This window comes from Cenococcum geophilum (genome assembly GCF_001692895.1).
Source record: "Cenococcum geophilum 1.58 unplaced genomic scaffold K441scaffold_11, whole genome shotgun sequence".
In the NCBI taxonomy this organism is placed as follows: domain Eukaryota; kingdom Fungi; phylum Ascomycota; class Dothideomycetes; order Gloniales; family Gloniaceae; genus Cenococcum; species Cenococcum geophilum.
In genome coordinates this window covers 447838-515408 of record NW_027137569.1, presented here as the reverse complement: position 1 = coordinate 515408, position 67571 = coordinate 447838, and the positions used below count along the sequence as shown (strand labels likewise).

General features: G+C 43.8%; 15 protein-coding genes across 15 annotated transcripts; 8 read left to right on the top strand and 7 right to left on the bottom strand.

Moving 5' to 3' along the window:
• Positions 1 to 10000: 10000 nt before the first annotated feature.
• K441DRAFT_25450 (uncharacterized protein) lies at positions 10001 to 10779 on the bottom strand. The gene has a single exon (XM_067640794.1). The coding sequence runs from the start codon at positions 10560 to 10562 to the stop codon at positions 10098 to 10100; it is 465 nt and encodes a 154-aa protein (XP_067506421.1). The 5' UTR covers positions 10563 to 10779; the 3' UTR covers positions 10001 to 10097.
• A 360-nt stretch (positions 10780 to 11139) lies between these two features.
• Positions 11140 to 14562, bottom strand: K441DRAFT_656220 (uncharacterized protein). The gene is made up of 7 exons (XM_067647983.1): positions 14016 to 14562; positions 13687 to 13852; positions 13495 to 13625; positions 13243 to 13446; positions 12829 to 13183; positions 11650 to 12586; positions 11140 to 11591 (listed from the first exon to the last, which is right to left on the bottom strand). The coding sequence occupies exons 1-7, from the start codon at positions 14354 to 14356 to the stop codon at positions 11488 to 11490; spliced, it is 2238 nt and encodes a 745-aa protein (XP_067506420.1). The 5' UTR covers positions 14357 to 14562; the 3' UTR covers positions 11140 to 11487.
• A 104-nt stretch (positions 14563 to 14666) lies between these two features.
• K441DRAFT_656219 (uncharacterized protein) lies at positions 14667 to 15409 on the top strand. The gene is made up of 3 exons (XM_067647982.1): positions 14667 to 14711; positions 14756 to 14883; positions 14944 to 15409. Exons 1-3 carry the CDS (start codon positions 14704 to 14706, stop codon positions 15051 to 15053), a joined length of 246 nt encoding a protein of 81 aa, XP_067506419.1. The 5' UTR covers positions 14667 to 14703; the 3' UTR covers positions 15054 to 15409.
• A 254-nt stretch (positions 15410 to 15663) lies between these two features.
• On the bottom strand, positions 15664 to 19246 carry K441DRAFT_631651 (uncharacterized protein). The gene is made up of 2 exons (XM_067646321.1): positions 18198 to 19246; positions 15664 to 18141 (listed from the first exon to the last, which is right to left on the bottom strand). Exons 1-2 carry the CDS (start codon positions 18822 to 18824, stop codon positions 15883 to 15885), a joined length of 2886 nt encoding a protein of 961 aa, XP_067506418.1. The 5' UTR covers positions 18825 to 19246; the 3' UTR covers positions 15664 to 15882.
• Positions 19247 to 21844: 2598 nt separating this feature from the next.
• K441DRAFT_712240 (uncharacterized protein) lies at positions 21845 to 22810 on the top strand. The gene has a single exon (XM_067653915.1). It carries the CDS (start codon positions 22157 to 22159, stop codon positions 22445 to 22447), a length of 291 nt encoding a protein of 96 aa, XP_067506417.1. The 5' UTR covers positions 21845 to 22156; the 3' UTR covers positions 22448 to 22810.
• A 1691-nt stretch (positions 22811 to 24501) lies between these two features.
• K441DRAFT_656216 (tubulin alpha-2 chain) lies at positions 24502 to 26819 on the top strand. The gene is made up of 8 exons (XM_067647981.1): positions 24502 to 24630; positions 24751 to 24809; positions 24888 to 25038; positions 25098 to 25185; positions 25241 to 25312; positions 25366 to 25869; positions 25974 to 26166; positions 26220 to 26819. Exons 1-8 carry the CDS (start codon positions 24619 to 24621, stop codon positions 26491 to 26493), a joined length of 1353 nt encoding a protein of 450 aa, XP_067506416.1. The 5' UTR covers positions 24502 to 24618; the 3' UTR covers positions 26494 to 26819.
• A 126-nt stretch (positions 26820 to 26945) lies between these two features.
• Positions 26946 to 28527, top strand: K441DRAFT_656215 (uncharacterized protein). The gene is made up of 5 exons (XM_067647980.1): positions 26946 to 27221; positions 27273 to 27418; positions 27472 to 27599; positions 27653 to 28288; positions 28341 to 28527. Exons 1-5 carry the CDS (start codon positions 27015 to 27017, stop codon positions 28484 to 28486), a joined length of 1263 nt encoding a protein of 420 aa, XP_067506415.1. The 5' UTR covers positions 26946 to 27014; the 3' UTR covers positions 28487 to 28527.
• Positions 28528 to 29518: 991 nt separating this feature from the next.
• K441DRAFT_685626 (aspartyl-tRNA synthetase-like protein) lies at positions 29519 to 32608 on the top strand (the record flags this gene model as incomplete). Its single annotated transcript, XM_067651906.1, has 1 exon — positions 29519 to 32608. One exon carries the CDS (start codon positions 29519 to 29521, stop codon positions 32606 to 32608), a length of 3090 nt encoding a protein of 1029 aa, XP_067506414.1.
• Positions 32609 to 34613: 2005 nt separating this feature from the next.
• Positions 34614 to 35925, top strand: K441DRAFT_675428 (uncharacterized protein; the record flags this gene model as incomplete). The annotated part of the gene is made up of 2 exons (XM_067650851.1): positions 34614 to 34779; positions 34937 to 35925. The coding sequence occupies 2 exons, from the start codon at positions 34614 to 34616 to the stop codon at positions 35923 to 35925; spliced, it is 1155 nt and encodes a 384-aa protein (XP_067506413.1).
• A 3008-nt stretch (positions 35926 to 38933) lies between these two features.
• On the top strand, positions 38934 to 39672 carry K441DRAFT_656211 (uncharacterized protein). The gene is made up of 2 exons (XM_067647979.1): positions 38934 to 39370; positions 39435 to 39672. Exons 1-2 carry the CDS (start codon positions 39198 to 39200, stop codon positions 39658 to 39660), a joined length of 399 nt encoding a protein of 132 aa, XP_067506412.1. The 5' UTR covers positions 38934 to 39197; the 3' UTR covers positions 39661 to 39672.
• Positions 39673 to 40120: 448 nt separating this feature from the next.
• K441DRAFT_606460 (uncharacterized protein) lies at positions 40121 to 41304 on the bottom strand (the record flags this gene model as incomplete). The annotated part of the gene is made up of 3 exons (XM_067645405.1): positions 40121 to 40720; positions 40843 to 41081; positions 41173 to 41304. 3 exons carry the CDS (start codon positions 41302 to 41304, stop codon positions 40534 to 40536), a joined length of 558 nt encoding a protein of 185 aa, XP_067506411.1. The 3' UTR covers positions 40121 to 40533.
• Positions 41305 to 43433: 2129 nt separating this feature from the next.
• K441DRAFT_656208 (uncharacterized protein) lies at positions 43434 to 44945 on the bottom strand. The gene is made up of 2 exons (XM_067647978.1): positions 44890 to 44945; positions 43434 to 44840 (listed from the first exon to the last, which is right to left on the bottom strand). The coding sequence occupies exons 1-2, from the start codon at positions 44927 to 44929 to the stop codon at positions 43564 to 43566; spliced, it is 1317 nt and encodes a 438-aa protein (XP_067506410.1). The 5' UTR covers positions 44930 to 44945; the 3' UTR covers positions 43434 to 43563.
• Positions 44946 to 45631: 686 nt separating this feature from the next.
• Positions 45632 to 48250, bottom strand: K441DRAFT_549544 (DRMBL-domain-containing protein; the record flags this gene model as incomplete). The annotated part of the gene is made up of 1 exon (XM_067643009.1): positions 45632 to 48250. The coding sequence occupies one exon, from the start codon at positions 48248 to 48250 to the stop codon at positions 45632 to 45634; it is 2619 nt and encodes an 872-aa protein (XP_067506409.1).
• A 1801-nt stretch (positions 48251 to 50051) lies between these two features.
• On the bottom strand, positions 50052 to 51795 carry K441DRAFT_656204 (Ribulose-phosphate 3-epimerase). The gene is made up of 4 exons (XM_067647977.1): positions 51541 to 51795; positions 51348 to 51485; positions 50898 to 51146; positions 50052 to 50523 (listed from the first exon to the last, which is right to left on the bottom strand). Exons 1-4 carry the CDS (start codon positions 51643 to 51645, stop codon positions 50257 to 50259), a joined length of 759 nt encoding a protein of 252 aa, XP_067506408.1. The 5' UTR covers positions 51646 to 51795; the 3' UTR covers positions 50052 to 50256.
• Positions 51796 to 52578: 783 nt separating this feature from the next.
• On the top strand, positions 52579 to 55683 carry K441DRAFT_606448 (uncharacterized protein). Its single transcript, XM_067645404.1, has one exon. It carries the CDS (start codon positions 52880 to 52882, stop codon positions 55526 to 55528), a length of 2649 nt encoding a protein of 882 aa, XP_067506407.1. The 5' UTR covers positions 52579 to 52879; the 3' UTR covers positions 55529 to 55683.
• Positions 55684 to 67571: the final 11888 nt, after the last annotated feature.

Sequence of the window (67571 nt, the reverse complement as noted above, 5' to 3'; positions counted from 1 at the left end):
TTTAGAAATATAGGTGGGGATTAATAGCGGGTTAGTTAGGGTTGTATTATTACTAGAACTAGCAGATATTTTAGTAGGGACTAGTTTCTAAACACCGGTTTAAGGCGTTATTGGCGTAGAAGTTATGCTATCTAGGGTTGGAAATAGGCCAGCTGTGACCTATATATTTAATAAGGATATAACTAGATTTAAATATTAGTAATATNCTATAAAAGCTNTAATACCTANAATATAAAGTACTTATNTAGAAGTTNGACTTCTAGCTTTAGNATNTATAAGCTAGAGTTTATAGCGTCGCTAGTTATAATAGCCAGCTTTTTCCTATATTAGGTAGGGACTATAGTTATTATAAGGGCGCTTAGTGTTAAAGCCTATAGGCTAAATCTTACTACTAGGTGCGATAGCTATTAATATAAGCTCGTCCTAGTATAGGCTGATTAGTATCTAGTAGGCGGACTTATAAGGCTTCTACCTTATAATAGATTGGAGATAAGACCGGTAATAATATAAGCAGTACTAGTATATATTATTGTGGAGCAAGCCTATAGAGCTACTTTACTTTTAATAAAGTGCGGCAAGATCCTACTAGGGCGTTGGCCGGAGGTGCTTTTAATTTACTATAGCGATGCTTCTCCGCAAGCTCTAGTATTTTAAACTAGCGAGAAGACACTAGGTCAGAATTATTCCTATCACCTATAAATAGTGTTACCCTCTTTTAGCTTACTAATTCTAGTCTTACTCCTCCTACCGTTTTAATTTTCGCTCTATAATAGTGCTAAGCAGCTCCTCTTTATAAATAGCTAAATAGGATACTGCTTAAAGGCGGTAATTATATTAAACGCCAACGCTTCTATATTGCTATATATTTTATACTTAACGTATTCTTTAGCGCGAATATAATTATAAGTGCTAAGTATATTCCCAACTTAGTCCTAGCTTCTTTATAATATTACCGCTTTAAGTTCTAATCTTTTAGGGTTTATCTTATAGGATAATTAGATAGCGGTCTCAGCGTCCTAGACGGTATTTATATAGAGGGAAGAACCCTAATAGTGGGTTAAAATACGGATTCTAGAATAATTAATTAGCGCGATTAGTAAATAGGTAGACTAGTATAGCACTAATAGACTAAGATATATAACTTACTAAACTTAAATATAAGAAAGGATATAATGCGAAGACCGCCGTTAGTAAAACATTTTATAAGTTACTTATAATATAGTAGGAAATATAATAGAGAAAAGAGAAGGTTAAGGGTTAAATATTACAGAAGTAAACGACTAGAAGCTAGAATTGCGACAGTAAGGTAAATTAATTTTATAAATAAGTATAAAAGTAAAAGTAAAAGTGCACTAACCCTAGATATTGGCAATATTGCGAAAACGTATAATTGCCTAAGGGTAGAGGTGTCTTATAACTGGGATTCTAGGAAAATATAATTATTGTATAGAAAATATAGATTAAAAGCTTAGGTAGAGGATTTGGATATTATAGATAATGCATATATTCTATTCCTTAGGTATACGGCGCAATACTTAAATAACTATAATATTACGGAATTTTATAGTTACATAAAGCTATAAGTGTGCCCTAGATCTGGGATTCTAGGGAAGTAAAACCTGTTAGTGCTAGGTGCAGCTAGGATATAAGAAGGTAATAAGTTAAGCTTATAATTATTATAGATATAAAATGCCTTAAGTATGCGACGTAGTATATTAATATTTATAATATTGTAAAATATGTTAATGTAATAGTCTAGTAGTATACCCTAGGTTAAAGATTGGGGGAACTAGAACTTAGGTAGTACTACTAAAAGGTAGAAACTAAAGTTATAAGGAGGCAATATTACAACTATTGCATATATAGTATACCTTAGGTATACAATATAGCACGCTAATATTTATAATATTGTAAATGGTACTAACGCGTAGGTCTAGTATATGCCTTAAAGCTAGGGGTCGCAGGAACTAAAACTCGGGTGGTTCTGCTAAGAGGTAGGAGACAAGGATATAAGGAGGCGATATTGCGACTATTGCATATATAGTATGCCCTGGGTATGCGATATAGCATATTAATATTTGCGATATTACAAACCGAACTAATATATAGGTTTAGTAGTATACACTAGAACTAGAATTGTAAGAAATTAAAATCTAGTGGTGTTAATAGGAGATAAAAGGCAAGAATTTTAAGGTCGGTAATTTACAAAAGTTAAATATCCGTAATATTATAAGAATTACTATAATATAGAGCTGGCAGCATATAATAAATTATAGGCCCCTAAACTTTTTTAAAATAGGCTATTTCTAGTCATTAATATTATAGATATTATATTTTTAGGTATCTTATTATTAGCGGATTATATAATACCTTATAAACTCCACGCGTAAGCAGTTTATAAAAAACCCTCTATATACGTCTACTCTACTTCTTACTAACTATAAAGCTAAAAATAATAATGTTGTATCTACTTAATATATTACTACCCTAGTATAAGAGTAAGTTAAGCGTTAATAAGCCATAAACACTAGCTAAATCTATAATAGTTACCGCATACTTTATAGATAGAAGATGTAGCTAATGCTATATAATCCTATGTTTTACTAACGGCGCAAAACGTTACAAAATAAAATCCAAAGGTAAAGCAACCCCTAAAAAAGGCGTAGATGTAAGGATAGGAACAAACCAGTCCCATTTAACCATTAAACTACCAATAACGGATTTAATAATATACTGGAAATCGTTAACCGTAACTAATAAATATCTTCCGAAGACAAGGGCTTTATATTGCGTAATAATAATATAGCGATTATTACTGCTAAAGGGATATCTACCCCACTGTTAAACGACTAGGCTATATACTGTAAGGTACCTACTATAGAGACCTCTATTAACTAACCAAAACCCCCCCTATAAGAGAGAGGATTGTTATTAACTATAACATCTATTAGGATAGAAGGCTATATAGAGGTTACCGGGAGAGGTACTAGTGAACTAGTGCAATACTATACGACTAAAGATGAGATATAGCTGTATTAGTAATACCCTAATCTACCTAATGACGGCAGAACCAAATTCCACCTATTTTAAAGTAAAGTAGAGTATATACTTACCCTATTCTTTATCTAAGAAAAAGTGTTATAGGGGGCTATTAATCGATTTCTACGAGACCCCTAGCTTGCTCCGCTACTATAAGATTAGATATCTATAAAGAATTTAAACGACTTATTTTAGAGATATAATTAATTAAACTAGGCTATTATGCCCAAAAAATAGGAAGAATGCACGTTGTAAGTTAATAAAGAAAAGGATTTAATTAAATAGACTAAATATTATATCTAATACAGAAGTATTATATAGGTACTACGGTTCTTACTAGGCTACTAGCTATTCGCCCCAAATCTTATATATACCCTAGTCCGACTATTTAACAATAATAATTTACGGATATATACGGAAGTTTATACTAGTAACCGTTAGTGGCATTAGTAGGACTAGCTTCTACTAGGCGCTACTATAGTGCCGCTAGTTATTGCGACTAATAAGACCTTGCTGTCTAAATAAGGTAAAATAACGATATATCTAGTATACGCTTCGGTGTTTAACTTAAATAGCCGAACTCGCTATACATAAAAACGCCTAGGTATAGTATTACTTAGGTTTATTCCTATTATAAAGGGGTAGGTTAAATTAGAAGTATACTATACTGCGATAAAACTTATATTAACCCGTAAGTGCTTTAAGCTACTTACCCATATATTACTAACTAATGGCATCTTAAGCGCTAGAAATAATTTTAAAGACTAGTATTTATATTGCCTATACGGACGAAAAGATAAGAGTATATTACCCTATTATCTTATTAATAATAGCAGACTATAAGGAGCAAGTCGTAATTATAGGTGTAAAGAATCTTTAATAATGTACTATATGCTAGATACCGCCCAACTAGTAAGGAAATCTCTAGGCTAAATAGAAGTTCCGTAATTATATAAGCATAAGATAACAAATAGAGCTCCAATCTAGAAGGAATATTAAATAGTTAGATAATGCTTAGGTTTACCCACAATAAAACTTTACCTAAAAGCATTACTTAGTAAATATCTATATATATATAACTCCTGACATACTACACCAGCTTATAAAAGGGACAGCAACCGACTTAATTAACTAGACTAAGAATCTCTTACTTAAAAATGTAAAACTACGGCGATTAAAAGGGCAACTAAAGTGGTAGGGTTTAACTAAAGACTATGTTAATACTATACTAAACGAACAATTTAGTTAAATACCGGAATTTATTAGTATAAAATGGTTTAAAGAGTTTATATTGGTTAGTTAATAGACGGGCTATCTCTAAAAGGATATAATGCGATAGCTTATAGTGGTACTAGCACCCCTTATACTAAAGGAATATATAGAAGTAATGCTATATGCTTAAGCAGTCTTGGACTTTATAATGCTTATATAATACGCTTTATATAACGATAATACTATTAGGTATATAGAATATACACTTTATATTATGGACTAGACAAAAACCGCCTTCTCTAGATTTCGCCTATTATACCACACAACGTAGGAACGGCACTTTAATATTCCAAAACTTTATGCTTTTACCTACTACCCCTACTACATCCGTAAGATAGGTAGCCTTACCAGTATAGACGTTAAGTATAATAAGGTTATACATAAACTTCTAGTAAAGGCATTCTTTAACTATATAAATAAGCGCTCTAACTACCAGAAGTAATTGCTCTATTATAATACCCAGTACCTCTAAATAATAATAATAGAAGAACTCCGTATGCTTAAAGTGACGAAACCTTTATCGCTAGTAGATATTACTAAGGTAGTTTACGCTATAACCCTAATATAACTAGTGGACCTAACTAATATAGGCTGGTTTATTAACTAGGACGATAGATATATAGCGGAAGAAGCTGGTATCCTAATTAAAATATAGCGCTGGGCATATTAAGTTAAAAACAAAATAGGGCTTTCTAGTTTTATTAAAGCACTAGCTATATTCTTATAAGAGAATTATAATAAGTAGGATAGAACCTCTACTACTAATATTTAAATAGATTGCAGAGAAGAGGATTCTTCTAAAATAGGCTTATACTTTGTATATATCTATAACTTAGTGTAATATTAGAAGCGGGATAGAAAGAACCTAGACTTTATAGCTAAAGAGTTTATCTAATGCGCATATAATTGGTAGAGCTAAGATAAATAGAGACGAGACTATTTATAGGTGCAAGAGTATACGTAAACTGCTACTTCTAGGCAGATATACCCTCTTAGCGGTATACTTCCTAGAAAAGCTTAACTAATTATTATAGTTATAGATAAAGAGAGGTTAAACTTATAGGGCAGGCGGCTTTAATATATAGATGTTTTAGTTAATTTGCTTCGTCTTAAAGATATAGGCCGGGTAAACGATTTTTATGGTATAGTAGAGGTGGAGCTATGGCAGCAATCTCTTATAAAGTGCCAATGAAGTATTAGTAGACGTTATATTTATAACCTTTTATTGGTGCTCTATAGCGCGTATATAGTGCCATTAAAGCTTAGGTTAGAGCCCTAGAGCTTTATTATTAATCCTTGGGTTAATTTTAATTAGTTTAATATATTATATAATAAGGATTTTCTTTTAAAAGGTAAATAAGCTGCTAGTAAATATGTAAAGAGTTAGAGCCGTAAAAGAAACGCATAATTATAAATATAGATTTTAATAATAGCAAGATATATAATATCTGCGATAAATGCAATAATGGTAATAATGTCTATTTTATAGCTATAAGCTGGCATATTACTGCAATATGTGTAATATTGCGCTCTTTTAGCCAGGCTATTTGAGTATTGTACTTTTAGCTAGCGTAGTGCTGGCGCATTACTCTGGGCTTTAGCGAATATGGTGGAAAGCTAGCCCCGGGCCCCAAAAACGCTTTTAGCGAAACTAAATTTCCTACGCCACTTCCCGTTTTCCTGACGTACGTTTAATTCACCTACTAAGATAGGTTATTTTTTATTACTAAAATTTCCCCAGCTCTGTTAAAGTCAACAAGCCTATAACACTACTGTAACTACCTTTATAAGGTCCGTAGCGCTCTATAGATCCCTCTAGTATAAGAGATTTAAATAGTTATAGGTAAATAGTCGGAAAACAAAAGTTCTAAATACAAGTGTTGGTGGTTTACGCTACCTCCTATTTATTTTACTACCTAGGAGGACGCGTCGGCGTGTACTATAAGGCTTAATATAACTCACTGGGTTATAACGGACCACCTAGTTATAATGGAAATCTGACCGCCTTTCTAATTAGGAAAAGCGGTTTCCTATCTTAGTATTCTGCTAGAAAATATCAGTAGCCTCATAAACTTTACACTTTATCTATCTTTATTATTAACCTTATTAACTATACCTCGTTAGCCTTAATCTCCTAATATAGAAGATAAAATATAGCTAGCTACTAAGGCCTGGAATTTAGGCTACTATAAAAGCAAGGAAGCCTATGTAGTTGCGTACGAAGTTAATTAAAATACTTTTCGCCGTCGCCTTAATGGAAAGCAAACGTCTTATAAAGTCGCCCATACCAACCAATATTGTATAACTCCTGCTAGTGAGGATGTAATAGTTTGACACTGTATATATCTTACTAAAGCCGGGTTTCTATATTAATATTGCGTTATTTAAGCCTTTTCTAACCTTATACCGCAGCGCGAATATACTAACCTTCTACGCTACCTTTTAATCGATCCTCTAGGCGAAAATTAGGTATATAAGTTTCTAAAATGGTAGGAAGAACTATATACTTGCTATATACGCTCGCTTAATATAAAACGAACTCTTGCTGCTAATAATCTTAGTTATATATAGCAGTTCTTTAATAACTATACTAACGCTAAGACTAAGTATAATATCGCCGATTTAGATATTTGGAATATAGATAGGACTGGCTATGCTATAGGCTTTGCTTATAGTACTAAAGTAGTTATACTGCGAGGCAATATTACTAATTTTAAGACGGTTAACGGCTCTAGAGAGTAGGTGTCGCAGATTAACTTAATTGGTATGCATAGCTAAATTATACCACCGTTCTTTATTTTTAAGGGATGCTAGTATATAGAAAGCCTATAGAAGGAAGCTGTAGAAGCTGTAGGCGACTGTGTAATTAGAATAAGCGAAAATAGCTAGTTAAATTAGTAACTTAGTATAGCCTAGCTGCGATATTTTAAGCAATATACTTAGCGACTAAAGGTATAGCAGGCGAGTTAAAATAATAAGGAAGACTCTTAATACTATAGCTATCGACTTCTTATTATAGACGGCTATAGTAGCCACATTAATCTTAAGTTTATTAAGTTCTGCTAGTTGTATAAGATTATTCTAATTTGCCTACTACTATACTCTACCTACCTCCTCTAGCCTCTTAATTTGGTTATATTTTTAGTCCTTAAGCGTCTATATTTAGTAAAAGTTAATAAATATATATTAAATGGAATTACTAGTATTAATAAGGAGTACTTCCTAAAGATTATTGGTGAGATTCGGCCTTAAGTCTATACTACTAAGTTAATTAACAGCGCTTTTAAAGCCGCAGGTCTCTTACCTCTTAACCCTAAATAAGCGCTAAGGCGCTGTATTAAGCAGCCTTTATCTAAACAACTATCTACACTACCTTAAGATATACTAGTAACGCTTTTATCCTCCCCTTTATATCCTTATACGCCCTAAACTTATACTAATTAAGCTTAATATGTCTATATAATTCTTTACCCTAAAACTATACCTAAGGCGGCTAAGGTCGTTGTTAGGAAGTTAATAAGGCGGCTATAATTGTTAGAGGAGGGTATAGAGTTAATGGAGGTTAAAGCTACTAACCTTTATAACTATACTATAGAGAGGAATAAGAGGAAGTAAAGGAAGCGTGCTATACTCTCTTGCGAATTAGTGCTCACTACTAAGGCAATAAGGGCAGTTATTACTGCTAAAAGGGCTACTAAGGAGCTTAAAAAATATGCTAAGATTACGCGAGAGCAAGCTAAAAGAGGCCGCTAAGCTACTGCTGTAATTACTAAAAAGTAAGTTAAAGTTAGGAAGAAGGCTTACATTACTACTATAAAGCTTAAGAAGGTTGCTAATTAATACCAGAGGGAGGCTAGTAAGGTGGGAAAGGCAGTAAAGAAGGCACAGAAGGCCTCTTAGACTGCAGCTAGTATATACAGAAGGAAGCTCACCAAGGACGCTCTATAAGCAGTAACTTAGGCAGCTAAAGATATAGTATCTACGCAAGCTACTACTAGACAGCTTCAAGAATAAGCTAAGGTGTTACTTAATACTGCCTCTACTACTTTAGCATACTATAAGGAACTCATTACGATCTTAAAGAGGATTAAGGAGGCAGCTACTTAACCAGATAAGCTGCCCGATGAGGAGGAGGAGGAGGAGGAGGATAAGGATGATGAGGAAGATAGCGCCTCGAGCAACAAAGAGGCCTTAGAGGACTTTAACCCACCAACTCGCGGTTATATAAGCCTTCTAAGCAATACACCGTAAAAAGTCGATATAGACTTTCTCCTATATATATTTGAGGCTTCATTTGAGTTCAATAATGAAATAATACTTTGCGATGGTTTTTACTAGCGATTTGCCTGCAAATTGGCATTTGGCAGTATTTTGGTGTTCCAAGGGCGGTCAGATTTCCGTCATAACTAGGTGGTCCGTCATAACCCAGTGAGTTACGTTAGCCAGGGCGAGGCCACTTACGTGGATTGATTTTGGATTACGAAACCAATTCCTACGGGTTTTAAGCTGCACGATTAAAGGTCTCTATCAATGTTATGTATCTCTCCACGACCATTTTCTAACACACTCGTTTTATAGCTCTTAATAGAATGCAGACTTTACGTCATTTAGTACATATAGAACCACGGCGTCTGGGATGGAGACAAAATCGATATCACTGCAAGAAAACAACTAAAGCAGACTCGCCTTAAAAGGGTTATAGGGGTAAACAATAATCATGATTAAAGTTGGAATCCAGAGTTTCTAGGAGAATTAAATAGATAAGTCATGACCTAGTGACATAAAGTTGAAACACGTTAAAAGGCAAAGGAAAATTGCTGGGTCTAGATAACCCGTCGGATCACTCCGGCCGGAGTCCCCGCTAATCCCGAAATCCACCCTCAACTGGCCCAAGCTTTAGGGCTGCGATGATCAGTTAATCACCTTCTGCAACGGGAAAGAAATCTCCACAAACGGTCCAAGCTAATCAAACGGTAAACACTTGCTCCGAAAGTTGAATGGAAGGGCATCGCTCATTGTGTGGTGGGTATATCGTCTCGCTGAGATCCAGGGAATAAGTCTTTCTGCTAGGGATGTGTGGCACATATCCCACGTCTTTCCATTCTTCCAACAGTTACAACCAAGTATCTCCCTCCTCTTAAAACGCCTAAGATCATAATCAACCCATTGCTCGCGTGAGCAGTATAGACCGGTCGAGGGAAACAAGAAATTGCCCGCAAGGCTGACCATCCATCTCCATCTCTTCAAAACCATCCTCTACGACTCCACCACTACTGGCATCCTCGCCCTCGCCTTTGCTGGATCCTTGACCTTCTTCGGCGTCGTCGTCGTGCCATGGCTTTTCGCCGCGTAGCGCGGCACATACGACATCCTCCTCATCTCGAATTGGGGTGAGGCCAGCGCGCTGCGGGGTGCAGGATCGTCGTCCGTGTCCGGGTTGCTGCTAGAGACGCACAACCAGGGCCGTGAGCGGGATTTTGGTCGTTGCGGTACCGTCGAGTTGCGAGAGGAGCGAGACCACAGGTCTGTGAAGGAGGAGATGGAGCCCTGGACGGAGCTGATGCGTTGGTGGTGGGCTGTGGGTCGCATTGTAAAATGATTGATATAGATATACGGCCGTGTGCTGAGGGAACTGTCAGTGCCATCAGTCAGTCTCCAGCTACCATTGGCAGGGTTGGGATCGCCTCTTACTGTGATGTTTCTGGTAGAGCGAGAGTGAGCTGTAAATGTCAACAACAGCTGTCAGTCTGTCGCGAGGTATGTCGGTCTGTTCGATAGCCTTGTCCTCATATCAACAGCCACCAAGCGCCTAAACCAGCCCTGATTAAATCGCTCGCCCGCGTCAGCAATTCTTCCAAATCTCCACCCCACTGCGCCGAGCAGCTGCCCAATTGCACAGTGAAAAAGCCTCCGCACATGTGCTCTGCCGCGAGCTCGGTGGCGCAGCCTGCTGAGCACGATAGCGCGAATGCGGAATAGTTAGCGGACGCCACAAAACACGTCAGGCTTGCCAGGAACCATTTATGGGGCCAATTATGGGTCGGATACAAGCGAGATGCAAGCCATCTCCACCAGCTGGAGCGGATTGCGCCTGGGTTGAATGCCAGCAAGGCCTGGACCGGGCGAGGAACAGGAACTGGTGTGCGAGGAACTTTCCGGCGCTTGTTGAGGAAACTGGGATGGCTTAGATGACTGGAAGATTGCGCTTGAATAGAATGGATAGAGAAATATACTGAAGAGAAAAGCGACATCCAGCGCCTGATTGAAAACTGTATAAATGAAACATCTGATAAAACATCTGATAAAACATCTGATAAAATTGTTCAAGCCAGAGAATGAGACATTCTCGGATCATGTTGACGAAGGCCTCGATGGCTATCGGCGGACTCGCCGAAGCTGACTTACGTCAAGTCCAGGAAAAGACGTCAAGATATTGGCCCAGCAGACCCTCGATAAGCATTTACGTATCCGATCAAGTCGGAGCAAGACATCAGACCAGAAGTGTGCAAAGCTGACGCCTTATTGGTGGTAAACAATTCGATTCAGGGGCATCGGGTGACTAGCTATAGCTGGTCTTCAGCCACAATCAACTTAGGGGCTTCTGGCTGGCTGTTCGCTGCCAGTGCGTACGTATGAAGGCCTCCGATATAAACGGCTGCTGAATTGCAACATATTGGATTGAAAAGTCAAGAATCGAAAAGCGAGTATCTATTACATAACAAGCCTCCTGTAGGCTTACCATGAGATGCAAAAAGGGTCCATGGGCCGTTCTGCCATCAGCGACATACTGAAGTAGACAAAGAGACACTTTCTAATATTCAGAAAAATCGGATTGTATCAAGTTCAATTTTGACTCTCATCATGATGTTCATTCTCCGCAGCCCCTGGCCTAGCGTACGCTCCAGCTACCAGCATACCAGAAAGAGCCTACCCAGGGCTAAACTATGTACTACCGGCATAGCACTCCGCAAAACCCCAATTAACTCTACTAATGCACTTTCTTCTATAGATCATACTAAACCGGCACAGGGCACAGTTTAGACACCACAGAAAAAAAATCAAACCCTGATAATGTATCTTACATAGAAAGTGCTAATATGGGTATAAGATCAATGCATCCTTTCCACCGCCAACTGCAGCCTAAGCCGCCAGAGAGAGTACATGCCAAGAACCCTGTCAACTCTTGACATCTTCGTGTGCCCCATTCGTCGCTTCCTGCTGCAGGACCTCCGGCCGCCACTTCGTAAGGATCTTTGCCGACCCCGTCTTTGCGCCGTCGTCTACGTCATTCCTTTATTAGTAAAGCACAAAATAGGAAGTAGTATCACGCCAACTTACAATTTCTCCAGAGGTCTTCCAACGCATCCAGACAGATATCTCTGACCGGCGGCCGGAACAGCACGAGGTAGTGGATCACCGCAATCGCCAAGCCGACCCTCTCCGGATCCCGCGCCATCTTCTTCACTCTATCTAAGACATCCCGATCCACATCGGGAATCTCGGACAGGAACCGGATCATCACTTTATCCTTCCCGTCCATATACGGCAGAATAGCGTCCAGTAACTTCAAGATCCACTTGCGGTAGTGCAGCGTCGGGACCGGGATATCGCCGCTGTCACCGTTGGCGCCTTCTGCGGCCGCCCGCGCCGCCTCGAGCCGGATGCGGTCGTTGTACCACTCTTCGGACAGCCAGCTCGAGGCGACGTCGATGCGCCGTTTCCAGTCGGACATGATGTAGTTAAATAACGCTTCCCGAATAGTATTGCTAATCGAGAAATTTCCTTTCCGTGAAACGTCCTTGTATTCTGATTTTACCGTATCGTTCTGTGCTTCAAGCCCCGTCGAAGCACGAGTTGCTAGTCGCGATATAACCGTCACCCATGCATCGCGGTCGTAATTACTTGCCGCGAGGCGGTTAAAGCCAGGTTTTGGGACTTTGGAGCGAGAAGTAGTATCGTCCAGAGCAGACATAATGCCGAAGACTCGCCTCACTGTACCGCCACCATAGTCTTCAATCTGCTCTTCGGTTAACGGTGGTGCTTGAGGCAGTTTGAATGGCGCGAGAGGTGCATCCGGAACACGTTCGGGAAGGAGGCCTTCGGGCGGAGCGTTGTCGAGCTTGTTGACAATCTGCTCGGCGTCTTCTGTTGGTTGGTAGTCGGGTTCGTATTCGTCTTCTTCATCCAAGGGTGCTTTGCCTGTTGTTGCGTCTGCAGCATCGGCAGCAGACCGGGGCTGGGATTTGCTCAGTGAGAGATAACGAGCTCGGACAGCCTATGAATGAGATGTTAGCAAGGGCTCATTTGGGATATATCAATGCAGAATATGAGCTACTGGTGACTTTGCGATGGCGTTGCTCTGGTGCCGTATATAAAACATATATTCACAGCAATGTATAGTGGCACGTGATGTCGTATAAGGGCAATGAAGTATCGCACCACACGAACACGAAGGCAGCGCAGCGGCTCATATTGCACAGTGATGTGTCCTCTGCACCTAAAGGGTTCTTCACGTACATTGATGGCATTGTCCATCTGGCCTTTATCGATCCTCATCAACATGGGCACGAGGATCTTTACAACCAGCTCGCTGGGTATGGCTTGTACATCGAAGTTCTTAGCCCCCTCATCTCGAGTTAAAGTAAAAAGCTGGGCAGAGCTAGTTGGGCCAGGGGGTAATGGAGGTATAGAAGACGGTGGATCGCTTAAGGCTTCTGCTCCAAGACGTTGCCTCTTCGCTGGATCTAAACCATCAGTAGGTTCTGAAGGAGCTGGTCTCTTGCGGTTAGACTCGTCAAAAGCGTCTTGGCGCATGCGATTCATGCGCTCAAGATACTGGTGTATTCGGGGGTTTAGAGGATTTTCGGGGCTCCTAGTTATGATAAGACTATATGCACCAAGGTAGCAGAGGGGAAGAGATATATAGCTTACTTTTTGATGATGTTTAGGAGTAGCGCTCGTGTAGTACGCTCCATTGACTTGACCATGACCTTAACCTTAGGTGTCATGGGCGAATTCGCAAGCTTTAGCGGGTTGAAGTTCAGAACTGTGGATATGATTTTGTTTGAAATAGAAGGCCTCGAACGTATAAGCGTACCCAAACTATTCAGGGTTGCCGTAACAAGCAAAGCATCACTATATCCCGTCAGATATGTCCCTCCGTGGTAATCTAAACTGCCTGACCTCGTATCATCCTGTAGTATACTGAGCAAGCGATCCAGGAGACCGGAGGCCTCTGCCTCAAGATTTTGGGGTGGTATTAGGGGATGGTCGCGGGGGACCAGGGCTAGAGAAATCTCGTTTTGTTCAGGACGCTATTGCACGGTTAGATTCCTCTGTTCTACGGTGATAACGTGATTGAGAACGGTATCGCACCCTTGGGTCTGCAATCAAGCCAGGGGTTTCGACTTGGACTACGCGCTGGACGAACTTGATGCAGCATATCCGCACCCCTGGGCTTGCCGAGTCCATCCTCCGAAGTATATTCGATTTGATTGCTGCCATGACTTGCCAGTTTTGGACATCGTTGGGGCTGCTGAGTCTGAAGGCACAATACACGCATGAGATACCATTACTCCAAAGTTGTTGTTTGTCCGCCTCAAAAGAGCCCACATATTATAAGGACATGAGCCAACCAACGTCTCACGCAGCACGATCGTCCCGTGCTTCTATATGGCATTGGGAAGGGGGAGAGCGCGACTTACATATGCCTGAAAACCAATGGATATATACTGGCTGCAGCCTGGACTACACTCTTGACCACCCCGGTATCATCCACTGTTTCCAAATTCTCCCTCAACGTCTCCAGCACCTGAAGGCTGAGCCGCTGTTTATCCTCCGATCCAAGTGTAGGTGACGCGAATGTCTCAGCAAGGAAGTCCGCACCCCATCGTCGAAGTTCGAGGGTAGCATTGGCGCCAGCGCCAATGATAGGCAAGACGCCAGGGACAATCTGGTTGTAGTACGCAGCATCGCTGAGCGCGAGAGCACGCGCCGATTCGAGCTGCGACAGCGTTTCGCTCGCGATAGAGGGCGCTGAGTTCATGATGGCAATCGCGGGGATGAAGATGGCAGATGCAGTTGTGCTTTGTGCTTGGGAGCAAGAAGTGCCTTGTCACGCGCGACGTCAGGTTCAAACTACCTCAATGACGGCACGACAAACGCTTCGATTGTATTTGAATGTCCCGTCATTCCTATCCCAGTACAAGAGGTAGTGATGAAAAACAGAAGATAAGGGCGCGTTGGTGGTGAAGACAATGAATCTACGTAGGCATAAATGGCATGCTTCTTGCTGGCTCCGCGTTGATGACGGCCCGAGAGTGTGGTCCGTGCGCTGCAAAGAGTCAATCCACTTAACGTCGTGCAGCGCGAGGAACGCCTAGTTCATTAACAATGCCTCTGTAAGTCTCCTGCTCTTAATTTGGACGTCCTCTAATTCTCCTAGCCTTCCTCGTTCTACCTACTACGACAAGAATTACCGGCAATCGCCGGCCCTCATCCGTGCGCGACAGCCCTACCTCATAAAGAACGCTCTCACGGGTGCCGCTATCTTTGCCTTCACAATTGGCGTCTGTATGTTTTGCCATGAGCCACACAGTCCAGCTTGATCGGCGGGAAACTAATTCTAGGTAGACGCATTCACCATCAGAGCTGTATCACAGGATGAATTCGAGGATGTAATAGTTCCAGACAAGCCTATTCAACCTCCACATGCCCCGAATGCTGCTAGCAATCAACCATGAAAAATTGCACATGTGTAAATATTCAGGAAATAGTGTGAGAAAGGGGGTTATAAGGTCCTGATGGAAGGGAAGAGGGTTGCCGGGCAGAATGGCTACAGCATGTCAGTATCTGAGGAATGGCTGTATAAATATTTGCATGATAAAGGCGTTGGTACAGTTGGAGATTTCTCTTGGAGATAAATATTTTTGACAGGAATATGCTGTTAAACCTGTTCCGATCCTTATCGGACAGACCCGGGCTGTACATCACTCTACCTATACTAAAAATCCTCATGCGATGAATCGAGGCGCGAATTTATTCAAAGCTTGCAGCCACTTCCAAGTCATGCCTTCCTGAATGGTTTCAAGTACTTCAGAATATGTCAAAGACGGTTGTAATAGATGTTTATGAGAACCTTCATTCACTTAAGAACATTATAAGCTTAGGTATCCTGACATGAAGTAGACAATAACGAAATAGGTTGCACCTTGCATAGAGCAAAACTCTTATATACCTCACTTCTTGACAACGCATGGGGCCCTGGACAGTCACGTCATATAACCCCTTTCTGAACGGAGCAGGCCGTTGAAGGTAGTACCAAAAGGCTCGCATTATGGCTTCACTCAAATTCGTAATTGTTTCGATATCATTCCATCTAATATTGGTGTCGTGTTACAGAAGTAGGTGTACTATATACAATTTCCGGTCACCATGACCATCGTAGCCCTGAAAAGTCTGTCGAGGGCTTAACGCCAAATATATACAGTTCTAGAATCCCTCAGTTAAACTATAAATGCCACGAACGCCTAATAATTTTAAAAAGGAAAGAGAAAGCTCTAAAGGATAGACTTAATGGAACCGTCTCATCTCAAAATTCTCCGTCTGGCTTCGCGCTGGTAACCTGAGCTCAGCACCGGACGTTTGGGGATGAGAATTTTCATTTATGTTCGAGTGAACTGCTGTTGGGCTTACGAGGCCACTCCGTGGATCTAGATGATCACCTGACGAAGAGGTGTATCCACCCTCAGGAATATCAGCCATACCAGACTCCATTAGGCCTGGTTGGTTTTCGTTTGGATGGTTTCGCCCAAAGAACCGATTGCGGTGGCTGCCGCGTTGGCGGGCCTCCGTACTGTCTGTATTCATACGATGAAGCCGACCAGAGCTAGCATAGTCCGCCACTGAGGTAGAGCGGGCTATGTCGTGAGATGGTCGGGACCGATCTTGCGACTGCCGAGATGGAGATGTAATTGTAATGGGCACACGGGGCCGAGAATCGCGATCTTCGTACACGTCGCCAGTCATGTCGCCAGAGGAGATGTCTTTCATGCCCAAAGAGAAGTCCACGCGGCGACCCATTGCTGCAAGAGACTCACCACGTGGTCGAGTCGAGCCATTGCGGAGTATAGATCCGTATCGGGCAGGCTGTTGACCAACACCTGGCTCGTTCTCGGGTGTGACAAATGGGGGATCTTGCGATTCGCTGTGACGGAAACCACTGGGATTATCAGGATTGCCATTGTGTCCAACACCAGGTGTAGCAGTATGTGGCACATTCTGGAGATATACTGGGAATGATTCCTTTTGTCCAGGGTACCGCATCCGTGGTCCTTCAATCCCAAGCTCCTGCATTGTAACCATCAAAGCGCAGATGAACTTGTTGCGGCGTTGAAGACGAAGTAATTCGTTTTGCCAGTTCGACTTGTAAAAGAATACAACATTCATCGTAATTGCATGAGCCTCGTTGACTTCACGTAACTCAGTTAGAATGTTGGATTGGTACTCCCGCTTTTCGATCTTGACAAACTCGAGGAGTCGGTTGCGAAGTTGCTCAATCTGGTTGAGAGTTGTGCCAAATTTGACAATGACTGGGACAGCTTCTGCAAGACCTCCGGAGCGTCTTTGGTTTAGGATAAAAAGAGTGTTGAGATAGCTGTTGGGCGCTTGAACAACATGGCCTTCCATCTTCTTGAATTCCGTGTAGAGAAGAGCGATTTCTTTAACAAAATAATCATCGCCGCGACCAAGAGCGCCCGTGTTGCCATAAATGCCGACACGGTCGCCGACATCGAACGGATGCTTGACGAAAACAAAGATACATGACTGGAGAAATTCCTGAGCGGTTGCCGAGAAAAGCCAGGACAATGCAAGAACAGTAGAACCAGCAGAGGTGAGAACGCCTGCGGCTGAAGTCGAAATCAGAGAGACGAACACCAAAATCGTGATGATAGCGACGATAAACAGGAACACATTGTCAAGCTTGCTAACCACAGAGTCCAAATCCTTTAGTGAGGCAGTGATTGACTTGCGCTCGCGGCCAATTTCTACGCACACTGCTTCTAGTTCCTCGATAGAAATATCACCGTTCATGTCTTTGTCAAACATCGAGAAGGCAGCATCCGCTTCATCATCGTTGTCAAAGGCATTTTTCAAATCCTCAGAATGGACGGTTTCAGTATCTTCCCGAGCAAACGTCCGGTACATACGGCGAGCCAGAACCTGACTTCCGCTCGTAGTGCCCAATAAGGTCAGAACAACTTGATGAGGGTGAGTACTCTTTACGACCTGATGCCCAGTGAAGTCACCAGCAATCTTTCCGGCAACATCACCAAACTTGCTCAATGCCTCTCGAGTGCTTTTCTGAGCCTCCTTAACCAATTGGCCAGGCGTACGAGCTCCTGAGGCGGGACCCGAGCGTGCTTCAAATTCAGAGTCTTCCATTGCAATCTTTTCTTTTGAAAATTTGTACAGTTTTGCCAGACTCCCAATTTGGAACTTGTTCAATTCGATGCGGTCCTGGTAAGTACGGAGGTGGAAGCTGATGGCAATAAGCTGAATGATTATTTTCTCCACAAAATTTAGAATCATGCCGACAAAGAAAGATACGAGCACTTTGTTCATGGTTCTCTCCCAATCCTTGGTAGATTTGTTGCCGTCCTGGTGGTGATTCTTCATTGTAGGAAGAAATGAGATTTCTATAGCCAACCACCAAAAGAATAGTGTAGCTGGAACTTCAAGTTGCTTTCCCATATCTCTCCATTTCTTGCTGTTGTTGGTGAAGAGGCTGGATATGATCCCAATTGGCCAGGGCAGACATTTCGCAAGAAGCTATGGGGTTGCAATGTCAGCGAAGTTCTGGACCAAAAAGAGATAGGAAAGCTCACTCTTCCTGCCCACAGCGTGAGCCATACAATCTCCAGCCAGATACAAAACCACATAAGTTGGACGCCACCAACGGAAGCTTTTTTGAAAATCAAAGCTCCCAGAAGAATCGGAATGAGAATTATGAGGACCAATGGAGTGATGTATGTGAAATATCGAAGTAAGAAACTGGAATTGTGGACCCTCTTAACAAACTTGGAAAGTTTGGTAGAGGGATGCTCCGGTGGTTTATAAACAGCGGCTTTCTCGAGCAGGGGATTGGTGGCAGTATCGAATTCGTCGACGGGATCCTTTCGACGCGAACGTGACCTATGCGTGGAACGTGACTGTGACTGTTCACGATTGAGCTCCTGTTGGCTCGAAACCTGTCTTTCTACTTGGAGCATAGCCAAATCATCGTCCAATCGATGAGCCTGTTCACGAGTCTGTGACGGTGATTGCATTGACCTCATCGGTCCCAGATTCTCAGTGTCGACAGTGAGATGGCTATCGCTCCTCTCCCTTCCCGTAGAGATGTGTGGTAGATGAATCGAGTCATCCCCAACAACTGTGCCATCATCGTCTGAAGATCGTTGGTGGCCAATGGGAGTGTAGGTGGATTCTGTTCGTTCGCCCGCAGGGGTGGTCATGATGCGTAGAGGTGGTCGAGATATTCGCCGCGTAGGAAAGAGATGAGTATGAAGGTCGTATGTATGTGCAGCGAGAGCCAGCCAAGCGCACAATAACGTCGAGTTTTTTCGTCGTGGATATGTTTATTCTAGCGAGGGTACGTGGTAAAGCGTGAAGCGAGCGACTCAATCAAGGGTAGAAAAAGGCAATAAGAGAAACGGTTAGAAGAGCATGTGTGTATGAGAAAGAATTGAGTGGGTACTGGCAGAGGATGGAAGGAAACAGAGGAAGACACAAGGGTCAGGGAGATAGTGATTGTCGCTCTCCATGATCGGAGATTCACTGTTGAGGACTAGCCATTCGTGAATGGCCAGATAAGAGGTATAGACACGAAGGCAGCCGAGGGGAATGGTTGCACGACGTAGATGGCGTTTTGCCTTCCCTCTGGCGGGCAATTTGTTGGGCTAAAAATTCTACAGTGGCTTGTCCTAGCGTTCGGCTGGTGCACAATGCGACCATCAAATGCAGGTCCAACGTTTGCTCACCTCGCTCGCAGCTTCAGTTCTTCGCTGCTACCGCAATTGGCTGCGACATTTCATTATTTTTGTTGCAGATTTCGAGACGCTGTGTCTCCTCCAGGGGTGTCGGTAACGCGAGCTGTACCCCTTTACATGCCAGGTCTTATCTGGACGAGGAATTGCATGTTTCAAGTCACGTAGGGCAAGCGCCGTGGCTTTCGGCAGAGGCGTCCGCTTGTCTTGGCGTTCGCTGACGCCGCCGCATGGGCTGCCGCGACTCAAGCTCTCTATTAGACCGTCCAACGTTGTGGGGTGTCAACCCGCTGCGATCGCTCACCATACGTCTCCATATTTTCTTCCCCACGATCGATCGAGTCTGGCATTGAAAATAGATTTCTCTGAAGAGCTGTATCCTTTTGATAAGTCCACCTACTTGACAGCTGCTGTGTAATTGGCAAATTTCTGTGGTCTTGTGGAATCTAGACGATTCCTTTGGGGAACTGGAAGACTCTTCCTAGGCATATGCCATCAGTATTCCTTTCGTGTTCCGGCAACTTGGCACGGAGACTCTGTGCCGTAGAACATACAGCTCCATCGAGGACACGCAAGTCGGTGTGGGGAAAACTGAGCGAGTCTTTGAATGAGATCACCATCCAGTGCGGTTGCTATCTCTTCCGACGGCTCGTGGTACCTATTGGCCTTTCCATCCCATTTTGAAAGTGCGGCCGGTTGACTCGCCCTGGATGAGGCATTTCGAAGATCTCGCGTGTGCTCTGCAGATTGTCTCCTTTAACTCAGGGTTCTCTTGACCATCTATACGCTAAATAGACTATGCTCATCTCGTAATCTCCCACATGCACCTATAAGAGGCAAGATGTTTAAACTTAGAAGATAAGTACAAGTGAGTTTCGCTATCGTTAACTGATCATCTTCTTAAAGTGCTCAGGCATATGCGACGAAGCAATGACAACAGCTAGACACCTTATCAAAGGCATCGCAACCTTGATATTCGCCAGTATGCGCAAGAAAAGGTATCCTTTGTTGTCCCTCCCACCTCTGGGCCTTCCATTCATATCCTCCTAAGGGCTCCGAGATGCAGCCAATTCAGAAGTACCCAGGAGACAGGTTTCCACAACTCCCAGAGTTTCTCACGCACAGCTTTGACGTTGGGTTTGTTGGAGTTTACTCGCAAGGGAGAAGCATCTTGCTGCAACCATGAATCAAGAAAGTAGGGGAAGTATCGGAAATGCTGCGAATTCAGATAGACAATGCCGACTCTAGGCATTGCGATAATGGATGAGTGAGTAATCCCACCCATGATAGTTTGCTTCTACTTGCAGAAGATTCTGAGATTTCTTTTTGATACTTCAGCTGTGGGCGAATCTGCTTTAAGATTTGGTCAACCGATTAGGTACCTTCACCTTCTAATTCCCTTCGTCAAGCCCCTCAAACCTTCATGTCTCTTTTGAACTCGAAGATATCTGCAGCCTCTCGCTCCCTCCAAAATGAGCACACAATCTATTTCGAACGAAGCCATCTCTGAGAAGGCCAAGGAGGAAGCCGGGCTCCGCAAAGATTCCGAAGCCTCATAGCTTCAATCTCAAGCCGCCAGGGGGCCCAATTCTCAGAAAGCTAAGCAGGAAATTGTTGCTAAGATGGAGGATCCTGAACCAGTCACCGCTGAGGATTGCTTCTTATGTCCAAAGTCGGGAATAGAAAGTGATGGGAGGTCAACGACCCCCAGCAAGCGGTGCCTTAGCTCAAGTTCAACCACTATCTACGAAGGATATGGTAAGATCCTCCTGTTTATTGAGTTAGTCTGTGAGCATTTTTCAAGCATAGAGGATGGCTCTAGAAACACAACAGCTGACTCTGTTTTTGTCAGCCGGAACCTGAGGCTATATATTGTCCTAATCGGCGCTGCCAATAGGATCGGTTCTTTTGGTGCCCAGTTAGCGGTCGACAGTTTTAGTACTTCCAAAAGGTTCTTCAAGAAGTCATCTCAAAACTCTTGGACGATGCGAATTCTATCACAATGGAGGACGCCAAAGCCCTCCGCAGCCACGCCGACAGAGCCTCCGCTGACTGTGCTAAGAATATCACTGCCGCTGTTGAAATCTTTGCTTCTGCAAACGAGAAGGCTCAAGCTGGCAACATACCCGAATCTCTTCACGTGGCATTGTCATCAACAACCGCTCAAATTACCCAGTCTCGCAAGGCCTCTGCTGCGCACGCTGCCCCACAGGCCCACATTGGTCTGAAGACGCTTCGTGAGATTGTGTTGAACGGACGATCAGGAATGAGAACTCTGTTTTATTGCAAGAGGCTCTAGAGCCTCACTATATACACCAGATAGGTGGCAAATAGGATGACGACGACGTCGTCACTCAGTCGGTAATAGTTAATGGAAACAGGTAATGAGATATTCGATGAGACATACCAAATCAAGAAAGACGGTAATTAGTCATAAGTTAAGAGACAACTGAGACATTGTACGTAAACACGATCTGAGTCGACAGATTGCTACTAAAGTTCATGCTGAGATCGATGCAAATCCGAAGAGAGTTACAAACGAGGACCTGAAGCTTTATCAGAGTGTGGTGAGCAAGCTGCAGAAGACTGTTGGCGCTAATACAGCTGGTGCTTCTCATCCTGAGCTTGAAGAAGAACTCCAACAGGAGATTGCAAATATTGAGCCCAAGGTCGAGAGTGGTACTGTTACGAAGGAGGAAGCCAATCATCTCCGCAGTCTGGAGGCTCGTGCCTGCGGACATACTGAGAAAGGCGGCGTCACTGCTTATGCCTAAAGCGTTGCAGCAAAGAAAGCTAGAAGCATGTCTATCAGCACTGCCAACAACACTCCGACCAGCGCTTCAAACATTCAAGGTCACGCAGGCCGTTTCGACCCGGCTGAACAATCCCACGAGGCTAAGGAAGTGAACTTCGAAAACGTGGTTGCAGAAATCAAACCCAAGCTCGAGAAATCCCCCGACATGATAGCAAGGGAGGATGCCAACCTCATTCATAGCCGTGAGGTACGCGCTCACAGAGCGACGGAAATGGGAGGGGTTGCTGCCCAGGCTATGAGCTTAGAGGCCAAGAATGAGACTGGTGCTTCTGCCTGAATGGATGAAGGTAGGTATATATATGATTGCTGTGCGACAGGAGCAAGATCACGGAAGGCAAGAGGAAGGCTAGTTAAAGTTTCTTTATTTGATCATAATTAAAGGCACGTGAACTCATGGCCTAGGCGCTTAACTTTTCAGAGGAAATGAATATCTGTCGACCTGAGTCGGGTGTCATGCCGCCGACTCAGTTACCTACTCCTTGACTCGGTCACCGACTCAGTCACCGACTCCCTATTACGTACCCCCCCCCCTGTACCTGCATCTACCTTATGTATATATAGCCTCTTTTTCTTCATAGATCAATCGACACACGAGTTCTTCTTTTCTTATAATCGGTGCACGGACTTCCGATTGACAATATCTAAGAAAACTTTGCCGACCGCTTGGCTTCTTAGAGTCCCTCGTCAAAAGTGTCCGTGTAGAGGCTACACTAAAAATGACACTCCCTGCTAAAATGCTATACAAAAGTCACTATTGATTCTAGAGCTTCAAAAAACATCTAAGGCTACTTATAAATACATAATCTAGTGTGCCACCCCTTGGCCTTAATTACAGCATCGCATCTCTCTTCTATACTATCAATTAAAGACTTAAAAAAGGCAGGAGCTATCTCGTTCCAGTAAATTACTAGGGCCTTAGATAGCTTCTTAATTACCTCCTCTTTAGAGCCGCGCATATATGCGATCTCTAGAAATTGTTTGTAGAGCGTCTCTTTAAGTTATACCCAGGCGTACTTAATAGGATTTAAGTCGGGCGAGTAGAGTGGTCAATTAATTACGTCTATAACGTTCTCTTTAAACTACTTAGCTATAAGCTTCGATTTATATATTAAAGCGTTGTCCTATATAAATTAGAAATCGGGCTCGTAGATTCGAGGTAGCTAGTTATCTAAAACTTAAGCGTAAGATCGAGTAGAGTACCCACTAAATCGGACCTCCCAAGAGCTCCAGGAAAGCTTACCTATACTATAACCGTATACCCCTTATCCTTTTTATAAGCATCGATCTTATCTTTATCCTATTTCTATAGTAGTATATAAAAGACGTAGGATCGTTGTCTATTAGAACTTCTCTTAACCGAACACTCGTCACTCTATATAACTTTAGCCCACTTTAATCGCTCCCACTTCTTATATTTAATCGCCTACCTTAATCGAGCCTTTGCTGAGCCCTTTATAAGCAAAGGCCGCTTCTTAGCTAGTTATTTTCTTACATAGTATTTACGTAATATTTAATACAACGTGCTCTAGCTTACGGGAAGGCTGTCAGGGTCATTTTGACCCTTACTCGGGCTTACAGCCCTCCTGTCCTCGTCTCCGTACGAGGCTATTGCTATACTCTTTACCATATCGTCCTCTTCCATCGACTCTCCTGTGACTCATGCTCGGCTTGCCTGCTCCCTACCGTACACCTGGGCAATATGCCTTACAAAGGCCCAGCTTAAAGCCGAGCTCCCTATATATAATCTTAGGCTTTATACGAATTATCCTTAAAATCTTACGTTCGTCTTAAACTGTATATTTCGAGAGGCGGATATACCTTATGGGCGTTAAGGTGCTTCAGACAAGGTTTCTAGTACGGTCGATTTTAGCAGGCTTAATTCGGTCACAATTTGGGGGGCTGTAACTCCTGCTCCAGCAAATCCTATAACTGCTCCTCTTTTATAACGAGTCAACTCCTTCCTACGAGGAATATTCCCGCTAATTGGAGCTAACGCATGACGTGGCATGGTTAAAAAGTAGGGTTAAAAAAGTAGATGGGGGGACGGTAAATAATTTTGGTGTGGGCTGCACGGACACTTTTGACAGGTAGTGCGATCGATATTGACAGTGTGAACGGTCAAGCTTAAAGAGCATCTTAATGACAATAAAGGCGTAAGCCCTTGATGAGTTCCCTCAATTCCTGTGCGTTTGCTACGCAGGAGCTTCAGTCCTGGACGAAATTTCCGGGACGTGCCAGTCCCTTTGGACCCCTGAAAATGCGTTGGCCCAAGCATGGTGCGGTATCTTAGCGAGGTTTTTGGCGTTCACCAAGCCGTAAACAGATTCCCGCTTCCCNCCCCGCCATTCTCCCAGACCGCCAGATTGTTGGAAGACACGCACCTCTCAACAACTTCGCATTCGACAACTTCCTTGTTCAATCCGCAAAATAACTTGCTAAAAGTCCATAATGAGAGGAGAGGTATGTTTAGGACCGCGTTTTCACACGCGTTTGCAGTCTTCCTCTTCACAGAACTAGCATTCCACCAACCCCCTACTTGCATTGGAAAAGCGGAAGCTAATCAATATTGACTCTGCATAGATCTGCCACCTCCATATTGGCCAGGCCGGTACCCAACTCGGTAACAGTGCCTGGGAACTGTAAGGAAACCAATTTCTCCTTCGAATAGCACGTCTCTTTAGAAGAGGCAACATTTTAGGTTCTGACTTGTTATGCAGGTACCTTCTCGAGCATGGCCTGAAGGCTGATGGTCGCCCTGATCCTGAGGCCAAGGATGCTGCCGAAGGCGGCTCTTTCGAGACCTTCTTCACAGAGACTGGTAGCGGAAAATATGTTCCTCGATCCATCTTCGTTGATCTGGATCCATCAGTGCGTATCTTCGTATTAGGAGATTCTCTCAAAGGAGACACTCTAATCATACTCTGCAGCCAATTGACGAGATCCGGACGGGAACATATCGCCAGCTCTTCCATCCCGAGCTCCTCATCAGTGGCAAGGAAGATGCTGCTAACAACTGTGGGTATTGAAGAGGAATGGCCAAACACAAAATAAGCTGATGGGTTGACTTCAGATGCTCGCGGCCACTATACCATTGGAAAGGAGATGGTTGATAGCGTCATTGACCGCATCCGCCGTGTCGCTGGTGGGGACCTCTCTCTAACGTCTATCTAGCTTCAATATATTGACAAATCATAGACAACTGCTCCTCCCTCCAAGGCTTCCTAATTTTCCACTCCTTTGGTGGCGGCACCGGCTCAGGCTTCGGCGCTCTTCTTCTCGAGCGCCTTTCAACCGACTATGGCAAGAAATGCAAACTCGAATTTGCTGTCTACCCGGCACCACGTGTCTCGACGTCGGTAGTCGAGCCTTATAATGCGGTGCTGTCTACCCATAGCACCATCGAAAACTCAGACTGTACATTCTTGGTGGACAACGAGGCTGTCTATGACATCTGCCGCCGCAGCTTGGACATTCCTCGCCCGAACTACGAACATCTAAATCGCTTGATTGCTCAAGTTGTCAGCTCGATCACTTCTAGTCTCCGTTTCGACGGTGCGCTTAATGTGGATTTGAATGAGTTCCAGACCAACTTGGTTCCCTACCCACGCATTCACTACCCACTCATCAGCTACGCTCCAGTCATCTCAAGCAAGAAGAGCTCCCATGAGAGCTTCAAGGTCTCCGACTTGACCTTCCAATGTGAGTAACTCTCAAAAGGCCTGATATTTAGTCGAAATCCTGTCCCTTGCACGCTACCGCTCTAAAAACACTATACTCCAAGGAACAAGAAATAATCCTTGCAGGCTTTGAGCCCAATAACCAGATGGTTGTCTGCGATCCCCGCAACGGAAAGTACATGGCTGTCGCTCTTTTGTACCGCGGAGATATCGTTCCTCGTGACTGCACGGCCGCCGCCGCCGCCCTGAAAGCTAAGGCTTCATTTAACCTCGTAGAGTGGTGTCCTACTGGCTTCAAGTTGGGCATAAACTACACAAAGTCAGTTTTGATATTCTCTTATTATCTGTGAATCTATCTAATTCCGTTTGCAGGCCCATCAGCGTTCCCGGCAGCGAACTCGCGGCTGTGGATCGAAGTGTTTCCATGCTTAGCAACACCACCGCAATTGCCGAAGCGTGGTCCCGTCTTGACCACAAGTTCGACCTCATGTATTCCAAGCGTGCCTTTGTTCACTGGTACGTTGGTGAAGGCATGGAGGAAGGTGAGTTCTCCGAGGCACGTGAGGATCTGGCAGCTTTGGAGAAGGACTACGAGGAAGTTGCTAGTGACACTCTCGAGGAGGGTGCCGAGGAGGGTGAGTATTAAAGGAGATTACGTTCAAGGTCCCACTTGGTTTGGGACATGTGGCAATTCTAGGATCTATGTTGGCTTTCGTTTGTCTATGCGACGGCGCAATGAGGCAGAAAATGTGGTTGCATAGGCCCAATATATCCTTCTGCTTCTGTCATTCAGACAATTTTGTGGTTTGAGAGTTGGGAGCGTGGAAATTCTGTGCTTGGTGTATGTAGCACTTCGGAACACCAAACCAGCTTCAATAAACTGTCCACACTGGATGGGGGTGGATGTCAAGCTGCAAACCTAGCTCCAGCAGTACAACGCTGTTTATATAATTCCCCGATGCTGAGGTACTCAATTCAAACATTCAATGGATCATATGATAGCTTGGATAATTAGAGCTCCCAAAATGAGCACTACTTCCCAGAAGCTGTCGCTGACCGCCTTCAGATTAGGTAAAGCTCGATACTTCTGCTGGGTCATAAGACCGTTGTCCCCGTAGTCTCCGGCGAAGCTTTCCATGAAACTTACCTTCATATACTTGTTTCAAAATGTTCCCTTCATTTTCCTTTAAGATCCCTGGATTTGGCTCACGGCCTAGCAATCTCCCTACCATTGAGCTACCGTCCGTTGAAATACACGATGTCGAGACTGCCGCAGAGAAGAGACCGCGAACACTGAAGCATCTAATCAAGGCCAACCATGTCAATTATTCGATAATATACCACAATCTTCGGTTTCATAACCATTCAGTTCACGTATGTCACCTTCCATGCGTTTCTCTAGAGCCTGCTAAGCAAAATGCCTAGATTCTAGGCTCGGCATACATATTTGGAAGCTCACCGGAGCACCTAAATGACATCTACGACAAAGAGTCAGAACAGCTTGAGCCATGGCGTGATTCTCCGGGAGAGGTGTCCAAAGACGACTGGAGGGACTTCCTAGGAAAGAGAGAGTGCGTATCCTTAACCTCCGCCTACGTTTGATCCATAAGTAACGCGAATAAAGGTACCAGCGTGCATTCGTCGACTTCTTCGAAGACCAGCTTGTCTCGAAAAGATACAACTGGAAACAGCTTCTGAACGATTACCTCTTCGAAGGAAAGGAGCCTCTAATCAATAGTCTTATTTCAGGACGTAAGCCGTGTAGTTATTCTTACAGACAGATTGGAATATTGATAAGAATACAGTTGGCCATCCGCTCATACATCTTGGATACGCCTATGAGCTGGATTCTCGAACCGTCGCCATTGAGGCGCTAGCGTTGTCCACATGCTTCTACAACTTCCTTCACAAATATCTAGACGACCCTTCTTACACCAAGCCGTCGACCTTTAGCTCATCCTCGCCTCTCGATATATTGCACAAAGTGGGACAGGACAAGCGACTTGATGGGCTATTTGACCACCAAGGATTGGATAACCTCGACAAGCTTTTCGCCGAGCATGAAGACATAGTGATGGAATACTGGAATGCTTGGGGTCTACCGAATCCAAAAGAGCAGTTTGAGGAATCACAGAAAACGGCGGTGGCACTGCTGGTCGCAACACATCATCCTGGGAACGAGAACTTCGACTTCTTCCTTGTTCACCTGTTAACAAGCTCACATGCCGTCCGGATATTACTACCCATCATTCCTACCCAATTTCATGTGGCTCTGGTTCGACAGTGGTGGCTCTTTACGGTGGCCGTTTACATTGCGCAATTACGCCCAGAAATCAAGATGGAGAAGATCAATGAATATGATCTGAAAGGGCGGGACTGGAAATTCGTGGTAGACAAAGCACTGAATTCGAAGCATTCGATGGACGCGCACTACGTGAAAGGTATTTCTTGTATATCCGTTAATAGTTCAATGCTTGACTGACCGTCTGACAGCGTGTCGAGCTATGAAAGAAGCAGCACAAACTTGGGGCGATGGATCGAACTACTATCTCAAAGCAGCAGTCAAGTTTGCGGATGAATTTCAGAATTGGGGAGGATTTGGGTCGCTTAGCTTAGATAATGTCAAGTACTATTATTGAGAATGGCATTCTTGAAATTCTCGTGAAGATGATTAGATACGACACTGAGGTCTCATGAGGGATCTGCGGGGCTAGATGATCGCGATGTGTCCATACGTGAAGAATTGACAGGAGCACCTGTTTCGCATTGAATGGCATCGACTGTTCTGTTGGGCCTGATGAATAAGGCTGGGGCCCGATGATTAAGGCTGGGAATATAACAAGAACGTGGCGGGAATCTTTGTAATGGGTGCATGAAAAACCTGCCATGTGTTCATGACCAGGTTTGGTGCTTGGAAACGTGAAGGATTAGATAGGCGGAGAGCGGCATAGGTATCAGTCATCGGCGCTACAAGCTTAATCGGCGCTATGCTACTCCAAAAGTCGTGCTGTCTCGCGCTGTCTCGCTCGTTCGGCGCTCAGGGATTCGCGGGTGACTGCAGCCAAGCAAAAGCTTTACTGATTACACTTTGCCAAGGTAAGCCGGGAAGAAAGCAGATCCGCATAGCAGAGGTGCAGCGGAAAGGCGCGGATGCATAAGCAGAGCAGATGGATCAGTTGGTGATAGCGTTATGCAGCCGGTGGGCCATTGTCACAAGATGGGGCCGGTAGTGGACAGCCACTTGGGCGTCTTTGGGGGCCCAGGTCAAGGCCATTGGGTTCTGGAAGATATTTGAAGAGGGGTGGAGGCCGCTCAACGCGCTGGAGGGAGCGCTTGCAACGAGCTACAACAAACCTACCCCGCTACCTTCAGGCCCTCTTGCGGCGACGTCAAGGCCAGAAACAAAGCGGAAGCTTAGTCCCAAGCTTCGCCAAGTTGGAGACAAGACTTGCCTAGCGCCACTCCTCCACGACGGATCACCCCCTTGCTGTGCAGTGGCTGTTTTTGATCGAGCGCCGATGAATTATTACATCACTTGTTGAAGCCGCTGAGCGCGACCAAAAGTCACTCTCGCTGTCACAAGCTTTCTGATTACCGACCTGCTCCTTTATTATCTCCAGACCGCACTATTTACATTCTTCAGTCCCCCCTCTTAGCGGGACTCTTTCACCATGTCCTCGCTAAAGAAAGCCCTCAACAAGCTCAGGACTGGTACCGACAGCAACCCCACCAGCGATGACGAGAATATCACAAGCCCCAAGCTGAAAAGCCCCAAGCTAAACGGCAACTCTCCACAGGCCTCGCCTCGCAATTCAGGCACTTTCTCGCGCAACAGCGGCACCTTCGTGCGCCACAGTGCCACCTCTCCGGCACCGGAGAGCCCTCGTAGCAGCGGCATTTTCGGTCGCAGGACAGACAGCCCAGCGCGCAACAGTGGCACATTCGGTCATCGCTCCAACCGCAGTGCCACCCACAGTCCCATCCGACTCGTGAAGGAGAAGTTCCACTTTGGCGATGACGACTCATCGTCAAGCGAGGCGGTTCCGCTCAATCGGGATGGCGAGCCCATGTCCCGCAACCAATTGAAGAAGCATGAGAAGCAGGTTGCAGAAGAGGCGCGGAGGAAGGAGATCCGTGAGCGCGAGGAGGCATCGCAGAAGAAGCGGAAAGAAATGGAAGAGCGCGCAGAGCAGGAGCTGTCTCCCGAGGCAAAGGCACGATATGGTGTCTTCCCCGTCAACAAATATGCTGGCGAGTGGAAGCCAGAGCAGCGGGCTCACTTAATGGACTTGGGTGTCGCAGATGTTGGGAAGGAGGTCCTCTTTAGGGCGCGCATACATCACCTACGCAAGATGAGCTCCAAGTTCGTCTTCTTCATCTTCCGTCAGCAGACTACCACAATCCAAGGTGTTCTTGTGGAACATGGTGACATCTCGCTCCACATGCTCTACTGGGCGGAACATCTCGACCCCGAAACTATGGTTCTGGTGAAGGGCATAGTGCAAGAGCCGAAGGCGAAGCAGGGCTCTGTCCTCGGGGCTTCGATACACGATGTGGAAATATCGGTACATGAGCTGCACGTCGAGGCAAAACTCACTGAGAATTTGCCGTTCAACGTTTACGAAGCGGAAGTTTCGCAAAAGGATATCGACGAGGAACAGCATGAAGAAGGACACAAAGAGGGTCATACCCGCGTCAAGATTTCGGATAGGACTCGTCTGACAAACCGCGTTCTGGACCTGCGCACGACGGCTTCTCAAAGCATCTTCCGGATCCAGTCTGGTATCTGCAACCTCTTCCGTGGATATCTTGACACTCAAGGCTTCATTGAAATACACACCCCCAAATTACAAGGCGGTGCCACCGAGTCAGGTGCCAGCGTATTCAAGCTGGATTATTTTGGGCGAGGTGCATTCCTAGCCCAGAGTCCTCAATTAGCCAAGCAAATGTGTATTTCAGCAGACTTTGGTAGAGTGTACGAGATCGGCGCTGTCTTCCGAGCAGAGAATAGCAACACTTACCGGCATTTGACGGAGTATACCGGTCTGGATATTGAAATGGCCATTGACGAGCATTACCACGAAATTCTTCGCGTCTTAGATAGGACGTTCAAGGCCATTTTCCAAGGCATCTACGACAAGTATCGGCACGAGATAGAAGCTGTGAAACGTCAATTTCCTCATGAAGACCTAGTTTGGCTAGACCAGACGCCCATTATACCATTTGCGGAAGCAGTTCGTCTATTGAATGAATCCGGCTGGAGGGATGAGCATGGTAATCCACTTCCAGAAAACGAGGATCTCGGGACGACGGACGAGGTACAGCTCGGCAGAGTAATTAAGGAGAAGTACGGGACCGACTACTACGTCCTCGACAAATTCCCAGTTTCCGCTAGACCATTCTATGCTATGCCCGATCCGGAGAACCCGGAAGTTACTAACTCGTTCGATATATTCCTGCGAGGCCAGGAAATTCTCAGTGGTGGGCAGCGTATCCACGATGCCGACATGCTGCTGGAGAAGATGGAGAGGCTGAAGATAGATCCGATGTCGATGGAAGAGTACATTCAGGGCTTCCAATGGGGTGCCCCTCCACACGGCGGCGGTGGTATTGGACTTGAACGTATTCTCATGCTTCTTCTCAACCTTGGAAACATTCGGCACGCTTCTATGTTCCCACGAGATCCCAAGAGCTTGCCGGCGAGGGAGCCAGTTAAGCAGCTCAGACATCCAGAAGCAAGCACGATGCATCCACCTTGGGAAGGCCAAGATCGTGCAGCGGCGAAGATAGACTTCCAACCGATCGAAAAACTTATTGCAAACTACGGAGACGCTTCCAATACTTCCTGGCTCGAAGAACGCACGGAGGTATGGCGAGACGAGTTCACTGGCGCTGCAGTCGGTTTTGTCCCTCAAGACGGCTTCGCCATCACAGTTGGAGACCCCCTCTGCCACCAAACTCAATATCTCAAGACCATCACCAGCTACCTCAAACACGTCAAGAAAGAGCGCGGCCTCAAGCCACTCTGGCTCCTCGTCGGCGGCCCTGTCGAAGAAGTCCTCGCCACAAAATTCAACTGGCGAACCTTCTCCGTCGTAGCTGAGCAGCGTGTCGACCCCGTCGCCAACCACGCCCTGCACGACAGCGAAGTGCAGCGCAAAGTGCGGCACGCTGAGCGCGAAGGCGTCAAAGTGCACGACATCGCGCTCGGCACGCCGGTCCCGGACGACATCAAAGAGAAGATCGACGCGCGCGTGAAGGACTGGCTGGCGAACCGCAAAGGGCGGCAAGTGCACCTGACGGACATCCACCCGTGGCAGGACATGNAGCACCGGCAGTACCACTACGCGATGGCGCAGGACGGCACCATCTGCGCGTTCGTCTCCATGGCGCAGCTGAGCCCGGACCACGGCTGGCAGGTCAAGTACTCGCTGGACTTCCCGGGGGCGCCCTCAGGCTCCATCGAGCTGATCGTCACGCACGCGCTCAAAGTCATCGCGGCCGGCGGCGCGACCACCGTCACGTTCGGCGGCGGCGCCAGCGCAAGGTTCACCCCCGGCCACAACCTCAAGGGCACGCGCGTCAAGGTGCTGAGTCGCGCGTACCAGGCCATCGCGTCGGAGCTGAAGCTCACGAACAAGACCGAGTTTAGAGAGAAGTTGGGCGCGCGAGAGGATCCGGTCTACGTCTGCTACCCGCCGCATGGGCTGGGCCCGATGGGCGTCAAGGCCATTTTGAATTTCTTCGAGGACGAGCAGTAGAGCTGCGGCCGCAAAGGAAAAAATTGGCAAACTTGAGGCCTAGGGCTGGAAGGGTGGGAAGGGGGGCCAGCGGTGTTTGGAGTCTGCGGGGAGCGGTGGGGTGGTTTTCCTTTTCTGTAATCCTGGGAACGTGTGGGCCGTTGGATTGATATAGGAGGGTGCCCCCTAGCTTAGCTATGTTACACTTTTTTGCCTTTGCTTCTGAACTGTTTCCGGATCCTCTGTGCATATATGGGAGAGCGGTGGGTTTACTGTTTGTGGCTTTGTGGGATTGAATGAATACCCGGTTGCCCCCTTTTTATACGCCTTCACTGTCGTTGCTGTTGTGCTATGATGCTCCCTTCCCCTAGCCACTGCATACATATTTTGTTATCCGCATTGATGACTTTTGGTCAAATTTATGAAAAATTTAGGAATTGAGGCTGTGTTACGGACAACTGTTCTCTCGGTTTGTTCTCTACCAGCCTACATATTACATCTCCAGGTCCGAATAGAGTACATCATTAAGCCTCGACACTCGCGGCATTACTGTCACATTAGAGCTATCCATCTAATAACTCTCCGTATCAATCTTCCTTTACTCCGGATTACAGCGGCAGCAGCTAGTGGTTAGTCTACAGGGAAGCTTTTTGTGTAAAAAGCGCACCCTTTACTCCAATTAGCTACAGCATTGGGACACTTTTTTCAACCCTTATCTAGCCACATATTGGCTAGCGCTAAACACAGCAGCGGGAAAAAGCTACCTGTAGGTGGTGAAGTACATCATAGATAAGGTACCAATAAACTTACAATAACCGCCTCGACAATTTCTCAAAAAAGACGCGCGCATAACTTTTGGTGACTGTACTCTACTCCTGAACAAAGAGCATGTAAAGTAGCCTCCCGCGTCAGTAAACACCAAGCAGGGGAACTGCTGACGTCACCACTACACTCTCTATCCTGAAACATCCCCGTTTCATGAGTCGCTCAGCTGCAATGCTGCTTACACCTGCATACCTTCCAGACCAGGGGGTCGCCGGCTGCTCTAAAAAATAAGAAAGAAAACTCTCCTGAGACGCTCAACGCAGTGTGAATAACTTAGGTACTTGTGACGGTTTGTACCTTATGCCTTTTATCTGAGGTAGATGAAGGCGCGATCAGGCCTTGGTTGCTAGGTAAACACGACAGCCGTGTCTTGCAGGGCTGCCGCCACGCGATGCCCTGGTACTCGCCAGCGGCAGCCACCAGACGTATCTGACGCTCCTCTGAGACTGGCGGTTTTTTTTGGAGGCCCCTGCATGATGCGGTACTGTTTTTTTACGGTGTGTAAACTTATGGTTGGTTTTTGGTGGCCATCTGGGCGCTTGAATGCCCAGATGATTTATCAGAATTCTTGCTTGAATGCCGATCAGAAATCTGCAAGTATAAATAAGAGATAACTATCACTATCTGTCGGGTAATTGGATTTTTTTTCTTCGATTTTAACGCAAGACTGATTTCGCGTGTCATTCAAATTTTTTTATAGCCTTGATGATCAGGACAAGTCTTCCAATGGCGTAAAATTGCTCTAATGGATCCAGCATTGAAGCTACCCTGATAGCCGTCTCAAGGGCCTCGAATGTGATCAGACGAAAGTGTTCTCAGGGCACCGTTGAGGTCTGATTTACCCTGTGTTGAATGAAGTTTATCAAGGCGACCAAGCGGGGACCTTCGGGAATTCACAAAGTCAACAATAACAATCATCCTAGAGCGGACAACAGAGAAATCAATTTCCCCCGAAAGCGAATTAACTCGTCCTGAAGCACTTGCTTTAGACTCTTTCAATTTTCGCACTCTTCGGGAAATGTTGGCTATTGTGCAACACTTGGAACCATAACACCGTCACAAGCTGGAGGAGATATTCAGCTTCGCAGCAGGTCGCATAGGAACTTCCGCAGAATCTTTCTGGAGTCCTTCAATTAAGTTTCACAGATTCGCAGCGGCTTCAGAAGTGAACTCGAAAGTCATTATTATTACATAAGCAAAAATGTTGAAAAAAACGGTATCAAGAATGAACCCCAGCAACCGATATGGTTATGTTCACCCGGTAACGCCAAACAAGCCTATACCCGAAGAATCAAAACCATACACGCACAACCAATCAGACATGTTTCGGAGTTCAAAGTGGAAAGGGATGGACACGGAGTCTCACGGTAAGATTTCCTATTTTAGCGTCGGTTTCCCGTGAGCCAGCAAAACAATGTCATCCTTCTCTTTTGCTCCATCACTCCGCCAAACTACTGTTGCCCCCGGATTCTGTTGCGCAATTTAATCGTCGCTGCTTCCCATGCTAACTCCTGGTTGGAGCAGCTCCACCGCAACTCACCCTCCCCGACTACGGAAGATATGATATGAATGGACTATGGTCCCAGGAAGCCGTTCTCAACGTCTCATTCTCCACCACTCCTCCGCCTGGCGGCTTCTCAACTATGCACACCTCTCCACGTAACGTCTTGGGCCCATTGCCCGTCGATAGCGCTTCCGGGTCGCCTGCCGAAAGTCCCCAGAGCCCATCGCCGTGGCGCACGCCGATTCCGCACTCGCAAAACACCAAGACGTCCCAGTTCATCGACAAAGTCACCGCCGAGAATGACCGCCTGCGCCGAGAGATCACGGCCGAGAAGCTGGCGCGCGAAGAGGCGTCGAAGCGCCTCGATACTGCAAAGGCGATGGCCGAAGAGGCCCGGACCGAAAACCAGCATCTGCAGATGCTCACCGATACCAACGCCCGTGCTATTGAGCGCAAAGACAGAAAAGTAGAGGAGCTGAAGGCCTCACTGGAGGCGGAACAACGGCGGCGGATCGCCGCGGAGCAGAGGGAGGCGGAGATGAGCAGGATTTTGGGAGAGACGCGATCGGAGGCCCAAAGAGAGGTCGCCAGAGCCGTTGCCCTCCAACAGCAGGCCGAAACACACGCCGAGGCAGCCCGTGATGGATTTAAAAGAATCGAGGAAAGCTACCAGTGGAAGGTGCGGGAGATGAGCAGACAGCTGGAGGAATTAAAGAATCAGCACGCGGAAGCTGCTAAGAAGATTCGACAGCAGGCTATTGTGGGCGAGCAGCTTGCCCAGGAGTGCGCAAGAGCGTTCAAAGCCGAGGACTCTATGAAGGATCTTCTGGTCTCATACAAAAAGGAGCATGACAAAGGCTTGGAAGGGTTAATAGAAGAGGCTGCGCGGATGCGGGTTGCTATACCTACGAAAGAAGCGGCAGCAGATGAGCTTTGTGAAGCTATAAAACAAACGTCAGACAAGATGAAGTGGGTTCTTAGCGTAAAATCATCTAGAACCGGTCCTTGAACTGGCGTATGAGCGATGAATTTAACGATTTGGGATAGATGGGACTTGTATTATAGGAAAAGAGTGAATAGGCACTGCCGGGGAATCTCATTGTGCGTTCAGACTAGCGCATTATACGGAATGGATATGCTGGCTTCTTGTGGTTTGCTTTAGGTATGGTGCAGGCAGATAGACTAACCTGCTAATAACTCTCTTGATGCATCTTTTCGCCTTGCTTGCTTTGTTATCGTGTGTTGAAGGCTTCCAATTCTTCACCAGTCTGCCCGCCAAACATACCAGTGCATCAAGGAAAATGCAGCCGTGTTCCTTTGCCCGTAGACGTAAAAGTTGGTTTTCATTGCTGCGCGATGGCCATTCCACCTTACCAAAACCTCCTTCCTTTCCGACAATCTCCAACATCGCCATATTACAGCCAGCACTTCACTAGAATCCGCAAAGACCAACTCTCTGCCTTACGTCACCTTTGCTTCAGGAACACTTTAGAATACAACTCTGCATGATCAAGAGAAAATTCGGCTCACCCGAGATCAGGAATTGCTTTTGCCTATATGGGAAGTCGCTCAACAAATTGGAATTACAATTCAAGATGCTTATCTTGCGTCAATGATGCAGTGAGCCGGAAACTTTAGGGTCCTCTTCGACCGTTTCAAGCTCACCTAGCTAATCAGCCCGATTCTCATCGTTACTTTTCAGGACGATGCTAAGCACCGGCTGCACACATACCAAGATGGAGATGTCGAACTGGATTGTTTTGGAATCGAGTGCGGACCTCCGCCAAAATTTACAATCCAGTGCGTCCGACAATAAACTAGGTGTTATTCAACATCTCTTAGTGTGGCTCAGAGAGCGCTAGCACGCAGTAGATATGTCGGCATCTCGCCATTGTTGACATTGACCGAAGTCTGCAGGCATCAAGCAAGTCAAAGAATCCACTGTATGCGCAGCAAACCCCCAACTATTGCCTATCCACCGTTCTTTTGACCGGATTGGTGTTATGATGATCGACTCTACGTGCTTTGCTCACCGGCGTGTACCGCACCCACGCATGATACTTTTATACCGAGACGAGACCGTTGAGAGCGAGATACTCCAACGGTAAAGAGGAAGAGGAAAGACAATGTCAATCGTGATACTAGCCATTTGACAGGTTTTTCTACCCCATAAGAGAATATGGTATGCTTTCAAGGTTCAGTTCTTCCCAGCCGGACCTGTTCTCGGCGATTCGGCCTCCCCTACCAAGGTGTATCGCCTAAGCCTTGATGGCGTGAGAACGTGGTAAGATTTACTGAACCTCTAGCAAATAATGACTTTTGGATCCTTGGGACCAGTAATACACATCATGGATGTAGTAAATACATGCTGGACTGATAGATGACCCTGGAAACTTTTCTAGAGTGAGCGTCCGGTGTGCTTGTGTGGATGACTTTTCCAGGAATGACAGTGTTAGAAAAAAGCTGGAAAAATTCGGAAAAATTCCGGAACTCAAACAAAAGGAAGATTTGAGTGTGGACCGAATATCAAAGCTAGCTTGGAGGCGGTTCTATTAAACGTGAGTACGAAAGATTGGTAGACTGGCCGAGATCCAAAAAGAGAAAGAATTAGGAGTGTTAGGATAATCCGCGAGGTTAAGTCCTCAAGACATTCTTGAAATGCCCGAAATTAGAAAGCATAGGCCTTCCTAATCTCCATCACAGAATCTACAGTATCATAAGCTGGCTTGAAAATATAGCTTTTTGGCTTGGAATTCAGGCGCTCATTGGTTGGTCGAAGGTGGCAGCGAGTTGTGCCTTCAACGGAAGAATTTGTGAGTTGTGCTGGGAAGACGACTACGGCAATGCTGCAATGAGCAAGGCGATGGGAATGAGAGAGGAGAAGTCGAAGTTATTTGTCCTTATTGTGTTGGAGAAGTGGTGAGGAGTAGCGTGAGGAGGAAGAGGCTCTCGCTTACTCGTGACTCCTGAGGGCTGTTGCCATGACCGCCATTGATGAGAAAGGTGAAAAAGAGAGCGAAGCAACTGTTTGACGTGGTATAATGGTAGTTGAAAGGTGGTGGTGGGTGTGGTTTGGTTTAGTCAAAAAAGAAAGAGAAGGGGCATGAAACCCAGTAAGACGGCGAAGCGATAGATGACGCCAAAAAGAACAGGAGATTGATTACACGATGGAACAGATGCAGGTTCCTGCATCCACTTCTTTGCCAGGCAACTCTTCTTACGAATACAAGTACGATAGAATCAATTTACGGCTTCGCCGACGGCACAGTATAGCAGATTCTCGTTCTCAGCATTTGAAATTTAGCCTAGCCTTCTTACAGGGTCATTCCGCATGACATACCGGAATAGTGTGTACACCGAACCTTTACAGTAGTTATAGGAGATTTCGTACAGTCTTTGAGTCACTAGGCCATTGAATATCTCCAATGCGATGGCTTGGATATCATGCTGAGGCGCTATTGCCTAGCGCAGCCCTATGATGACTCCATTGCTGTCAGGCATGGCCTGCATATGCATCCAAGAGCAAGGCCGGCTTGCTCGCGTATTACACCCTCAGCACCGCCGCGTCAACACTGCTTTCTCGAGGATATCGATACGTCGAGTCATCTAACGCCTCGCAGGATTCATTTTCGACAATCAATCAGATATTATCGCCTATTCGTATTCCCGGGAGGGATTCCGGCATGGAGAATGTTCCCCACTGCCCTTTGCAAATAAGCATGGGACAAATGGCGGCACCAACTTAGCAAGCATCACTGCCGGGCCTTCAAGGCTGAAGCCAGCACGCGTACAGCCATGAACAAACTCTCACAGACGCATCCGAGATGGAGTTGTCCGAAAAGGAATTTTTACCCCGACAGGCATAAACTTCCTTTGGCAAATTACCGATGGCTAATGCAAGTATGAGCAACAGCACAGCCTACCTGACCGGTCAGTCCTCGGAGTATTGTATGCCTCATGATTAAAATCGTTGTAATGGTGTTGCAAGTCTCCTTACACGGACATAAAGGTGCCCAAGGACAGGCAACAATGCCGCATTGCTAGCACGAAGATCTCTATCTATCATACGTTAAGCTCCCTATCTAATTAAGATAACTGGTTCGTATATCTCGCACCCATCCCGCCCAAGATCCCATTGCGATAGACAAGGTCACAAGGACACTGCAGACACGACAATAAACCCTACGTATACCCGAGCACTTTAGTTGTGTCCAAGCATTCAGACCCCTGACCATTTCCCAAGTAACTACATCATTCACCACACCAGTAAAGATATAAACCATGCCGGGCGGCTTCGCAGGATTCCCACGGGACATAACAACCGGTCAGCCCATCAGCACAGTCTCATCCTTTATTTCAAAACCCAAAGACTCAAAATCTAAAAACTCGAAACACGTCGCATCATCCTCTCGCACATCTTTCGAATCCGTATCAATAGAACAGCAGAAATCAAAGTAGGCCCACTACACTCTTCAGTCTCCAGTCCCTTCCGCCAATGCTGAAATTCAACCTCCTCAGAGCGGCTATGTCTTCGTCAAAGTCGCCCATCATGAGCGCCATCGACAGAGTGAAGGACAAACTCTCAAGGAGCAAGGACAAAGACGCTCTACCCTCCTCCGAGGCTGAATTCGATCGTTTGCGGGAGAAGGAGAGGGAGAAGGAGCGCAGGAAGCAGGAATATGAACGCTTAGGATTGGCAGACAAGACTAAGTTCGGGCAAGGGGGGATGCAGATAGGCGGTTAGGCTATTAGCGGGTAGGGATGTTTGGCTCTTTACTGGGTGGGTTCAACTGTTGATTCTTCTTTCTTCGGGTATTTTGGCGAGGCTTTTGTTTTTGAGATTTATTGCGTTGAGATGGTTATCTCCGCACTAGATTCGGTTTATGCTTCATTGGCTATCATTCCAAGCCATAACAGAACACACATTCGTCTAAGCTCTTTACCATACCCTTACTTTTGGCGCTTTTGTGATCCCTTGCGTTTACCGTTGGGCCGTCCACCCGCTCCTGCTGATGTTTAACGAGTCCGCATCGCGTGACAGAGCTTTGATAACGTCACACCCAAATTAGCAGGGTCCAGTCCGTGGCAACGTCCTCCTAAAAAAAGGGGGTATAGTTGTTCGTGATGTATACTGCTGGGCCCAACGGAAGTGTCAGTACTAGACCACCAGTTTTAGTAGGGAGCGTCATGAACATGAGGGGTGGCTAGGGTTCTTAAGCGGCGTATGATGAGCGAGCCAAGAGTTTGCTTGATAATTTAAGGAGAGAAACTATCCGTATGCAGTTGTCAATGCGCGAGCGGTTTGAGGTACATACGGGTCGGATACCTAGATAGAGGAGACAACCAATCTGCTGCGAGAATAAAAAATTTTCTAAATAGGGAAGACAGGGTGTTAAACACACAACACTGCAGATTTAAGGAAATGTACTTCTTGCTAGTGTTGGATAATCTGCTGGACCACTGGTTCTACCTTCGATATCATACCACAACGAACAGGGGGGCGTATTCAGGTTCAAACCTGGACCGTAGAAATAATTCCAGCACTGACAGTGGATATCATTTAACAAGATATGTACAGACCACCAAAAGCTCTTCTATAGCACACGTTCTTTGAACCTCACGGATTCGGTGGGTTCTTTGCTGGCTTCTCAAACGGCTGCTCTGCTGGTAGTGTCCCATCCCTTAGCTGTTTCAACTTCTTCGCCTGATCCTCGTAATGTTCCTTTTCATATTTTGCGATCACCTTGTCTAGGTTCACACTACTGCCGGCTGGGACGTTGTATGGTGATCCGACATTCATCATCCTGTAAGTACCAATACGTCAGCATTCCATTGCCATTGAATTAACTATATCTGACCGGAACTTCCAGCTCCCACACAGCCATTCCATCAATATTCACGCCATAAATACAGTGCATATACATACTCTGGGAACCGCAACTCGGCATGATAGTTCGGCTTCGAATTCTGAAATAGATTCCTATCAAAAGCCGCCTGCTCAATCGCCCTCGTATGTAAATCGTTCCTGTCGGCCCACGTAGCCTTTAAGTCGGAGTATGAGTCAATGAGGCGCGTGAACCATGGCTTCTCGTCCGTGTTCATGCGAGAGAATTTGTACAGCGCGTACGCGGCGGGGATCGTAGCAACTGATATGAAGAATCCTTTCTGCAATCCTCAGAAAGTCAGTTACCCGCTTCAATTGGTAGCTTTCTAGGATTGGAGCGGTGATGGGGGGGTTGGAGGGGGGATGACATACCCCGAACGACTCGTTCACGGGCTCGTGGTGCCCGTGGTCATGGGCATCGTGAGCGTAGCGCCGCAGCTGCCGGGGCAGTGAGGGGCGGGCTTTCCGTGCAGAGGCTACTGCGCTTCTCCGTAGCGGTTGCATGGCGATTGGCATGGTGTTGAGTTTCCCAATGGCTGGTGATGATACAGCTCCGGAGGTCCACGTCTCGCTTAAGTGCCTAGGGTTGGCGTAGCGGAATATTGTGAAGTACCCGATCTCAACACCACGCTCGCTGGCTTTCTGAACATACCTTCCAGCCTCCTCCCAAGAAGATTTTATAGTTTAACACTTCAAAGCCGGGCTGATACCGAAGAAGACACCCGCAAATAGTCGATTACATTTACACAATAACTCTAATGTCCAGGAACTTGCGCCTCCATTATTAAAATAAAATTCTGCGGCAGCCTTTAGAATTCTTTGCACCTATGAATTAACACCTAGGTGAGCCTTAACTATGTGTTCTATCGAAGAGCACACCTGAAGTTTCTAATTTTAAGAATAACGGCGGCTTTCCCGGCTACATAGAATTAGCGTCACCTTGTGTTTGTATTTTTACACCTTAGACACTCCGTTCGTTATAATCATGTGTTGTACAGATAGGAGACCAAATATCGGCCTTGCTTATCTATTTCGTGTTGTCATATGCTAGTAAATGTCAATCCGTTTCGCGTCGTCCTGATTAAGATCCTACAGTGCCTCCCACTCATAATTCCATGTACTTAAGTCTTTCCAATAAACTCGTAGCCATTATTCTGCAGAACATCATAGCAGAATATCGCCTCATAAAAGGCCACGGGTGGGTATCAGCGTGACATAAAACTATGCATTTGAGGAAGCAACGTGCAGAGTAAAGATTCGTCATCCAGTAGATGATCGGGGATCGCTTCACCATTGTGGGCCTGCAATTATTGCACACAGGTGAGTACCTTTCAGTGGCCCCAGAGGGTCCTTTCACTGGAAATGGTGAGTCAGAACTCTATAGCTCATCTCGAAGCGAATCACTACTTGTAGAAGATGAATTTAGGAGTTGAGGGTAAACCTTGTATTATCATCCCAACAAATTAAGAAGTTCTCTTCGTTATCCCAGCGAGGCTCCTGCAAAGAAACCACAAGACTGTAAAAAGTTTTAGGTAATATGCTAGATCATATATACAGAGATAGAGGCTGGTAAATGGCTCTGCACGAGAGCCCGAAAGGAGCCCACACGGAGAGAGGTGGACGAAGAGGAATCCTAGAAGGAATGGAGCTAAACCTATTGGATCCAAAAATAACTGAGGCTCCTACTGTAGGGCTGATGGCAAGCTATGAGCATTGTTGCGAGCCGCAGAACGGTAGATCTTAAAAGCTACGGCTGGCTGAGTTAAGTGACGCCCGAAAGCAGATGTTTAGTACCCGCCAAACCTAAAAAGGAATTGAAGTATGACAGATTACAATTACAGATTCATTCTCTATTCTCTAAGACCCTTAAGGACTTTCTGAATATATCGTGATGTTTAGGCCGCCTGTACTGCTCAATTTTGCTCGTCTCCTGCTTGATGGTTCTCCCATGCTTAATTTCATCCGCTCCCTATATGCTAGTGCTTCCTCGTTTTTGCTCGTACACTCATAAACTCATACTAAATTTGCTGAGCTGTTTTCGGCCTGGTTTCATTCTACATATCGGTCCGGAATTCCTCAATGAGTACTTCTATGCCCTTAACGCTAAGGATTAGCTGTCGGTGAGTAATTGGAGTCATGCTGGGGAAATTCCGCTATATGTAGAAGTCAGTTAGTTGAGCTAACAAGTGAAGAGTGAATATCCTCTATGAAAATAAAACTCAGAAAATCATGGGTGGATATGAATAGGATAGAAGGGTTGAGACTTGACATTGAAGTGATAGGTTTCGGTCAAAAGCTCTCTAGTTGGCCATTCAAAAGGTGGAGGACCAAGTACACGACCTTTACCTCATCGCTCCTATTTACCTGAGATGGCAATGGTCCTACATACAACAGCTGCGATCAATTTGGGGGATTACTAATTCAGTGCTGGCACACTCTATGGCACATAATACTCTGTCATAAATTTCCCTTACCCCTAGATTAGGGGTAACTGATGATGCTTCTTGGGTAGCTAGAGGTGATAGTAGATAAAATACTACTCCTAGGGTGTTCAATCTGCTCTACGGGAACTGAGGCTCGTGAGATGTACTTTTACAACTTTTCACTCCAGGAAGCTAGAAGATTTCGTCAGCCATGCGTACTGTACGGTCACAAACTGCGATTATCTCATCTGTGATTCGAGGCTTTAATAGTACATCGGCCAAAATAGGGATAAACCTGCTGTTGACGTAGCTCCATCTATCCACACTATCTGTAGCAAGCTTATTTGATATTCCCCGAATCAATCTCCGTCTTCCTTTTCTTTGCATTTCCTGCCTCCCCTTTCAGCACCTCTATGAATAGCTGCTCCAGCCTTGCTATGGCCTCGTCGGATATCTGATAATGCACAACCAATCGCTCTCCCATGATCCTCAAGCCATACTTCTCAGCCAGCATGATGAAATCGTTCGTCTGCACACCATGCGGCGAAAGATTCAGCCACACCATATTCGTATCAACCGGATACGTCATCTTCCCTCCTAAATCCTGCCAGATCTTAGCTATCCTCTTCGCACTGAGATGGCTCTGCTTCAGCTTTCCGCCTAGATACGTCTCTTCCACTGCCACCCTCGCCGGTGCAGCAACAACTCCCGCTTGTCTCAGTCCCCCTCCAATGCTCTTCCGGATCCATCTCGCTCTCTTAATAAACTTCTCACTGCCAACAATAATACTCCCAATTGGCGCCCCAAGCCCCTTGCTAAAGCACAAACTCAAACTATCCACCTCCCGGCAATACTCCTCCAGTGACCCCGCCCCCGCAGCCACAGCCTCCCACAACCTCGCACCATCCATATGCACAATAATCCCATGCTCACGCGCCCACGCCGCAATCTCTCTCACCTCGGCTAGCGGCATAATCGTCCCGTTCAGTGTGTTCTCCAGCGCAATCACCCGCGTCGGACACGCATGCACGTCCTCCGACACCACCGCATGCCGCTGCACATCCTCCGCCGTGATATACTTCCCATTCGCAGGGACGACCGCCTGCACCAGCGCCCCGCACAGGCTCGCCACGCCGCCCGCCTCGTACTGCATGACGTGCGAGCGCGCATCGCACAGCACGGCGTGCGGCGGCGCGCTGAGATGCGTGCGCAGCGCGACTTGGTTGCCCATGGTGCCGGAGAGCACGAGCAGGGCTGCGGGGTGTCCGGTTAGCGAGCTGATAAGGCTCTCGAGAGAGGCGGTGGTCGGGTCTTCGAGGAAGACGTCGTCGAGGAGCGTGGTTTGCGATATTGCGGTTAGCATGGCGGCGGTGGGCGTGGTTACGACGTCGCTGCGGAGGTCGAAGGCTGCAGGGCCGGGAGATTCCCACGTGTTGCGAGAGGTAGATGCCGCTGGGTGGGCGCCGTTGGTGAAGTTTGCGTTGGCGTACATATTGAGAGTGGGGGAGGGGGTGTGGATGTGCTTTAATTGCTGGGCTGTGGCGGGTTTGTGGATTGCTTTAAGGCTCGAAGACTGGTTGTTACAGTGGTTGGTTGAGGTGAGGTGTGGAGAGATTGCTGGACGGTGGTGAGACTAATCGAACAGCAAGTGGATTTTCCCACGTACTGGTAAGTCTGAGTAGAGAGATACGAGGTCTCAAAAGCATTGCGGCAGACAAAGAGGGTATATAAGTGATTGTCGTCTAGTGTGTCAAGTCAAACGGTGGGGAAGTGGGATAGCCGATTAGACACTGGCCTAACCTGAAAAGGCAGCCCGAGAGTTTCGCTGATGAAGTAGGATATGAGCACTTGATTATATACCTGTGAATTCCTTCTGTCTCAACTATTAGGTATTTTAAAAAGATGGTTTTAGCTGAGCTGGGGGAAAATTCTAAAAAATGTTACGCAAAAGTAAATACTACGCCCTTCCCAGGTGCTAGCTTGAATTGACAATAGACTGCCTTGCTCTAATCACACGTCTTTCCCCCAGTACGTAGACATCCCGTAATGACGGCGGCAGACTCTTCTCTAAACCCTGAAAAATGGATTATACAGAAGCAGTTTAACTCTCGGCGTCTAGACGGTGGGTGTATGTGCAGTACGCTTTCATCCGATCCATCAGCAGTACGATAACCAAATTCAGTATCCCTTCCCACGCTGGTTTGCGTTCACGCATATCGATAAGGGTTTGACCAATCGTAGGCCTAAGAGCTTCATATGCTTGGCGCCAAGCTGTGGACGCCAGCGTGGGAAGGGATATCAGGGATAGTGAAGGGTTTCACATCCATCTTCCCTGGCCTAGAAACCAGTAATAGTGTTCAATAAGCAAGTACCCCTAACGGCACGAGGAAGCCACCTGGCGTCTCTTATTACCAACTGGTCCCACCGTCTTCCAGTCTAAAGAGACCATTTTTCTTCTTTTCCGCTGTCCATTTCTCGCACCAAGCCTTCATCTTCTCCCTGCTCTTCGCACTGCCTACATTAACTGTCGGGATGATCTTATCAATTCTCAGCGCACAGCAAAACATAGTCAGCTCTCGAAAACTACTGTGCTCGCTATATGGTACGCCAAAGCAGCTGCAGCGGCTTGTGCTGCCCCGCTGGGGCACTAGTTCTCGCATTGTGTAGGTGCTCTTCCAATTCTGAGAGTGCAAGACCGTTTGCACGGACGGGTTCTCAACGAAGCGACTGTTGGGCGGGCGGTAATTCCATCCAGAGGGACGAAAACCCACAGCGCGGGAGAAGCGGTCGCGATAGCCGTTAAGGTAATCGTCCAATGTCTCGGCACGTATCTCGAAGAGCGGCGTCATGTGGACTTGGGCTTCGCGGGGATCATTTGTCAAGAGGGCGTCGAGTTCGGGGTCCTCGAGGCACGCGCAAATGCGCTGTTTGCCTGCGGGAGCATATATTTTGCTCTTGAGGGCGCGTGCAATGCCTAAGCACATGCGTTCCTTACCGATGCTATAGGTGCCTACGACGACTAGGAGACGACCACGGGCTTTCGTGGTGTTCGATTCAGTCTTGACTTTCATAGAGTTGACATCTTCGTGCCCGTCTTCTTGCTCAACTCCGGATTCTCTTCGTACGAATTTGACCATGCCTTCTCCAGCTCGCTCGCGTTTCATCTGTGCCCATCCATCGTTATCGTCCGCTTGTGGTTTATCGAGACCCACACACATGTCTACACAAGCTTGAATGACCTCTTCTTGTGCTGGGAAGGCATATCTCGGATTTAAGTAAGTAGTATCCAGATAGCAGACGTCAAGTTTTTGTTGTCCAATCTTCGCACCCACCGCATCTAAAATATCTGGTCGAAGTAAAGGATGTTCTACATGTGCTCGACAGGCTCTGAAGTCACCGCAATGTAAGATACGCTGCGACTTGAGATTTTGGCCTTTCCTAATGGCCTTCTCGAATAGGAAAAGCGAGCTACCTGGACAATGATTTGCCGGTATCATCGTGACACATACACCTTCTGTCCCCGGGACTTCAGTGTTTTTCTCAAACTCAAGATCTATGACCCATTTAGGATCAACTCGTAGCTGTTGCCGAACAAGATTTGCTGTCACTCGACTGCAATAAATGGGGCCATGGCACCATGATGCTGTGAGACCAATGTAATGATCGCTATGAAAATGGCTGAGGAAGTACGCCTGGCAGCCTTTCACAGCACCGTAACGGAATGCATCGACACATATAAAGAAGTCGGGTAGGATCTTGTAAAAGGGGCAGGTCCGTTGATATGAAGGTTTCCCTCTCCCAGCTGATTCTGCAGCTGCAGCTGTTGCCCAAGCTGCATCCTCGGCATGACTAGCCATTAGCTTGGAGAAAGCTGACTTGGGCTCTGTGTTTGCATTGCCGAGCATGAATGGGTTCTGTTGGCCAGGCTTGGGTGGACGTATTGGCCGTTGAAATCGTTTGCTGTTTTCAACTTTTACAGAAACTTCTCTATCGGAAGCTGTGCGCTCAGGCAAGGGCACTGGGTTGCCATCCAGACATGCATTGACATGGACTGAGGCATCCTGGTCCGAGGCACTAGCTAGACTGGCGCTGCATATCGGACATGAAGGCGCTTCGGATTCTTTAAAGGAGACTGCGTCTTCAATTCGGTCCTCCAACTTAGAGACGGACACATCATTGAAGTCATCTGTGTCACCTTCAAATCCACCTTCGGCCGTTTCAAGTATCCTTTGCTCTTCCATCCATCGCCTCTCATCGCACTCTTCACCCTCAGGTAAATCCTCGTCTTCTAAGTCTTGGAAACCATCAAAATCGTTCGAGATAGAGGCGTTTGTCGACTCGATTTTTACCGGTGATGGCTTAAGATCGCTCTGCGGGTTTTCTGAATTAGTTATCTCGTCTCGAGGTGCCATGGGATCTTCGTCGTTACCGGATGTAGGCCCGTCTTCAGGTGGCTTCTCCGGCTTGAAATGTGACTTTTGATTTTCAGTAGGTGTAGGCTCCTCGTCCTCAGTATCCGAGTCATCTACGAATGGCCCGACCCTCCTTGGAACCTTGATGGCTTTCCCAGCTGTGGATTCCATTTTCAGGGCACCATCCTCACTAATATCCGTCGGAGGCGGCGTACAAGCCCTCCCAGCAGCATCCTTACTAATCTTCCGCCTCTTCACACTTCCTCCACTCTCATTGAGCCGCTCTTGTTCACTGCTCTCCTCCTCTGCCATATCCCCACCCTGAAAATCATCCTCCCACCCTACTAGCTCAACAGTGGTCTCAGCATCCCTCGTGCTGCGTCGTGACCCTCTCTCTTCCAAGAATAAACCCCCGCTATCGCTCTCCTCCGACTTCTTGAAGAAGCTCAGAATGCTCCCATTCGGCTTCGGCTTCGGTTTGCTATGACTTGCAAAACCGTTAGCTGAAGATTTCCTCGCTCCGCTACGAGGAACAAGAGTGGTCTGGCGCGGTTTAGAGGGCGTAGCCGCAGGCCTGGCAGCAGGGGCCTTGACCGAGGACGCTTTTATGGCCATTGGAGCTACTGAGGGTGGGTTGAGGATAGGAAGAGAGGGTGGTGGCGAGGGCGGACGACCCACTGATGGGTCAGTTTGGAGTTGGGAGGAAGTGTGGAGTTTTAGCGGGGGTTGCGGAACATCAGAATATATTTACATAGCTGGGAAGCCTTGGTAGTAGGCGTATCTAGCGAGAGATTCGTTTGTGGGGGGAAGTGGAGAAGGCCTGCTAAGAAGTTGACTTATCACGAAGGCACATGAGAGCGCATTGGTCGCTTAGTTTACCGTAGCTAGCGCGAAGGTGAGAGAAACCAATCACTGGCAAGCACTAGGTATTCATATTATGTCAGTCCCATTTATTATGTTCTGTTCACGAAATGCCCCGAGGCTGGATTTAGGGTTATTTTGAAAATTTTGTCCTCTTGGGTGCTCTCGAGTGTGCTGGCTCATATACACTTCATCGCTGTGCTTCAATTATGTCAGTATCCATCGAATGTTGGTCTTGGATTATATGGAAAATGATCTAGATGGTCCCTGGGTTTGAGAGTGGGAATAAGTACTGTCTGATATGTGCAAGCACTGTACAAGTTAGTGGTTCACCCCGCACATTTTCAGAGTTGGATAGCCAACACTCAACAGAGACGAGGCAACTCCTCGATAGTTTAAAAAGAGAGCATAGCCCCAAATTCAAATTAGATCCGTACATATAGAGTCCGTATTATTGGTTCGGCATTGAATATGTCGTAGTTCGCTCTCAGCCATCCATTGAGAGCTTACTTCACTAAGTTTAGAGACCTGCAATAACTATACACAATGACATCAATTGTCCATTTCCCCCACTTTGAACGTGTTGGCTTGTTTCCCGGTAATCTCTATATACTATGGTATCAGGCATATATTTTGTATGTGGGTCTTCAGCTGCAGGGAGCCCCTGTAACGCACAGACAATACAATACACCAATCAATATGCTAGTTCGTATAGAAATCTATGTACCTTCTTTACTTCGAGTTGGTTAACTTGGGCACTTAACAGTTGAGGACGACGGCCAGTGTGTTTCTTTGGCGTGACGCGTTCTGCAGCGGCTGTATACTGAACTTGTCTCTCTGTAAAACCAAGAAGGTTGGCAATATCCTTAATTAGCTAGCTAGACGTAGAGTTTGAATTTGGATGCGTTAATCGCGTGAAAGATAAGATGGGTGAGGTGTAGAAGGCTCCATAGTTAAAATAAGTAAATATTAACAAGATGGTAGACAGGAGAACAAAGAAGAAAGAAGTACATAGATTTCTATACAAACTAGCATATTGATTGGTGTATTGTATTGTCTGTGCGTTACAGGGGCTCCCTGCAGCTGAAGACCCACATACAAAATATATGCCTGATACCATAGTAGAGTGCTACTTCCGACAATGAGGGTCCGGATAATTTGGGCACGGGTACCTTGGTGCTGACATGCAGCAAATGCAACAAGGATCGGAAACCGAAAGGGGGTCGATCTAAGCTAAGGGGCCTTGCTCTCACCAAAGGCATATATACGGCTGTTTAAGGTTATTACTGTGCAACTGAGGCAACCTGCTGTCATGAATTGGGATAGCAGGTGAGAACTCTGTTCCCAAAGGGGCTTAAAGGATCTCAAAAGGGTAATGATGGCTTTTGCGAGGGTCTGCCTTGTGTAAGACACTGGCTATCATGCAAGGATAATTGAGGAAGAGATGAAGAGTCGACAAGGACGACGAAGGAAGTAGTCGACTTGTGCCCAGGGGGCCTTGCTGCGTAGAATCGCGAAATGCACCTGCTAGGCTCCAGTACTGTGCAGAAATTGACCCAAAGATAGGATAAGAATCGCCAAAGTATTCTGCAAGTCGCTTATTAAAGAGTATGAGTTGGAAACTGAGGCAACTGGTTCTATATTTTGACATCTGGCCTTTTCATGCTATGTCTATACAAGATTTCATCTCTCATCTCGCGTCAAATCTACCGTCATACCATCATATGAACCTTGGTTGGAGTAATTGTCTTCTTACCTCTTTATAGCTTTCCTCTCCTTTTCTCAACGGCCTCCCTTAGCTTCGCAATAACCTCGGCTGGATCTTTCGCTCCAAAAACAGCACTGCCAGCTACGATGACGTTGGCACCAGCATCGGCGGCTTGGTCGATCGTCTTGCCTGACAGTCCGCCGTCGACCTCGATGTGGAGTTCAGGGTATTTAGCGCGTAGAGCGGAGACTTTAGGGAGTTCGGAGGCCATGAAGGATTGTCCGCCAAAGCCTGGCTCGACAGTCATTATAAGGACCATCTAGAAAATAATTAGCTATTAAACGGTAATATTTTCATGACGTGAGGTAGGAAAAGAATGATAGCACAAAGCTTTGGAGTGTCGCATGAAACCTGAAGCAGAGGCAGGGAAATTTGGTAAATGATGGATAGCGCGGTGGGGAGCACGCGACAGTGGCCGAACTATGTGAACAGTCACGTTCGACGTTGTGTTGTCTAGAATCCCAAAGCCATAAGCGCCGCCACCTCGACGCGCCCACGCCGTGCCCATCGTGAGAGCCTCCCGCCGCTTATCCCCAGAAGGCATGCCCGGAGTCAATCCGATACGGGGATGTTTCCCCTATTCTCCACACATTGCACCCAGTCACACGTTTAACGTGGGGCTGTTAGACTCACATCAGGTCTTTCTGCCTCCACTGGGCCTTCGAGTATATCCCATAGCACATCAACCGACGTTTTCGGTTTTATTGCGATGCCTGCTTGCATGCCAAGCTCATGTATAAACTTTATAAGTTCTTTCGGGGAGGTCTGGGACGATGAGGCGCCCGAAGGTGTGTCAGCAGCTGTGGAGGAGATTGCAGCTTCGTAATGGAAGCAGTACAGGTCGCAGCCAGCTTTTTGGAAGTCGCGGACCCATCTTTTTGGCTATGACACGACACAAAACATGAGTATTAGCCGGGCAGATCCCTTGGATATATTGAAGGCGGTAGGTTAGCGAGCGAGAAAGTGGATAGTAAGATGAGTGTTGTGATGAATGGGCGGTAATGCAGGTGATAATATCGATAACGCGCGCTCGGGTGGTGGAACCTTTTTGAATCACCATTGTGCCTGAAAATGGTTATTTACCTCTGCTATCATCATGTGGCAGTCAAATGTACCCCTTCCGTAGGCGCCAGCTGGGCGCTCCACGTGTGGGCGAATCTTAGTAACTACGGGCGCTCCGAAAGTCATGTTGGGCACGAAATGGCCATCCATAATATCGATCTTCCCGGTAATGTCAATTGTGACTGTCATGCGCATGCACGCAAGGGTATCATACATGAAGCCAGTCGGCCCCTTGGCCCATTGCGTCCGAACATTCTTTCCCCAGGACAGCGAAGTCGGCGGATAGGATTGAGGGCGCAATGATGGCTGGAGGGGACATTGTGATCACGCGGCGGGGTTAATAGATGAGAAGGAGGTCGCTTGGGTCACAATTGGCGCAGAGCGAATCTTAGAAGTGAAGTCAATAGGCTGAAGAGAAATTTCGTCAACGGGCAGTTACGATAATAATCTGGTGTTGTGATGTCGGTGGTTGGCGGCTCTGGTGGGGCTTTCAGATGCACAGCATCCTCACATGGACTTGGCAGGGCAGCTTCGAGGCTTCTGTCACATTATTGACCTCTCTTCAGTCGGTCTCTATACTATTCTGCTTCCCATTCTCCAACCCTGCGGTTCCATTTCTATCATGAGACCTAGTTCGCTGCGCCTTTCTGCTACGTATCTCCAGCAACCGTATTCCATTCGTAGCACCGCCTCTGTTGTCTCAGAAGCGTGTCGTTTTTGCATTGCATTTAGAATGCCGAAACAGCTCACGGTGCGGTTCTCTCGAGACCATATAGCGATTGCAAAGTCTCGCCGTGCGGGCTGAGGCAGAGCAGTGCAAATCGAAACGACCACGCGCGGACGGTTCTCCTTACGGGCCTCAATATTTAATGCCGGGCAGGTCGTTTTGGTGAGTGTGATGCAAACAGAGGTTGGCGCCCTGTGATTGGCGGGAGTGGCTTTTTCGAGGCGCTGAAAATAGCGCACCTCAGCGCTTCCACCAACCCCTCCCTTCCCCCTCGGGCGGCACCACTCCACCGGATGCGCCAGTTCTACCAAAACAGACAGCGCGTCGCCGAAGCCTGTGGGCCAGTGTCGGCTTCGATATTTGTTCCGTCCAACCAAGTGCGCAGAAAGCAGGCCGACATGTCGTGGCCCACCCGAAGCCCCCATCATCTCCCTAGAGCCTCTAGTCCAACCGCCTTTGCTGCAGTGTTTCCACTATGTAGAACCGCTCGCGTCGAGCCATCGGGACGCCACAGAACTCCCTCTGTCCATTCTTCACGAATTTAAACCCTCGGCCACCCGTGCCTCACTCGCTTTTGCCTTTGGTCTTGAGCTGTTCTTTTCGTTTTACCGTGCGTGCGTTTCCTCCACCCTCCGAAAGTCTTCGTTGATCGAAGCATTCCCTATATCCTTATTTCTAGGACCGTTGATCGGCCCCGGGTTATTGCCCATTAATTTATTCCGCTTCCTATTCCCCGTTTATAGCCCCATCCCAATCTCTCCTACCTGCCCGGATTTTCAAGTACCCACACTTTTAATAGCACGAGGGGAAGCTCACCTCAGCCAATATGGATACACCCTCTATTCTTTCTTCAATCTATAGTCCTTCGTCTCCTCTGGTTCGGAGACACCCACTTAATACAATAATTGAAAATGAGTCGATGGTGCCGCGATACTATTTCACGTCAAGATATTCGGCCACCTCAACCGCCTCAACCCTTTCTCCCAAAGCTGCCATGCTTTCTCCAGTCCATCGCGAAGACTTTCCAATCCCGAAAGTTACCGATGTCACTACCAAATCGCCACCGCAGAACACCCCTTCCCCACCAGCTCCAGAGGATTACTACAACTCGGCCAGTCAGAGGGAGAGTCGTCCTGATAGCGAATTCGACGACTTGTACGATATTACAGATGATGAATTAGAGGAAGTACCTCTAACGTGCTCCGATTCGGTCAAAAAAATCGATGAGTCCGGTACTCGACCAAGTCGATATCCCTCCATCATCATCCCGTCGCCCTCAGCCTGGCCTACCATTGAGAAGCTCCAGAAACGTGCAATGTCACCCGTGCCTCCAACACCCAGTCAAATACTTTCGCCGACGTCAAATGCTTTATCATTGCTCGCGGCACGCAACCTCGAGGTACCTGCATCCAGTGCAACCCCATCTCTAGATGGCAGCATGACTTCCGAGGAGATGGAGCATCTAAGTTGTCCGTCTACCCCTGAGGCGATGACACGATCCAGCTCAACCCAGGACTGGGTACCACCAGTGCAACTACACCCTCAGGCGTTTGAGACACTCCAACATCTCTCCCCAGAGGAGCAACAACAATCTGAGGTTACCCAGTTGATCGAGATACCGGAAGGCGAGATGGAGGAGGTTATGCGCCCTCATCTTTTGCTTAACGTTGACATGACTGTTACGCCCGTGGAACCGAACGTTGATTGGGGAAGTGAACCAGTTTCAGCCCTATCGATACCGTCCCCGGGTGGATTTTTTTCTTCTCTCGGTGCATCTGCTCGTCATACCTGGTCTATTCGCAACCTTGAGCAGGTGATCCCATCCACGAGTATCGCCGAAAGATTTTATGGAGTTCCTTGGGTTGACCCTGCAGACAATATTACCGAGCAGTCCGTGACGCTTGCTGGATCAACGCTTGACAGTTTCACTGATGGGCTTCCAACTTCTAAGCCTGTTGTACTCACTGGAGATGATGAAAGTTTTGCGGATGTCGTAGAAGTCAAGGAAATTAATCCTAGCAAATCCATCTTCCAGTACAACGAAAAGTACACGGAACAACTGGAGAGACTGGCATGTGCAAACCTCGACCGCACTTCTGACTGGCTAACTGAGCAAGACGAGCTTCTTGCAGCTCTAAAGGAGATGAATGATGTGAGCTCGGATAAAGTATCACAGCCGAGCCACAGCCGAGGGAGTTCACTTGACAAGTCATCAAAGAAAACCGTCAGGTTCATCCAGGACGCCCTAGACTCTCCCAAGCTAGAAGAAGATGACGGGCCGAAAATCATCACAACTTACATTGAAGGTTTTGATCATCTCCTCAGCCGTAGCAGAAAAGGCGATGCGTTCATTCACCGAATGACACGAGCAGAAGCAATGCACATCCAGCGGCGGTGCATGGCACAAGCACACCGAAAGCAACTCCTAGGCAAGTTTGAGCTCACTAACCCAGTGCGGCCATCTCCGCCACGCCCTGTCTCGTCGTTCTACACAGACGATCCGACAGTGCTGAAAGAGCGCATCGCTCGTGCTCAGACTGAACGACAAGCACTCGATCAAATCCTACCATCCTTATGGGCTCTCCAGGCGCTGAAGATATTGAATGGCGGCAAGTTGCTTAGCCGAAAAGCATCGCAGGCTATCTCACGCAAGCGAAATGCACGAATTCTGGATGTGGCCGGCCGAACTGCCTGTGACTGGGCATGGCAAGTATCTCGCGATTATAGGAACGCAACTGTAATCACAGTCTATCCCGCGGAGTCAGACATAACGGTCAACGTTGCAGGGCCCGAGAACCACAAGCACATGCCAGTTCCAAACCTCTGGACGCTGCCATTCCCCTCAGGCCACTTCGACGTGATCTCCGCACGAACTCTGTACGCGTTCCTGAAGACCGACAAGCCCGTCGGCCGCACTCTGGACGAGTATGACCTTTGCTTGAAGGAGTGCTACCGCTGCCTCAAGCCCGGCGGCTTCCTCGACTTCTCCCTGCTCGACGCCGACATCGTCCACGCAGGCCGGCAGGCGCAGGCAATGAGCGTCGAGTTTGGCTTCAACCTCAAGACACGAGGCTACGACGCTCAGTCCACGAAATCATTCATCCCGCGGCTTAGGAAAGCTGGCTTTCACGATATGCGGCGGTCGTGGACGATTCTGCCAATGGGCAAGCCTGCGGCGAACTGGAAAGACACCCTGCCTGTAGGGGTTGAAATGAATGGGGGGGAGAAGAGTATTGGCCCGGATGGCCAGGTGGAGGTAGCTGTGCCAGAAGTGATGGGCGCAACTGTGGATGCGGCGATGTTGACCGGAATGGTCGGTTCGTGGGAATGGGAAAAGTGGATGCTGAAGTTGCAAATAGAGATGGGCAAGGAGGACGAGAAGCTGTTGGAGGGTGTAGTGCAGGTGTTAGAAGAGGGAGCCAAGGACGGTGCTGGGTGGAGGTACCTGAAAGGCTGGGCGAGCAAGCCGCTATAAAGGTAATGCGTGATGTATTATGCGTGACGCAGGGCCGACGGCGGTTTGGTATTTTGGTCTGGTGTTTTGGTGGAACAATCATTGGCGTTTCCTCCGTTCGTTAGTAGATTGATACCATCGAAGCAATCGTCTCTTTTATAGCTGAATACACAAATTAACTCAATCTGATCAATTCTCTGCATTGTGCTTAAGTTGAATCTATCACAGCTTGACTTGGACTTGGTACTCTGGCTTCTTTATCTCGGTTGACTTGGACCCTTGGAGGGAAAATCCACCACCTCCTGCAAACTCCTGAGCCAATCAGCGGCTGGCACCGCCACGGCAGAGACGAAAGGGAGGCGACGGCGATAGTTTTATTAATGGCGTCGAGAGCCGCCTCAGCTGTTCCCCCTGGCTCCATCACGACACTACATGTCTTTGAGTTTCGGAGCCATGGCATGACAGCTCCACCAAGAAAGAATATACACCATCCTGGCGCATCCGGTTGAAAGCGCTGCCAATCGTTCGGAGAAAACCGCCTGTTTTACTAGGTAAAATGGGGTTAATCTCCGACAGACTAGCACGCTTAGAAAAACGACAGATATCAAAATCAAATGAAGCATTTAAAATCAAAGGATTGTGTAAGCTTTTGCCTATCTATAGATTCATACGGAGTCGCGGTTAAGCGATTATTAAATTACTAAATAAGTGTCCAATTGCTTCCCTTAAGTTCTTACCTAAATCTACCATTTAGTAACATCTCCTCTAGCTTTAATTATATCGCGTACGCGTTATCTTATAGATATAACAAGGCGGTATAGATCTTCTTGTATAATCTTCTCCCATTCTTCCTAAATTGCCTACTACATTTACTGCTCCGTATAAGGCCTATTACGGCGCTAGGCAAATTACTCCTTTATAATCTTCTAGAGAGCTTTAATTAGGTTAAGATTGGGGCTATTTAGTGGCTAATTAAGTATCGCAATTTAATTAGCTTTAAACTTAGCTTTAGTGGATTAAGCTATATATAGGTAGGGATGCATATAACTATTCTATTAATTACATAAGGTATTTTTCTATAAGGAATCTTTCTAGTTAAAGTATTAGGTTGTTTGGCTCCTAAACTTTTACTAGATACTAGCTATATATATACTTAATATTTTTTATACTATTGCTTATCTAGCGCCTAATATATCCTTATTAGGTGCTTTTAATTTTTCTCTTTAGAGTTTCTATATATATTATATATATTATCTATATATACAATTTACGCTAATATATAATATACTATACGTCTTAAGTTAACTCTTAGCTTATCTTTACTCTTAAGTTTAAACCTCTATTTAGTTAATTTAAATATTAGTTTCTTATTTACTAATACTAAAATCTATCTTTCTTATCTTTAGCCCTCTAATTATTCTTTTAGATTTTTAGATATTATAATTAATACCCCTTTAATATAGCTTATGCGTCTTTCTATAATTACTTAGGGCGTGTTCGGTTGCAATCTGGAGGCCTCAGATTCAGTTCAGAATGGAGTTGATCTGGAGCTCCAATCTGATTCTGAGGCGACTGTTCGGTTAAATTCCAGTTTAACCTAACTTCAGCCACAAATTTTTGATGTTCCTCTGACCGCCCAAAAAACATGCTAAAAGTTACTAAAAATTTGGCAACTTTACTGTATATGGCTTCTGAACTGAAGGTCTTGGCGTTAGTTCAATATGGAGGTCTGAGTTCCAGTTTTAATCTAAAGCCTCCAGATTGTATACGCCTGTGCTTTTAACAAAGCCACAAACGCGTACCAAATCAGGAAGGAACGCGTCCTTTTCTGCCGGACTTTCAGTTTAGATCTGATCTGAAGTTTTGCAACCGAACACAGCCTTAGTCTTAAATAACTCTTTTATTTAGCTATAGGTAAAAATCTTCCTATTTATTATTATATTGCTACCTATACTACTTTTAGTATAGCTCTATAAGCGTATATAACCTATTTATAAGAAAGTATCTTATTATTACTATATTATTACAACCTTTAGTATACCGTTCTTTAAATATAGTTAGAACCCCTAGGTCCTCTTCTTATTTTAGTTCTTTAAGCTATTTTACTCTTAGCGTGCCTACCCTAGGCCTATTAGCAATTTTCTATATAAGTACTCTATCCCTTAGTTTACCTAACATCTTTAATTTTTAGTAACCTCTTTATTCTTACTACGCTTTAATTTAATTCTTATATCCCCTTTAGTCTTTTCCTAGTTTACATCTAGCTATTAGATCCTTAAACTTTATAATTATAGCATTAAACTTTTTAACCCTTAGTCTAAACACTTTATTTACCTAATATTAGAAATATTTCCTATACCGCGGAAGCTTAATCCTTTTAATTTTCTGCTTTAATCTATCCTTATAGATAACTCGCTTATACTTTTATCCTATCTTTAAAATATTAAGTCCTATCTCTTATCTTATTCTAAAAATCTTAAGTAGTTCTTATCCTTTCTTTAGAATCTGTTCGTACTAACTTAATAGCACGAGTGAGTCGTATCCACGGGCACGAAATACATGTAGTATCGTATGCTTGTTTGGATGGTGACTTGTTCTTCTAATCGTACATGAAGTGGTAGAATTTAAGGGGTTTCCTGAGCTCGCTTAGCTCACGTGACTGCGACCACAAATTCCTGTTCGAACTCGTTCAGACAGAATCTTAAACTTATAGCCTTTTGCCTTTATTAAGTGCTAAAGTAACTTATTATTTTACTTTTCTTATATCTTATAAAGCGATAGATATTATATCTAATAGAGTTTTAATCCCTATTATTAAACCATTCTTTGTAGTAGATTTAACCTCTACCTTTATTATTGCGTTCTTAAGGTTTATATACTTCTAGTGAGCCGCCTTTATTACCTTATTGTTACTACTAACAGTCTAGTTATCTTAATTCTTAGATTCCGCTACTCTTTAATAAAATTAGTACGCGAGAACTTTCTTTACTAACTATTAGCTAAATATGCCGTCTTAGTCCTAATTTAGTTTATAGAGTTAATCTTACTCTTTATCTAACTCTCTTATACCCTAGAGTTCTTTTAACTTAAGCTCTTATAGCTAATAGCTTACGCTATATTTAGTATCCTTATAAACTTAGTATATATAATTATAACAAAACGCGAAACTCTTAATTAAAGATTCTTTTATTCCTTATAGTATATTATTGTCCCTTTATACGTATATATTGCCTACTAGTCTTATTTCCTTTACTATATAGTTATTTTAACCACCTCTATAGTCTCTAGTAAAATAACCTTTTTTTACAATATATATAAGCACTTTTTTAATACCAGTTTTTCTATTATAAAGTCCGCTAGAATATCTTCTGCTATTAAAATCCCTAGTTTAGCCTCTACTTCTTAACCCTTTTATTATTTAATCCTTATTATTTAGGTTTTTATAGTTGTCTATCTTATTTTTTATTTTCTTTAGTACCGTTTAGGTCTATTAGCTCTACGCTATACTATAGTTTAGATACCTATTACTGTGTCTTTCTTATATACATTAGTCCCTATTATATTCTTCCTAATTTCTTGCTTTAATATAGCTGGTTATTATCCTTAATAGCTTATTTAATTAACTCTCTTATATTACTTAGATTGTCTATTAATATTATAGTGGCTTAAACTTTAGCCTTTAGTCCTCTTCTATACTAAGCCATTAACGCCCCTTAATTCTATTTAGTCTATACTACTAGTATTTAAAACTACGTTATATAGTCTATTATTAATCCCTTTTATATAAGTTAATATAGCTTTCCTTTAGCCTTTACTATTAATTCCGGATCTTTATATATTTATATTAGTCTACTAGCAAATCCTTTCTAGCTTAATAATATATACTACGCCTTTAGGTTAGTAGTTACTAATCTATTAGCCTATATCTCTATAAAATAAGGTTTAAGCTACTCTAATGCCTTATTTAATAGAAATAGTCCTATATACGTTACTTAATCCACTAATTCTACTAGCTTGGTTTCTTTATACTAAAGCTTAAGTTTTATTTGCGTAAGAAACCCCTTTAGCTTATACTTCTCTTTTATAAACCCTTTAATTAATAGTATTTTAATCTTTTCCCTCTTTATATCTTAAAGGTATTAGAGTAATATCTAATTATTAGTATTATTTTGTTCCATAACACTTATAAGTTAGTTTATTATAACTAGTTATAAATTATTATCCCTTATACTAGTATCCCCTCTAAATCCTAAAGTTATTACTATTATAAATAGCGTTATAGCTACTACTTTAGGTAGTATATTATTTAACTTCCTTTATTATAACATTGGTAGCAAATATATAATAAAGCCTTATAGGAAATACTATAGTAAACTTATTAATAGGCTAGGTATATAGGTATAGAATAGTTAATAATATAAATGTAATTGGTAGAGTAGGTTACTTAATAGATTAACTTTAATTATATTCTAAGATTTACCATAAAGAAGAGAACTATCTAGGTAGGGGCTATAGTCCTTTAAATATATAACATTACGCCTAAGAATATGCTAAGTACGTTAGTATACTAGTACATTAATACGTTATCCCTATTCCTATGTTCCTATATTTCTATATTCTAAACTTATAACGTAACTAGCTATATAACTTAGCTACCTTTTATCCTATAGCTTAATTGGTTCTAGTGCCTCCTATACTATCTTAACTAACCCATTTATATATCTTTTTAGTAGTTGCACTACTACTAATATAAGGCCCGTAACATTCTTAGTATTTTATTAGAAGTTATATATATAATTATTTTAGAGCTTTTTTACCTACTTAAAGCCGTTTATAAAGCTAATCTAGCGAGTACTATATCTATTCCTGCTGTAGATTAACTTACTATATAGCCGCTTTCTTACTAACCTTTTAGACCTATATAATCTGCTTAATCTCTTTAATAACCTTAAGCTATAGGAAGTACTATTAAACCTCCTTTTATTAGCTAGCCTACTATTTACTGCCCTATTTAGAATCTAGTACTATTATAAAAGATTACCTTCTAGCCCTTTAGTCTACTTATGCTAAAGGGCCTATATAGAGTTTATTATGCAGCTTATATAGTATATAGGTAGAGACTTAGACCTAGGCTTTAGCTAGGACTATAGCTCTAGCTCTAGCTCTAGTAGTAGCTATAGCGGCAGTGTAACGGAACCTTGTAGCAAGAACTACGGTGGGTCCTATTATTGGGCTAGGTGTGTAGGAAATGCAAGTATAAAAGTCAACAACGTAATAATAACTGGTGGAGTGGTTGCCTAATAGATTAACTCTAATTATATTCTAAGAATCACTATAAAGGAAGGAACTATCTAGGTAGGGACTAAGGGTCCTTAAATACATAACCGTACTCCTATAAAATCCTCCGTATACGTAATATACGTGTGCTCTATTTGCTCTATTACGGATCATATAGATCCTACAGATTATATAGATTACCCTACATAACCTTAGTTATCATTCCTTATTATATAGCTTTATCGGCTCTATCCTAGACCGTGCCTAAATTAACTAACTAGCTTCTTCTGTCTCTTCTCTAAGTAGTTATAATATTGTACTTAAAGCGTCCGTAACACCATCTCCCTTCTCTTTATCTTCGTCCTTAAAGATTTAAAACATCTCTAAGTTATTTACTAAAGGTATAATATCCGTCTAATCAATTTAGTTAATATTATTACTTATTATACCTAAAGTAATTTCTTCTTCCTTAACCACTTGTCGTATTTACACTATCGCTGCGATATTATCTCTTAGTAAGATTATACTATCTCTATATTCTCGCTGTTTAAAAGAGGGGTTAGTTTATATTACGTTGGCGAACCCTTCTTTATAGCAACCGTTCTCTTACTTAGAGTGCACTAAAGCAAATATTCGTTCATCCTATAACGTTCGCTCCGTTTTTAATACTAAATATATATAACCTATTACTCTTAATAGTCGTCTAGTTCCCTAATTGATTTATCTTAGGGTCTTATATTTAATCTACTGCTGCGCGGCTAGATAATAAACTATCTATTACTCTTACTAAATTGCGCCGTTCTTGTGATGCTAAATAGGAGGCTGCTAATGCTTAGTAACGGGCCCTTAAATCTCGTCTTGCGGCGTTTACTTAGTTAATCCGTCTTAAGAAGGTGCGTAAGAAGGTTCGTTTTAAGGAGTAAAAACTTATAGAATAAGGTTTATAGGAACTTAGTAATAAAAAACGGATTCTCCTCTAATAGAGAAGGAAATAGATTTAAGTAGTTTAATAACTGCTCTTCTTAGGTCCCCCTTAGGTGACTTATTCTTTAGTAATCCCTTTTTATTAATACTACCTAACTTAATCTCTTCTAATACTCCTATACCTTTCCTATAGCGTTCTTTAGATTCTTTAGTAGCTCCTAGGTAGTCTTAGTATAGCCTATCCACTTAACCTTATACTATATTTTATCGTTAATGTCCTTATAACTAACAATCTTTAAAACTTACTATTTATCTTCTTCTTATCCTCTATATATGTCTGCTTTATAGACTAGTAGCTTAACATTTCTATATACTAGCTTTAGCATTACAATATGCTATATAGGGTAGATCTTTATTTTNGCTAGTAGGTTTAACTTAAATATAACCAGTAAAATCCTCTACTTAATTTTAAAAGGTCCTAGTCTAACATAGTCTAACTTCTTACTTAGTTGTTAACTCTTAAAATTTTTATATAGTAGCTACACTTTATCTCCCTCCTTAAGATCTAGTCCCTTAGATCTCTTAGCATTATAGTACCTTTTCATTCTTTTTTATACTTTCTTTACTAATTCTATAAGGTCTATATAAAGATCCATTAATATCTTTATTCTTCCTTTAGCCGTACTACTTGTTTTCTTTACTTATTATGGTAATAATAATATTCTTAGCTTATATCCGTAATTTACCTTAAATAGTAATATGCCTATGCCTTCTTATAGCGTTGCGTTATATACAAACTATATAACTAGTAATAGTAATACCTAATTATTCTACGAGTAATTAATATAATGCCTTAGATACTATTCTAGTATCTAATTTAATCTTTCCGTTTAACCGTCTATCTGCGGATAATATATAGTAGAAGTTACTACTCTAACTCCTTACTCCGCTAAGAATACTTCCTAGAATGCTACTATAAATCTTAAATCCCTATCTAATATAATTTTACTTAGTACTCTATGTCTTACGAACACTTCTTTAATATAGATTCTAGTAACATCTTCCGCTAAGATTTCTTCTATATATGCTATAAAGTATCCCCACTTTATAAGCTTATTTACTATTACTAAGATTATATTATAATCCTATCCGGTAATAGGGTCTCTTAACTTTAGTAACTTAATAATAAAGTCCTATAATATAACTTTCTATAGTCTTTCTAGTATTTTAATAGGTTATAGCCCTCCGTATAGCTTATACCTTATTAATTTATTTCTTTAGCAATCTAAATACTCCTTAGTAACCTTCCTAGCTATTCTCTAGATTCTATTAATAATATACTCCTTTTAAAGTCTTAACACTAATCCTATAGCTCTATTATATCCCTAAGTTAATCCCTTATAGAATTCTTCTATAAATTACTTTACTATACTTTTTAGGATATACCTTACTTCTTAATTTTTATATATATCTATCTATAGATCTTTTAGCTATACCTCTAGAATTCTTTATACCTAAAAGCTTTCTAATATCTTATAGACTCTTTCTAGTTCTTATCTTCTTAAGTTACTGTAATTTTTGGATAATTATACCTAATTAATCCGTCTATATCTTTTTATAGTAAAGCCCCTAATAGCTTCTTATTATTTTGTAGTTTAGCCTTCTAACTTAGAGTATCTACCCTTATGTTATTTATACCCTTAGTATACTAAATCTTAAAATAGTATTCTATAAGCATCTCTGCCTATCTAACCTATCTTTAGTTAAGTTCCTTTATTATTAGAAATCCTATTAGGTTCTTATAATCTATCTTAACTATAAATAGTTTTTCTATACCTTATAAGAATATTCTCTATTTTTTTTAATACTATAACTATACCTAATAACTCCTTGTTATAGATATTATAGTTTAACTCTAGTAGTATTATCTTTCGACTATAGTATACCACTAGATACTATTTATCTTAATATCTTTATATAAAGTACGCCCCTAGTATATAGTCTAATATATTTATTTCTATAACCGTCTCTAGACCTAGTTAATAGATCTTAAGAACTAGCTCCTAGGTAAATAACTCTTTAATCTTTTTAAAGAGTTCCTGCTATTCCTCTCCCCATATTTATAGTTCTTCTTTCTTTATTAACTACGTAAGTGGCTTAATATCCTTTAACTACTATACTATAAACCTTCTATAGTAATTACAAAACCCTAAAAATAATCTTAACTATATATAACGTTCTCTAGTTCTTACCAATTCACTATAGCCTTAATCTTCTTTAGATCTATACTAAGTTAGCCTAATTTAATAATAAATCCCACAAAATCGGTCTTCCTAGTAAAAAACTCGCATTTCTTAATTGCTACTAGCATTTATTCTTCTTATAGTCTCTTTAAAACCCATTTAATATATTCCCTGTATTCTTCCTTACTTATTAAGTAGATAATAATATTATTAAGATATACCATAATAAATTTATCTAAGTATTCTCTTAATATATCGTTAATACGCTTTTAGAACATTGCTAGTGCGTTTATAAGCCCAAATTATATAACTAATAGTTTATATAGTCCTTCCTTTAACCTAAAGGCTGCCTTTTATTTATCGCCTTCCTTAATTCTAATCTAATAGTATACCTATCTCAGATCTATCTTCGTAAAGATTTGCACATTACCTATTCTATCTTAAATTTCGCTAATTAAGGGTAAAGGATACCTATCCTTTCTAGTAATGCTATTTAACTATCTATAGTTAATACACAGCCTTAGTTTACTATTTTTCTTTAGTACAAATAGTACTAGATAACCCGCTAATAACTATAATGGTCTAATATATCTCTTTTATAAATTTTCCTAAATAAACTCTTTTAACGCTCTACCTTCCTCTTTAGTAAGCTTATAGATTAGAAAGAACCTTAGACTTATTCCTAGTTCTAATTTTATCTTATAGTCCTATACTATATACTCTAATAGCTTTTTACTTTTTAGTAACTATAGTTTCTTACTATACTTATAGTATCTCTTTAGTATATAACTTAAGCCTTACTTAGTCTCTTTATATATCGCTTTAACCTAGTACTATACTAACTTAGCTTATTATTATATTTTACACCATTAAGTATTTCTAATATTAACCTAACCTATAATCTAATTAATCCTTAGATTATATTCCTATAACTAAGGCATCCCTAATACTGCCTTATCCTATCCTAATAGTAGAATATTAAAAGACATCTTAATTTATCTTCCCTTAATAGTTAACTAAATTAGTCTTATTTTAAGATTAATAATCCCTCCTCTATAGGCTATTAGATCTCCTAAAATTATTACTAATAGGTAAGATTCTTCCTTTTATCTATAAGGTAATCCTATTTTTTTTTAACTGCTACTAGCAAGATATAGTTCCTTATTACTCCACTATCTATTAATACCTTAAACTATTAATCTTACTATTTAACTTATAAATTTAGGTATTATCCTTAAATTCCTTTAAGGGTCTAAGGCTCTACTACTAGTTTTCTCTAGTTTTATAGGCCTCTACTTTTCCTAACTATTAGCTACTTAATCCTATTATACTTAGCTTACTCTTTAGCTAATGCCTAGTTTACTTTTTATCTTTAATATACCATAGACACGTATTCTCTAGGTATTCCCACTACTATTATCCATCTAAGTATTTTTCCGTAAGGAATCTTCCTAGTTAAAGTATTAAATCTCCTTCCTCTTAGACTTTTACTAGATGCTATCTGTATATATATTTAGCATTTTTATACTATTACTCGTCTATTATCTAGTATATCCTTATAGGGTATTTCCAATTCTTTTTCTTTAGATTCTTATATATCTTATATATATCGTCTATATATACAATCCATAATAGCGTATAGTATACTAGGTGCTTTAGGTTAACTCTTAACTCGTTTTTATCCTTAAGTTTAAACCTCTATTATACTAATCTAAATATTATAACTTTATTTACAGGTACTAAGATACGCCTTTTACTTCTCTAGTCCTTTAAACGCTCCTTTAAATCCTTTAATATTATAATTAAGGCTCCTTTAATATAATTTATGGCCTTTTCTATAATTAGGTGGTCTTAGATAACTTTTTCATCCAACTATATATAGAAATCTTCCTACTTGTCATTGTGCCTCTGCCTATACCACTTTTAGTATAGCTATTAAAGTATATACAGCTTATCTATAAGGAAGTATCTTCTTATTACTGTATTATAACAGCCCTTTATATATCGTTTTTTGAACCTAGTTAGGATTCCTAGATCCTCTTCGTCCTCTAGTTTAGTAAGCCACTTGGCTCTTAGTATACCTATTCTCAGCCTATTAGTAATCCTTTATACTAGCGCTCTATCCCTTATACGTCCTAATATACTAGATCTCTTATCTAGTTTCTATTTTTGCTATGCAATAATTCTTACTCTAAATTCATCCTTAGTTTTTTTTAGTTTGCGTCTTATTAACAAATCCTTAAAGTCTTCTTGCTTCTTAATCTTAGTATTAACTTTTTAATCTTTAGTCCAAACACTATATTCTACTAGTAAGTCCTCTAGGTCTATATATCTGTCTCCTAGTTTAGTTACTATTTATATTATAGATTCTCTAATCTATAAAGAAGCCTCCTACCTTTTATTTATAAGTGTCCTAATTTATACTCCAAATTCTTGTTCCTATAGATTCTTTAATCTTAAGCTTACTTCTAACTTAAGCTTAGCTCCAGCCTTAGTCCAACTAGGCTTACTTAGTGTTCTTATCTTATCTTAAGAGTCTTAAATCTTACTTATCTTGTCTTAAGAATCTTATATCTATAGGAAACTTCGTCCTAAGCTTATTTATATATCTTTAAACTAAGCTACTGCTCTACTCTATTGGTTTTCGTCTATTATGGGTCCTTAAGCTTACCTTATCTTATCTTAAGAATCTTAGTTATCTCTTATCTCATCTTAAGAATCTTAAGCCTATAGCCTTTTGCCTTTACCGAGTGCTAAAATAGTTTACTATCCTATTTCTCTTGCGTCTTATAAAGCGATAGATATTATATCTAGTAGGGTCTTAATTCTTACTAATATTCCCTATTTTATAGTGGAATTATCCTCTACTTCTAGTATAATATTTCTAATAGCTACGTATTTCTAGTAAACCGCTCTTATTACCTTATTGTTACGGAATGTTTCGCCTATATTAAATTTATCGTCCTTAATGTCCGATCTGTAAACTAGTTTGTTAGTTCCTCTATATCCTATAGGTACTAGCTCTTATAGCTAATAGCTTGCGCTATACTTAGCGTCCTTATAAATTTGGTATGCGTTATTATAACAAAATACACAACTTTTAATTAAACACTCTTTTATTCCTTATAGTATATTATTATCCCTCTATATATATATGTCGTCTGCTATTAATCTAGTTCCCTTTATTATATAATACTTCTAACTATCTTTATAATCCCTTACAAAGTAACTCTGTTTTCTATAATTTATATAAGCTCCCTCTCTAAACTATCTTTTTTATTATAGAGTCCGCCTAAATATCTTCTACTATTAAGATCCCTAGTTTAGCCTCTGCTCCTTAGACCTTTAATTACTTAATCCTTATCCTTTAGGTTTCTATAGTTTCTTACTTTATCTCTTATAGGCTTCTCTAGTACTACTTAGGTCTATTAGCTCTACGCTATACTATAATTTCTAACTTAGCTTTAGTTGTTGCGTACTTTACGCCTTATATAACTATAGAACTCTATCCTAACCTCTCTTAGCCTATTCCCTTTAGTAAATCTAATTATTAATCTTAATCGCCTAATCTATTAGTTCCCTTAGGGTATCTACATCTTCTATTAGAATAATTACGTTCT

Coding starts and splice junctions, on each gene's coding strand:
- K441DRAFT_656204 (XM_067647977.1), bottom strand. CDS start 51,645: ATGTCCCCTCCAGCCATCATTGCGCCCTCAATCCTATCCGCCGACTTC. Junction 51,486..51,540: donor AAGGGGCCGACTGGCTTCAT/GTATGATACCCT, acceptor ATTACCGGGAAG/ATCGATATTATGGATGGCCA. Junction 50,524..50,897: donor TGGAGGCAGAAAGACCTGAT/GTGAGTCTAACA, acceptor ATTATTTTCTAG/ATGGTCCTTATAATGACTGT.
- K441DRAFT_656211 (XM_067647979.1), top strand. CDS start 39,198: ATGCCGGGCGGCTTCGCAGGATTCCCACGGGACATAACAACCGGTCAG. Junction 39,371..39,434: donor ATAGAACAGCAGAAATCAAA/GTAGGCCCACTA, acceptor CAACCTCCTCAG/AGCGGCTATGTCTTCGTCAA.
- K441DRAFT_656215 (XM_067647980.1), top strand. CDS start 27,015: ATGTTCCCTTCATTTTCCTTTAAGATCCCTGGATTTGGCTCACGGCCT. Junction 27,222..27,272: donor TTCATAACCATTCAGTTCAC/GTATGTCACCTT, acceptor CAAAATGCCTAG/ATTCTAGGCTCGGCATACAT. Junction 27,600..27,652: donor CAATAGTCTTATTTCAGGAC/GTAAGCCGTGTA, acceptor ATAAGAATACAG/TTGGCCATCCGCTCATACAT.
- K441DRAFT_712240 (XM_067653915.1), top strand. CDS start 22,157: ATGTCTATCAGCACTGCCAACAACACTCCGACCAGCGCTTCAAACATT.
- K441DRAFT_656216 (XM_067647981.1), top strand. Junction 24,810..24,887: donor GGTAACAGTGCCTGGGAACT/GTAAGGAAACCA, acceptor CTTGTTATGCAG/GTACCTTCTCGAGCATGGCC. Junction 25,039..25,097: donor TCGTTGATCTGGATCCATCA/GTGCGTATCTTC, acceptor CATACTCTGCAG/CCAATTGACGAGATCCGGAC.
- K441DRAFT_606448 (XM_067645404.1), top strand. CDS start 52,880: ATGGATACACCCTCTATTCTTTCTTCAATCTATAGTCCTTCGTCTCCT.
- K441DRAFT_25450 (XM_067640794.1), bottom strand. CDS start 10,562: ATGTCGCTTTTCTCTTCAGTATATTTCTCTATCCATTCTATTCAAGCG.
- K441DRAFT_656220 (XM_067647983.1), bottom strand. CDS start 14,356: ATGAACTCAGCGCCCTCTATCGCGAGCGAAACGCTGTCGCAGCTCGAA. Junction 13,853..14,015: donor CCATTGGTTTTCAGGCATAT/GTAAGTCGCGCT, acceptor TTGTGCCTTCAG/ACTCAGCAGCCCCAACGATG. Junction 13,626..13,686: donor GCTTGATTGCAGACCCAAGG/GTGCGATACCGT, acceptor ACCGTGCAATAG/CGTCCTGAACAAAACGAGAT.
- K441DRAFT_656219 (XM_067647982.1), top strand. Junction 14,884..14,943: donor TGCCTTCACAATTGGCGTCT/GTATGTTTTGCC, acceptor AATTCTAGGTAG/ACGCATTCACCATCAGAGCT.
- K441DRAFT_631651 (XM_067646321.1), bottom strand. CDS start 18,824: ATGACCACCCCTGCGGGCGAACGAACAGAATCCACCTACACTCCCATT. Junction 18,142..18,197: donor TCACGCTGTGGGCAGGAAGA/GTGAGCTTTCCT, acceptor GCAACCCCATAG/CTTCTTGCGAAATGTCTGCC.
- K441DRAFT_656208 (XM_067647978.1), bottom strand. CDS start 44,929: ATGCTTTTGAGACCTCGTATCTCTCTACTCAGACTTACCA. Junction 44,841..44,889: donor CTCTCTACTCAGACTTACCA/GTACGTGGGAAA, acceptor ACCACCGTCCAG/CAATCTCTCCACACCTCACC.